A 72,089-nucleotide genomic window follows, 5' to 3' on the forward strand; every position below is an offset into this window, starting at 1 on the left:
CAAGGCAGCTTTCAACATAATGCCCGTAGTGTATCTATCGTCGTATGTGGATCTATGTGGGGTTTCTTGGAGCGTGCGTGTTAAGGCATCTGAAGCATGCCAGATTTTTATTTGCGTCGAATAATAATTTTCGCCATGATTGGTGCTCTGATAACACTGAGGAGGCGAAGAATTTCAGCAAACGCAACAAGTCAACATCTCAAGCAAGTGAACTGAACTGTTTTCCCTGTGTAACTTTGGCACAGCCGAATATAAAGGCTGCAAGAGCAGCTGGTCGATTGCGCCCGCCTCTACAGTACGTCACAGCAGACAGCAGCACAGCAATATAAATGCTCTGATACAAAGCACACAGAACAAAACAAGTCACTCAGCCCTACAGTCTTAGGTAGCAAACAAAAATACAGAAAAAGAAATGGGCACAGATGTGCGCAAAAACACAGGGAAGAAGGAAAAAAGCAAATTCAATACAGTTAGAGGAGCGCGATCGGTTTAAAAGTGAGTAGCGCGAAATTTCAGCAATATTCACATCAAGTGTTTATTAGCAACTGTATTCCTTGTTTTATATATATTTTCATTATCATATTATTCTGTATTTATTAACACTATTCCCGATTTCCATATTTACTGTTTGTACCTTTGTTCTTTTTTTTGTGAGGTTAGTTTTGTTTTCGAACTGGTTTTGCAGAGAATTATGTATATTTTTTACTAATAACATAGTTTTATGTATTGAGTGTATGCCTCTTAATCATGCACACTCCTCTGTAATGTACGTTTGAACCCTGAGGGTATCATAAGTAAACAAATAAGTACATAATCAGCGTTCAGCGTGATCAGAAATACGTGGCAATGTGTTTTTAATATCCGTTTTTAATAGAAAGTCTAGTGAGCGCCTCAGGTGGTTCGTATTAATCCGAAAGCATTTTTTGTGTTACGAGCGGTGCGTACAGCACCTCTCGGCAGGCCATGTCATCAGAGCGCGTCCGCGCGAACTGTCAGTAACCAATTATAGGGGTACTTAATAGTATGATTCAATTAAATAGTTTGTATTCATCAAGAATAACTAACTCACCAAAATGGTTCATCAAATGGGTAACCAACTCATTGACGTCATTCACTACTTCAATTAGTCAATCATTACAAACATTCTGCCGTAAAATATTTTAATTGACTTATTAATATTTCTAGAATTAATCATTGCTTGCTTCTGTCTATGGGCGTTTAACATCTTGGAGCGACTAAGGCTTTGAGAGGTTCTTTAACCATCTGATTCGTTTGGTTTGGTTTATTGCGGTTTAACGTCAAAAAGCGACTGAGGCTATGAGAGACGCCGTAGTGAAGGGCTCCGGAAATTTCGACCACCTGGGCTTCCTTAACGTGCACTGACATCGCACAGCACACGGGCCTCTAGAATTTCGCCTTCAAGAAATTCAGCCTCCGCCGCCGGGATCAAACCCGCGTCTTTCGGGTCAGCAGCCGGGCGCCCTAACCACTGAGCCACCGCGGTGGCTGTAAGCACGGAATTAAACAATGAGTTCAGTTGCATCCAATCAAATCGCCATTAACATAAGGGAACTCGATTATTAAATAATTGAACCAATTAATGATTTATATTTTTTAAACTATTGAATTACTTCACACATCCATCGGTAATGAATGAAACTGAACAATTGCTTAATCACTGAATAATGAGTACTTTGGCGTGCTTACTACACGCTCTGGCAACGAGTCCCACGCCTTCAGATGTGGTAGAGCCGATTGGCAGCAGTAAGCGAAATGCTTTCGCATTGCTGCACCTAAGAAGACTTAGAAGCACCTCTGGAATTGTTTTCAAGTAGGCCAGTTCTGTAAGCGTCAAGCAGTCGTAAGTGTTAAAGGCCAGATATTCTGGCTACGCATATTATTCTCAAAGAAATGCTTGGCTGTGTGGGCGAAAAAAGTGGTTTCATATTGCACGTAAAACTTCATACTGAAGCAGATATAGCTTTCCATTATAGTGGGCGAGGACAGGTGGTGCCTGCAAACGGGACTAAAGCTCCTTGAGCCCTACGATTTGCGGTGTTTGCCATTGAAACAGAACGTCTACTTTTCTCGCCTGCGTCAAAAAGCGACGGCAGTGCGACAATGGCCCTTTTACGAACCTTTGTGTATGGATAGGGTTGCAGCCTAAAAATACCTCCAAACACCTTCCTTGTCGGTTGGATTCGAGAAATATGAAATAGAGATTGTCGTTCCTTGGCAGGATCCCAAATTGTCCTTGCTGACAACGAGGACAAGTTTTGGTAGGCGAAGCGGAACCTTCCTGACTTCAGCCTAAGTTCGAAAAATATGTCTTGCCTCTATCAGTTGGTTCGCCTCCTCAGGTGTTCCTCGAAACTGCTCGCGGAGAGCATAGCGTCGTCGAAATAAACAACAGAGCTCGGCCACCACAGACCTAGACTCCTTGCCCGTGATCCGCAGAAAAAATTCACTTGCGATGCAAAGTCCAAATTACATTCTCTTGGAATCAAATACGCCGTATGGCGTGATTTTGAGAACCACCGACGATAAATACTTCGAGTTGCAGTAAGATCCGGGTGTCTTGGATACAGGGTAGTGGTGGTGCAAACCTTAGTTATGATGTTGAGCTACTGTCATTAACGCAGTACCAAAGATTGCCATCTCATCTTCACGAGAACAAAACACAACTCCGATGAGCCCTTAGACCGCTTGTTGACACCGTACCACATCATTTTTTCGACCTCATATCTGATAGCATCACGCTCTCGTGCTGTCACTTGATATGGCCACTGAGAGACAGGTCGCTCGCGTACTCGTGAGTTATGATGAGACGTTTCGTGACTCCGTGGTTTCTCCTCGGACTTTCATTCTGAATTTAGGGATCCTCTATGCGCCGTTAGGAGGTCTCTCAATTCATAAGAACGTTCTAGAGTGCTTGAGCTACTGCAGTCGTTGAATAAACATCTAGAAGAGTGAATCCCTTGCTTTCCTCAGCACTATCGTCTAACAGTGCAATCATCGTTCTCTATCACAGCTTTAGAGATTCAATGCAAAGTTAGGAGCCAAAACCTCAGCTTCGCAATTTCCGAGACATACGTCGCCTGTTGCAATGTCAATCCTCGGTCCAGGAGGAACAGTCTCTTTCACACTATGAAGATGCATTCTTTGCAATTCTCTGTAACCCCAGGAGCCACGGGGATTACGACGGTTGACCAGGGTGATAAGATATCTGCTTCGATGGAGGCAAAATTCTAAATGGCCGTGTACTGTGCGCTGCCAATGCACGTTTAGAACCACAGGTGGTCGAAATTTCCGGGGTCCTTCACTATGGTGTCCCTCATAGCCGGAGTCGCTTTGAGACGTTAAACCTCAATAAATCCTAAACCATCATCGAGTACACATGAGCAATGTTATTTTCAGTGTCGCCTGAGGGTTGCCTGGGTATCTACATCAATTTTACTAAGGTCTTCGACCTCATAAATCATGATATTCTTTTTAGGTTACAAAGGTATGGTGTGCGGGGCCTAGCGCTAACCCTATTACAATCTTACTTATCTTAACCCAATATGTAGATATAAACACACAATCTTCTCCTACCCTCCATATAACATGCGGAGTGCCCCAAGGAAGCATTCTTGGGCCTTTGTTATGTTTAGTTTATATAAATGACATCGTCTACAGCGCTAGTAATTTTCAGGCCGTGTCATTGGTGGATGACAACTTCTTTGTCACAGGTACTTCCGAGGCCGACGTTGAACGCAAAACAAGCGAAGCCCTTAATAAACTGCACTCATGGGCAGATGCTAACTCCTTGAGCTTAAATCGGTCAAAAACACGAGTTTTGTTATACCGCCCTAAGAGAAAGAAAATATCTAGGCCTCTCAAAATAGCCCTAAACAGCCATCAATAGAGCTTGGGACTTCTGTAAAAACAATGGGAGTTATCTTTTTTCACAACCTAACTTGGAATGGGCATGTAGAACACATTTGTTCGAAAATTTCCTCAGCTCTAGTTATATTTGATCGCTTTAGACATATTTTTCCAGTAAGGGTAAAGATGGTGCTCTTCAACGCGTTAGTACTAACTCATATCCAATACTGCAGCTTGGTTTGGGTTTAACATGGGTAACAAATATTCATTGATTGCATTTGCCGCAGAAAAAAGCCGTCCGGTCCATAGCAAATGTGCCATTCCTTTTACCCAGAAGAAGTATATTTATAAAGTATGATATCCTTCCAGTCTTCGCATTATACTTTTACAGGCTTTTGTTATGCTATAAATACTCTTCACAACAAAGTGATAATCCCTTCACTGTACTTGGACAACTCAGAGAAAATAACAGCTGCCGTAACACTAGACAAAAAACTTGGAATCACTCCAACAACAAGAACTTACTCTATGAACCAGTCCTTAAGTTACAACCTTCACGTCTTGCTAAACAAACGAATCCATGACAATCTTGATATTACCAGAAATTCAAAACACAATATCCGTGACTACTGCCGAGACAATTTCAGTCTGTGAAAGAAGCAGAAGTCCAAAGTTGTCCAAAGTTTGGGACATCTATTCTGTATATTCTAGTTATTTATAACGTTTGCTTTGGGTACATGCGTGTATTGCGATTTTTGCATGTGTGTTCGCGCTTAGCGTAAATGTGGATCTGCATCGCATACCCATGGCATTACGAATTGATGTAACTGATGTGACCCTCACCTTCCTTCTGTACTGCCACTGTCTAAAGGAGTCGCGACCTTCAATCAAGCTGTTATAACAGCTTTTAGTCCCGGCTCCTCCTTTGTGAGAAAGCAAAATAAACTTGAACTTGAACAGACATCTTAGTCCATCGAAAGGGAGATGTGCTTGGATCTTAGGTCATTGTATTTTTTTATGGTCTCTCTAGGAAGCCTGTGAACATGATAAGGTACTGAGAACACAGCCGCAGGACTAATACGCTCAAAGAGCAAGCAACTACGTCCGTTCAGCAACACTCGAATAAAATTTGGTAATTAACTGCATAAGTTTTAGAAATCGATGAACTTTAATTGTTGAATGCAGTGTGAAACTTGCAGGTAAAGAATTCGAAATCCTTAAGGGCTAGCATTTGAAATGGTGACGCAAACGCTGATTAAAATCTATCATTCCAGCTTCTCCGGTACACACAGTAACTAGTGTGAGGGCACAGGATGATGTCATCGGAGGTACCCATACATTTCAAACCATAATCGCTTGCGTTGAAAGAAAAACCACCGCCGCTGAAAGCAAAGCCCACCGAGAGTTGTTTGCCAGCATCAAACGAAGCATGGCAAGATTTGGTATACGCCAGCGGCAATCTGAAATCTTTTTTTCCGTAACGTGACACTGAACTTGGCCGCATTGCTGGAGCGCTTTGAGAAGAAGCCTAATATTATCTGTTGATCACGTCACTATTTTAAATACAAGCGCAAAAGCACTTGGCATACTTTACTTACACCCTATATAGATTTGAATCTCTGAATATCGGACAATTATAAAAATAGTCCAGTTGCTCTTCAAAGCGTATGTGGACCCTCCCTGCAGTGTGGATTCAGGACTTGTCGTGAACGAACATGACTTTCATCCAGATAGCTGCAGAGAGTCCGCTGATGCAATGTCGCCTCTTTTTACTACCAGGTCGGTAACCTTGCGGCCATGAAATTCCATTTCAGTGTCGATGGTGTCCTTCTAAATATACACTGACCTCTGATTTGGGCCAGTGCTGCGTCGCGCATCGAAATATGGCTCGGGCATGTCGTCGTAGTGTTTCTGGTTTGTGCCATTTCATACTTGCTTCACGTCACTTTCACGCTAAACTTTGTGTGCAGAGTCATCGCTGTGGAATGAGGCGTCGTCATGAGTTTTCCTCGGTGAAAAGTCATGAAAACTCAGCCCTCGGGAGCCGCAAATCACGCAAGCGAACTCAAACGCTGTGACTGCCGCAAGACGTCGCAGGCGCAGTTCAGAGCTATAGTGACTGTATTTGCAGAGCCCACAGATCCATCTAGACAAATGTGATCGCTACAGTACTTAACAGTCTACCGTAAACGATAGCTACTAACGCATTTTACGGTTGTTGAACACAACCAGCCGCTGCTCTCAGCCGCACTAAACAAAAATCTGGCAAATGAACTTTCGAGGCAAGGCCCAAATGCTAGAGTTACTACCTCGCACAACTGTGAAGCACTTGGTACGAAGACAGTGTAAAAACGACAACCACAGGGGAGTACAAGACACAAAAGAACGCTTACTACCAACTGATTTGTCATCAAGACGCATATATATAACCAGCCAGTCACATCGCACGTAACACTTTGCAGTGCGAGTTATCTTAGACTAACAGAAGAGAAAGGTTTAATCACCGCTTCAGCTGTTAACGCAGCTATTCACAGAGGCATTGCAAAAAGGAAAAAGAAGAATGAAAAAGAAAGAACAGCGCATGTCATACGACCAGGCAAGGAAGTAAAATCTGTTACAAAGATTTTTACAAAAACTGCCAAAAAACTGCCGAAAAAATCTATATGCCGCTGAGTATCGGCATATAGATGGATCGCTAATGCAGTGGTCCGCCTTCTTGTCGATATGCAAAGCTTCGAGCAAAAGTCTTGCTTTTATGGAAAAACTCCTGGCCAGAATCTTCGCTTCTTTGAAGTCGGATACGCAGTTGCATGCCGAAGCATGCTCCGCTAAGTCGGCGAGCTTATTTTTTTTTGTTGTATTTTGAGAATTCTCCCTTAAAATGTCATTATGGCAACGCCCTGTCTGCCCGACATAGCATCTTCCGCAGGACAAGGGGGTCAAGTAAACCTCGCCTATGGCACATCTAACAAATGCTTCTTCATGTTGCTTTTTTGCAACCGCGCTCGCCCTCAGCACATATGCGGGGGCACAGCTTGGCCAATTTGTTTGGCGCAGAGAAAACAAGCGGAACATTGTGAGTGCTGGCCACTTTTTTCAGGTTATGTGACATCTTATGAATATAAGGCATCACCTCGGGTTTGCCTTTCGCGCGTTCAGAAGCAGCCGAATTTTGATGGGGACCATGTTTCTTTATCAGTTTTTCAGCAACGCCCGTTAAGACCGAGCAAGGGAATCCAGCAGAAAAAAGCCTGCGTACCTGATAGTCAAAGCTAACGTCCATTTCATGCGGACAAGACTTCCGAAGCGCCGACTCCAAACAGAGTAACGCAACAGTTCTTTTTACGGTCTTAGAATGCGACGAGTCATATGGTAACAGTTCTTTTTTTTCACGTGGGAAATACGACCAGCAAGTGTGTCTCTTTGAGACCCTCAGGCTCAAGTCTAAAAAACGTATCGCTCCATTCAGCCGGAAGTTCGTAAGTGAAAGTGAGGCCTTTACCATGCTCAATAAACGCGTTCTTTTGTGTCTTGTCTTCCCATGTGATTGTCGTTTTTGCGCTGTCTTCCTACCAAGTATGAATAGCCGACTAGCCCAGCACCATGTTTCATTGAATTTTGAAAGAGTAGCATGTAACTACGATAATTCGAGATAAAAGCCGCAGCGGTGGCTCAGTGGTTATGCGCTCGGCTGCTGACCCGAAAGACGCAGGTTCCATACCGACCGCCGCGGTCGAATTTCGATGTGGATAAAATTCTTCAGGTCGGTGTATTGCGCAATATCGCCTTGTCCCAAGTTGCCTTAGGACATCAACCGCATAGAACAATTCGAGATAAATATGGTCGCGCTTAGCGTCACAGTCATAAAGCCCCGTAACAAGGTTATGACGACACAAACATTACAAAATTTCACGGTATTAAATCGATACACTAATAATGACGCAGCCTCTTCTATTCACTTCGTGCTCTAGAATTCGACCAGCCGCAGCTAAAAATATACGCCTAGTTTGCATCGCTCGAAATGGTTTGCTGAGTGACAGCTGATGCACCACTTCTTTAGTTGAAAGAATGCACATTTTCGGTGCTTTCCGCTTTTATTCCTGCAGCGGAATTTTCGAGAGTAGTGCGTGCAGAAAATGTGGTATTTGATGAAGACTGCCTGGATGTAGCCAGAACGGGGGCTGCTAGTATATTGCACATAGGAAAGCGTACGACTTTCCGCGAAACCCGCACAATAAACACCAACCGAGCGATGTGCAAGGGAACAGATGTACTCACGTAGGGTCTGTCCAGACTTGCGTCTCCGGCGTCCTAGTTCTGCTTGGTCGTTCAAGGTAAAGTGCACAGCGAGGTAGAATGGCTGCAGTTCGCTGCCTGTAAAGTGCGTAGCCAAGTTGTGAGAGCGAAACAGTTCACTTTTTGACTGCTGCGCCGTACCAAGGGCAAGAAACAAGAAGCAACACTGCAGTTCGCGTGTTAGGCCACACCTCGTTTTGCAAACGTAAAGTGGGTAGGAACAACTGGTACTCTTTCATAAAACGGAGCGAAAACGACAGGCATAGGAACAGATAGACGGAAGAAACACTGAGTCGACCAAACCATTTATTTCATATCACTTGGAATTGATATTGGCTCTAGAAACATAGCTATAACGCAACCCGGGCACAAAATAGAGGAGACGCACAATGCGTAAAAGACTCACACTGGGTCTCCCTGAAGCTGGGTTTTCGGCGTTCAGGTCCTCCTCAAGTCAAGTGTACAACTGCGTCACTAAGTAGCCAGTGCGGCTGCTACACACACCGTCGCCAATGTTAAATAGTTCTGTCATTCTCTGTTGCACCCCGCACTGTTTGTCTGAGCACCACGCCCCATGTCTCTCAAGTTTTTATTTTGGCGCCATCAAGTGGCAACCACGAGGAACAAGGCTGCAGAATGTGATGGCTTTTCTCTTTTTTTATCTATTACTGTCCGCCCCTTTTTGGTAGCAAAGGCACGAGCAGGTGTATGACGTGTACAAATACATGGTATATAACAGATAACAAACAACGAGAAAAGGAAGGAAATGGGCACACAGTCAAATTTCTGCGGAAGAAACCAGCCCACAAACAAAAATAAAAAAGCGCCGCAGTTACATGCAAGGCAGGAAGCATAAAAAAAATGCGCTTCAAGAACGACGCCAAGTACAGAAAACTTACTGGCGTCATCTTACTGCAGATAAAAATGCTTCCGGTAATGTATGATGGCGACATCGCAAGTAACCAATTCTAATAGGCTATCGTACTTGGAAAGAACATCTTGTACGCACTGGTTCTGCACTGATGGATGGCACTTGTTTTGTCATATTCGGTTATACTGAATATAAGCCTGAATTTTTTTGTATGATAATTGATGATGGTAAAAAACATTATCAAACGATGCATTTTTCCATGAGATTCAAAGGTAGGCAAAGCCGAGCGGCTGAGAAGGTGATACCTGTACCTGTATTCAAGGCAAATAAATCACAGTGCTTTTTTTTTATCCCCCTTTAACACTTCTAGAGTCCCCTTTTCCTATACGGATACCATTCCATGTCTACACGGCGTTGTGGACAAGTACCGTAGAGATAGCTAATACAATCTCATTAAACAGTGCGAAACGGAGCGTCAAGGTGATAAAAAAAGATTATGGGGCTGCTTAACGGAACTTAAATGGCCAATGCGGTAGAGGTGTTCTCTGGGTCCATCGCGCACGGATAGAAGTAGTATGAAGACGGCGACATCCAAAGCACAGAGGCACGTCAAGTGCAGATTGGCCCCTCAGATTGGCAGTTAAACACGCGGGATGTTCAGCTGCGACCAATTTTAATAGATTACTTTGGTTGCGGCGATGGTGTAGAGGTGTAATGCAGGGGCCACTGAAGCCGTTCTATAAGTGCCACCGCCAGTTCGAAACCCATTCCCAGCCATGAAGTGTTCATTTTATCTGTTTATCACGTCCACGCCCCATCTGACACGCCCTTGCTAAGCTTGCCCTCTCAGATGGTGATGTCGATACTGCCGCAGCGTCCCAGCTCGTTCGGAGGTGACGGGTTTTGAAGTTTGGCTCTATCCTGTGATCGGTTTTTTGATGCCACGGAACCCTAATGATGACACAACTCTCTCGACCAATTACTGAATTCTCTGACAATGAACGCCAGTATTTTGCATCCATGTCAGCTTAAATAGTACCGCATAATTCAGAGAAGAAGTACCAAGCTGAACCAAAGCGTTTAGTACATGCAATGTGGGGTATGTACTGCTTACAAAAACAGAAAGCCCACCTGAACCCTTGGCTTATATGTTCGGCTGTTGATCCCATGGTCAAGGGATAAAATTGCGGCTGCAGCGCCCGCATTTAGTTCAAGCCAAAGTGCAACGACGCCAATTTACTGTGTGGTGTTGCCGCACGGTAAACATCCGTATGCAGCCAGAGTTATTCTGATACCTATACTAAGCCGCCCCTGTGAACCATCTGTTAACTCTAAGCCCCCTGTTGCACACAATAAAAAAGCTCAACTATATCCAGAGTGCCCTGGCTAAGATGGACCAACATTTTTAAATTCAGACTGAAATGCAGCGAATCTTGTCAGTAATTATGTAGAGTACGCGCCATTCCATTTTTCATTTCGCCTACTTTAATAATTAGTCGAATAAAATTATTTAACTTCCCAAATATTACTTTAAACAACCAGTCGTTACTAGAAAATTTGCCCAGCACCATCAGAATGGCCCAGCAAGGTTCTTGCGACTAAGTGTCCTTACGTAACCTTTTTTTACCGGGCAACAAAGAAAGCCTGCGAAATGTAATAAATACTACGTAATAGCATGCTCCCTGAGCCCCATTTAGCCGCCATATCAGCGCTCTCATACGCGGCTTGGTGAAGCGTGCGTGCTTTGAGCTTTTTGAGCTGCCTACGAAGCAGTTTCGCGCTGCACCTGGTTCCGAGATAAGCGAAAGCGGATGCAAACAGTAGAGGAAAGGCTGCGCGAAGCCAGTAGCCTTGGTGATAAATGCTGACTGATGCTGGCAGAATTAATGCTGAGGGAAGGTGTATATATCATGTGTTTTCAGTAGAACGGCGTGACAGTAACGAGCAGTGATGCATAATAACGTGCAGGAACGTAATCGTAAGGCGTTTCTCACGAGGGAAAACCAAGACAAAATGAGGCATACCTATGACTTACCGTTTGCTGTACTTTCTCGACGGTAGGGTACATTTAATTTCATAGTACGTGGCTTCGCATGAAAGTCTGTAACAGGCAAGGGTTCCAAAGAGCCCTAAGCAGCGATATTCGCCTAAAGAGTGCGCACGAATCACCTGAATTTGTTAGCAATCAACACAGGTGCCTGAGCAAGGACCAAGATTAAGAAATGCAGACTGAAATGCAGTGAATGCTGTAAGGAATTGTGTAAAGTACACGCTAGTATATTTATACCATTACATCACAGGTAACTGAGCAACACCAGGTTGCTGATGAGACTACCAGGTGTCTCGTTGCAGTGTTTCGCAATTTCAGCCTCCAGGGCTTGTGGCGTAGTTTTCAGGATGCAGTAGACATTATCCTCCCCATAACCCTACAGAAGTCGAAAAGATTGATGTGCGGTAACATTGCTGGCCAGGCCACTGTTTCACTCGTCCCGATCGACTGGTTCTTGAAAGCTCCGTCAAGCCAAGCTCATGCAAGTCTGCTGCTTTCAGCCGGGCAGGCCCATAGTGCTTGAACTAAGGGGTGACTAGAACTGCAAGAGGGATGCCCAACGAAAATCTTTGGCTGAGGCTCGCTAGTGGATAAGTGCCGCTGAGCAATGAGCATGCCTTCATGAATTACGAGTCCAATTTTTCTTCTGTCAAAGATCCCATAACAAACTTTTAATGACCACTGGAACCGGATTTTTATTCTTCCAAACAGTGTGCGTTCATACCGCTCCTGTATTACAAGTTGTGAACTAACAGTTGACTGGCATTTCTGGAAAAGCTAGGGACATTATTCCAAACCACCTCGTCAATAAACTCTAGTATTTCGTCAGTCGTCATCAAGATCCCGTTCGCGAAGGCGTGCCAACTTGATAGGTCTCTGCGTTCTAAGTTTTGGAACTGGTGGAGATGATACGAGGGCGTTCCTGCCTGCAAAAAAATTTTCGACTCTTAAGACTGTCCAACTCAGCAGCCACATCTAGTAAGCTGACATGAAGGCCTGCTGTGACGAAAGCCAAAATTTCTGCTTGCATCTCTCCAATGATGGTCCCCTTTACGTTCCGCGTCTTACTAAAGCTGCCATTCTCTATCGGTGTCATGTTATTCCTTATTATAGTCCTTCCAGTTAATCCGGCATTCCGACTGGAATTATCCCGGCCTTCAATGCCGGGATTGAACCCACATCCTCGGATTATTTCTATCGTCTTTACCTATGTGAGGAGTGTAGCATGTTCATAGCCTTTCCTAATTAACGTTTCTTGATGACTACAGTTTATGTCTATTCGCATTCATTTTCGAAACTTGCTGTGTGTTGAGTGACTGCTCGAAGGTTGCTAATACTTGTGTGTTCCTTTATTAATTTTTTTCTTGACCTGTAAAACACTGGTGCCACAAATGTATCTGTGTGTCTGCAAATTTGTAAGGGGGCAGGACCTGCGTCAAGCCGTTGTCACGGCTTTTTGTTCTTTCTCCTCCTCTGAAAAAAAAGAAATGAAAGGAACTGAATTGAAAAGCGCCCTATTCACCGAACCATTTCTGAGGGCGGAAAGGATGCTAGTACTACTGCAGATGCGACGAGAAGGTATTTTGATGCTAAGAAAAATTGGGCATCGCAATGACAAAAGGCTGTCTCAAAACATTTTCCACCAAAATGGTGTGCAAATTAGGCCCATGGGCTGGCGGAATGATACACGGCTTCTTCTTAACGCTTTAAAAAACGTATTATTCAGTGCAATGTGAGGCTCGCTAAAAGAATTACGCTCAACTTGCTTTTTAAACCGCAGATCTTGGGCGGTCGTCTACTGAACCAGAGTGCCCGGGTTTGAACCCAACTATGGCGGCTGCATTTCAATAGAGGCGGCGCCCGCTTGCTGTGTGCTGTCAGTGCACTTCAAAGATCCCAAGTGGACAAAATTATTCCTGAGATCTCTACGGCAGCGCATCTTTCTCCGTTTATTCTTTCACTCCTTCCTTTATCCCTTCCCTTACGGCTCGGTTCCGATGTCCATCGAGATATGGAAGACAGTTGTTGCGCCGTTTCCTCGCCACAAAACGAAACATTTGGCTCCTGTTCCAGGGTTCCTCATCATAGTCGTCAGAGTCGGCGTTCGCTTAACACACCACCTGACAACCATGGCAGGTAGTAGCAGAGCGAAACGACAGCTGCCACGGCGAGAGAGGAGGAATGAACAACCGGAAGGTGGCTGCCGCGGGAAGATCCCGGAAGGTGGCTAGCAGCGTAACACGCCACCTTCCAGCTGTGGCAGGTTGCGTGTGAAGAAGTGCGCTGGAACTTCGCATTACCGACTATGATAGTCGTCTGTCAATTTTTGTGGTTTTATTCAGTTAGCTTCCTCGGGCAATCGCTTGTTTGCTTTCAGCTTTCTCCCCGCCGGGTATGCATAGTGTACTGAAGCAAGTTCGAGAACTGCGCTCCATATCCAACCAATCTCTAGTGGTCAGAAGATGTTCTTGCAACACATTCTTGAGACATGCACTGAAAAATCTTTTCTTTATTTGAGTGTCGAAGCGCAAAGAGCAGCTTAAATAGAAGAACAGACATGACATGATGAACACAATGCACAAGTCGCATGGAGAACTGCTGTGGCAATTTTATTCCAACGTACAGAATGTCAGCAGCCCGACTTTCTCATCCCCTCTGTAAGCAAGTATTTTGAAACAAGCTCTTCGTAGCGACACTGATTTCGGCCTGCGTTTCTAATGGATGTTTTAACCAAGTGACGCTCCATTAGAAAAGGGGCGCACACTAAGCGGCCACGCAGGCTTGATCTCCAGTTTATCAATGCGAGAGCATTATACGACTCATCACGAACGAAATGCGGCGTGGGCGCAGACCAGCTGCGCTGCTCCCAAAAATACCAGATGATGTCACCGTAACAACAATCAAAACCAAAATTTCTTCCCAATTTGCTGGAAATTGAACCCAGGTCTTTCAGATTGCGACGCGAGCATTAATCACAGGCCGTAAAATCACGTTGCTTCCTGGCGAACTAAGGTGAATGGAGAATGTGTGTTGGCTCACCACTGTACGCTAATGAGTAGGCGTGTCATTCCAAACGAAGAGAAAATAATAACAAGGTAGCTAAAATTAAAAAGGAATTAAGATACGAAATCGATGCTTCCGCATTAATAGCACATACGTAGACTTAACTGCCCTCCGCAGTTTTAGAGACATACCTCGTTTAGCATGCAAACTTTGACTTTCAGAAAAATATCGACGGAGTGATGCTGTGTCCAGTTCTAAAATGTCACTTTTTAGCAAGACAATGCAGTCGCGCGCAACGCTGAATAAAGAATAAAATTTACGAAGTATTGCGATTACCTCTCTGCATTAGTAACCAAGTCATTAAAAGTGGATGTCCGTCATATTTCAAGAAATATACGTCTTGCATGGCGGCTAATCGTGGACGCTTATGTTTTTTAGGCGCATGGGATTGTGCACCAGTGGCTGGAACATACTCCAGACATCGGCATGTCTATTTGAAGATTTCACTGCCAGTGACCGGACAGGTGCTCTCTGAGGCTCTTCTCATCTGAGCACATGAATGAGCACACGGTACAGTGATAGCCCTCTTCTCTAGCATGCGTCAAAGTATGGCGGTTTAAATTCCCTTTCTGAGACGCTGCATAAGGGCACATGTCACACTTGAAGGGTCTTTCCCTTGTGTGCGGGCGCTTGTGCCGAGCTAAGTCTGAAGAGTCTCTAGTTGAAAAGGGGTAGATATCGCACTTGAACCGTTTTTCGCCAGTGTGTATACGCTTGTGTCGAGCGAGGTTGCCAAAGCTAGCAGCTGCAAAAGGGCACAAGTCGCAAATGAAGGGTTTCTCGCCGGTATGCTTTCGCTTGTGCACAGCTAGACAACCAGAGCGAGCAGTTGTATAAGGGCACATGTCGCAAATGAAGGGTTTCCCGCCAGTATGTCGTCGCTTGTGCACAGCGAGACTGCTAGAGTGAGCAGTTGTAAAAGGGCACACGTCGCACGTGAGCAGTTTTTTCGTAATGTGCGTGCGCTTGTGCCGAGCTAAAATTCTAGAGTCTAAAGTTGTAAAAGTGCACACGTCGCACTTTAAGGGTTTCTCATCGCAGTGCATACTGTCGTTTGAACTGACTTTTTTTGATTCCGCACCTGTAGGACACGTGTCGCGATTGAAGTTGCTTTCGCCAGTGTGCACAGCATCATGTGGAGTGACACTTCTAGACTCTGCAGGTGTAAAAGTGCCCATATCGCGATTGAAGGGGCTTTCGCCAGTGTGCGTACTGTCATGTGGAGTGACACGTCTAGACTGCGGAGGTGTAAGTAGCAGTAGTAGAAGACGTTTATTCGGCCAAAATTTACAGGCCGAGCATGTCGACCGCCTGGGCGACCAGAAGTCGCGGTTCTTCCTCCCCTTCAGCGCCAAGCCAGTCGAGCCAGGTGGTGATGGATAAAGAAGGTGGGGGGTAGGAACCCGACTGCTGAGCAGCCGGGCAATAGAAGAGGCAATGGGCAAGGTCCGCATAGATACAGGGGCAGTTGGGACAGGAAGGGTCCGATCGATAGCGATAGAGAAAGAGGCGAGACGGGGTGATGATTGCATTCATTTGAACGTGCCGAAGAAGGCGAGCCTCCGGCACTGTGAGTGATGGATGAGGGGGAGGGTAAAGGCGTTTGTCGAGGCGGAGCTCGAGGTAGACCTCTTTTATGGTGCGGCGAAGGCTGAGTCTCCCACCGTCCTCCGAGGGCTTGGGCCAGGGGATCAACGGTGCCCGGGAAAGTGTGTCACGGGCGAGCTGATGAGCCAGCTCATTGCCGTCAATCCCTGAATGCCCAGGGACCCAGCGGAGGAAAACGATGGAAGGCTGCAATGCGGAGACCGCTCGTTCGACCTCCTGTTGAAGAGAAGGGGTTAGGGTGCGTTTCTGTATGTGGTGTATAGCGGCTTGTGAGTCTGAATAGACTGTGTACTCTTGAAGAGAGGGAAGGAGGGCAAATGACTGGAGTGCATGCGCAATGGCGAGGACCTCGAGGGACAATGCATCTGGAGGGCGTAGAAACGGCGGTGTAAAAAGATACGTGTCGCGGTCCCTGGGGCTTTCGCATGTGTGTGTACGCTCGTGCCGAGTTAACGTTGCAGTCTTCAGTTGTAAAACAGCACATGAGACACTCATACAGGCGTCCTCCTGTGTGGCACCGCATCTCTCGCTTACCATCGCACTTCGCGAACACCGCAGGGTCCTCGGAGCATTTAAATTGCTCTCCTCCTGTCTCAGTGTGCATGTGTCTAGTAACATCAGCAAAGTTCGCTGAAACGTAGCCGCAGGAGGGGCAGCTGAACACATCTCCTTTCAATGCTGGTGATTGTCGCCCGAACGAATTCTGTTCCATGAGTGAATACAGGTGCTAGGGTTCTTTGCTGCTTGTGTTCACAGCCCTTCCATGCTGGTCATTGTCCGCCAATTAGCCCAGAACACACTTCCGTCGTGGTAGTCAGGAAAGCACGCCGCTTCTGCAAATAAAATTGACAGAATTTGTGGCGTTAGGGACAACCAGTTTCTTTTTTTTTGTCGCGCTTACTCCGTCCGCATTATTTTCATGCGATGGTTTAAAAATGCCAGGTGTTTGGCTGCATGAAGAACAATTCTCGCTAAGATTCATGCTAAAATAACACACCGTTCGCGCACATTTTTAGGAAACGCACCACCTCAATGACATCTCCAGTATTAAGGAGAGAATTCATGGAGCCTTTCAAAATAGTACCTATAGTGTATCAACCGTCGTGTGCTGTTAAGGCAGCTCTGGTACCACACATAAAGTGGGCAACGCTGCCCATGACATTGTGCTGTATAAACCACTTTATGTGGTGGCGTTTTACTTTGACGTCTTTTGTAACGCTCTAGCCCTTAAAGCTTGAAGCGGTCAGCTGTCCAAGCTTTGTGCTGAACGTTGGGTTTGATACTGTATTTTATGTGCTTTGATGCGATGAACTTCAAGCTATTTTCCTCCTGCACGTCAGCCCTAACGCAAAAAAAAAATTGGCTGTGGCTTAGCTAAGATTAAGCCCGGATATCTCGAAGCGAAAAGCGAAAAGGGCACATCTTGCAGTTGAACGTTTCTTCCTCAGTGTGCGTACGTTTGCCTCGAGTTAAGGGTGAAGAGTGTGCAGCTGTAAGAATTTCTATATCGCACTCTGAAGGTTTCTCGTTGGGGAGCGTACTGTCATCTGGAGTCCCACTTCTAGACCCTGCAGGTTTAGGACACGTGTCGCGATTGATGGGGCTTTCGCCAGTGTGCGTATGCTTGTGCCGAGTTAATGTTATAGAGTCTTCAGTTGTGAAAGGGCACATCGGACACTCATACGGTCGTCCTCCTCTGTGGCACCGCACATTTCTACTACCATCACACTTCGCTAACTCCGCTAGGTCCTCGGAGCATCTAATTGGCTCTCGTGTCTCACGGTGCTTGTGTCTCGTAACCTCGGCAATGTTCGCTGAAGCGTTGGCGCAGGAAGGGCAGCTGAACAAATCTGCTTTCAATGCAGGTGACTGCCGCTGAACTGAATTCTGTTATATGAACGAAGACGACGCTAGGGGTCTCCCCTGATTGTGTTCTCCACTCTTTGACGATGGTCGTTGTGCGCCAATGAGCCCAGAACACACCTTCTCTCGTGGCAATCAGGAAAGCACACCGCTTCTGCAAATAAAGTTAACAGAATGCGTCGCGTTAGGGAAAATCAGTTTTTATATTTCGACTTACTCAGTCTACAGTGTTTTCTTGCAGTATTTTAAGCATGCCATATTGTTGGCTGAAACGAAGAATAATTCTCGCAAATATTGATGCGAAACTAGCACTCAGGACACAGACATTTTAAGGAAATGCAGCACGTTAATGACATCTCAAGCATTCGAGAGTTGTCTCAAGCAAGATTTCAAAATAGCGCGCGTAGTGTATCTACTGCCGTATGCTCATGTACAGCCTATGTTGAATCGCGTTAAGGCAGCTCTTATGTCACACTTTATCATAGACTTTATTTCGTGCGCTCGTTTTCTTTGTGGCAAGGGAAAAGGCGGTGGTGGTTCAGGGACAGCAATTTGGCGCAGAAGCTTAATCTTAAGATATTTCGGGTGTTGCATAGAAGCCGGAGTTATGAATAGGCTTCAAATACGCTTTTAACCTACGAAAAAATTACCGCCTCTCATTACCTGCACAATGTATTTAACATTCAGCATGTGAATTCCTGCCGTTCCGAGAAAAGTGCTCTGGCCACAGTTTGATTGAAAAACGTTGGCGAGCTCCAGTGGATCACCTCTCCGGCCCATCCTGGGGTTCGTTTCACTTCACGGAGAAATTCCACTGGGGCGCCGGAGGTTTCCCTTCCGACATGACCTCGCATAGGGCACGCCTGGTTTGAATGGAGCGGCTGTTTTGTAGGTTAGCTCTGCGTAGTGATGTGATAACAACGGGGACACAGCGCCAACAGCATTGGCGGAGGAGGTGTGAAAAGTTGTCTCCTTCTGTGCAGCTCGATCTAGCTTATTTCGTTTTTGTGACAACTACTCAAATGTCGATAGCTTATCAACCATGGCCATTTTGATACCTTGAGTCCATCAGAAAGAAATGTAGAGGCGGAAAAGCGACGGCCCAACACCGAGACGTAGTCATGTCTCTATATAATTTCACCATTACAAATACAAACGTCAGAATACTTTAGTAAGCCTGTTATCATCGCGCTTGCTGTTTTTCGCCTCTCCTTTCCTTCTTCGCATACAGAACCGGATGGTTATGCCTCGTGAAATTTAATATTTTTCTACGTCAGGAGAAAAATGGTTACAGCACAATCATTACAGCCCGACTAGAAAGCAAATAAATCTCATATTTATTTTGTATGCCCTCAGTGACCTTCTGTCACTGAGCCCTTCACTACGGCGTCCATCATAGCGTGAGTCGCATTGGGACGTTAAACCCCAATCAACGAACCAACCTCTCACCCTCCTTCCTTTCATCATTTTCGGTGCTTTGCTGGGCAGGAGTGCCGATGGAGAATTAAATGGAAAATTCATAGGGACACATAATTACATCATGGGTCGGGCACGAATGCGATCGCATTCGAATCTGTACGTACATTTGCTGTTCGGTTTGGTGAAATAAGTTGCCCCAAGCCAGCCAGGTAACTTGATAACCGAGGACACAATTTTTCCCCCTATGATGCAGCTAACAATCTCAGATTAGAGAGCGTTCGGATGTGCGGTCTCAGAACACGTAAAGAATTTCCGGTGATCTACATTGTTAATGCGGGAGCATTATATGGCTCTGTTGCGTAAGCAATAAGTGTCCGAAAATTAAGTCGCTCTCTGAAGATAAATGTGTGAAAGTTGAAAGTATGATCGTTACAGATAGTGCATGATAAAATGTTGCCGTGGGAAAAATTTGGTTGATCAGGTGTGATTAGGTGATCAATTAAACGCGAAAAAATACACTTAGACATCAAAAAAGCCATGGACGTCGATATGGTACATAGACGTCAGAATAGCCACGGACGTCGTATAGCCTGTGGACTTTTTGCTTTCGAATTGCTCCAGTGCGGGTCGCCGCAGTGATCCAGAACTTTTTCGTAGCCCTCCACTACTGCACCCTTTGCTGTCTTTTGTCTTTCGTTGTCTTCTCCATCCTTTCACGGCGCTGTTCGTGTGCCTGCCGAGAAGCGTCCGCCGCTACTTTCGCCACCAGTCTAGACTGGCAGCTAATGGGGTCCTTATACAGCTGTGGCTGCAAATTTACAAAGTCTACTCCAAACTTTTCCATGACAAACGTTTCCATGGCGCGAAATGTTCACCTGAGGGACCTGCTGGTTGTTCCTGAGCCCTAACGACTGCATCAGTCCTCCCACCCCTTATGAGCCAGCTGCTTTTCATAACGGCGGTCCTGTGACGTAACTCGGTCTACAAATACCAGGGGCGTTTTGTTTGGGCGCACGAGTGCCGCAACTACTTCCTGAACATTTGGTCATGTCAAACGGCGTTTGGTGAATGTTGGCCCTAATAGAGACTGCAGCCTTTCCTGGCGTTTCAGTCTCTGCTCTTGCTCATTTATCAGGGGCGGAAGGGCACTGGTACCCTTATATCCTGTGACTGGACACAACCGACTATGTTCCTGTGTCAAGAACGATATGCGTGAAAGCAATGTCCTGTTCTGTGTATCTTCTTCTCCAGTCGCATCATCAAACAGCTCTTGCGACAGTGAAGCAAATCTGTTCCTACAACCACTAACAGTGCACTTTGATTCCGTCGCCCTGCCCCTTCTAACTCAAGCTTTCACTTATCTGTCAGACACTTAAAATAAGTGATTTCATTGTGATCATATCTGCATAAGCCACATTCGAATTTCGCCTCGTCCGATTCTGCCACGTACTCTGGTTTAACTCCATATGGACAGAATTTTTGCTGATGCCCTTCTCTGTACCACCTGTAGCGGCGCACCGGTCTAGGTTTGTACGTTCTCTTGGCATTCTGTCTTTTTTTGTACTTTCGCGCGTGGTGAAAAGAATGCGTGCGCACGCGAAGCGTTCGCACGTGACAAAGAAGAAGCAGCCTTCCTGCAGCGTCGGTCATGGACCTCGACCCTCCGGCCAAGGATGGCACGAAGACGCCAAAGGCATCCAGAATCTCCAAGAAGGCGACAAAGAAAGCACCCCATCACCCGAATGATACAGAACAGGAAAAGGATTCGTCCAGAGCATCGCGTAAGAAGCGAAAAAGGGACGCCGAAAAATCACCCGATCATCGCAGAGACACAAGAACCCAAGAAGTCGCCGATGATGGTAAGCACGCTTCTGACCAGGCAGGCAAGCATGAAGCGCTTGCCGAGACATCGGCGATTAGAGCTGCAGGCATTTCTGGTACCACCAGAAACGATGAGCTGCCAACGTCGTCCCAGCTCCCGACTACTGAGCGCGGTGACGTCACCGCGAGCCGATTACAACCGCTCGGCCCCACGGAAACAGAGCGCACCATAGTGCCAGCTTCGAGCGAGGGACAAGCGATGCTCCCAACAGCAAGCGACGAGTCAGCTGCTGCTGCCACAGGCGGCGTTCCTGGTGACCTCGCCACCGTTCCAACTGAGCAAGTCCAGAGCGCTGACGCAGAACCCCCGCACACGACGCGCACCATACACAACGCGTCTGCAGACCAAGACGGCGTCGAGGCTGTGGAAGCGACCAAGCCGAGCTGCCCTGCAGACCAGCCGAACGCGAGGTCTCAGAGCGCGCGGCCGCAGCCCACCGTGGAGCGCCCTCAAGATGGGAAGAAGCCTTCGGGGTTTCGGATTACGGTAAGCAATCCACTGCGAAAAACGAAGGATAGGTTTTAACCAATTTCCATGAGTGATGACGTCTCTAGCGCTGTACTACTTTCATCACGGACCCCATTGGGCCCAACTAAAAGCACCGCAGGGAGCCTACTGCATTTCAAGTAGGAGATATTTTGCATTGTTGCAAGTTCGTGGGCAATTAAATATGTTCATGAGCTCATAGAATTTTTCAGTAAAAATTCCCATTTTAACCCTTCATCAAGGAGGCTCAAAGGAAACCATAATATTAAAATGAGTCAATTTAAACGTGCGCCAATAATATCCTTTTGAATCAGAGTGCTTATGTCCCACCATTGCTCCTGCTTTTCTAGTTCTGTTCTTTCCCACTCGCTGCTGCTTGCTGCCTGCTGATTGTGGCCTGAAGCTGCGTATTAAGCATGAAATGCTTTTAGCCCCCGTTGTCGGCAGTGTGGTGACGTCACGCCGAGACCGAGAGCTATCATCCGGGCACTGAAATCCACTCATCCGGGCACTGAAATCGAGTCATCCGGGCACTGAAATCGAGTCATCCGGGCACTGAAATCGAGTCATCCGGGCACTGAAATGGAGTCATCCGGGCACTGAAATCGAGTCATCCGGGCACTGAATTCCAGTCATCCGGGCTCTGAAACGAGAACATCCGGGCACCGTACGAGACTTAACGAGATTTGTTGTTGTTGTTGTTGTTGTGACTGAGAGAAGGATGAAGAGGAAATTGCACGGGCCTGCTACTGGCTCGAGCCAAGCCACCACCGCTGCCACGTGCAGATAGAGGAGAGTTAAAAGATCAGAGGAAAGAGAAAGAGGAAAGAAAAGACGCGCGTCGCAGCAACAACTGCGTCCGCCGGAGCGGACGCTGCTCAAAAAAAGCGGCCGAAGCCGCGCTCGCCGAAGCGAGAACAGATACTAACGAGACTCTCTAAGCCCTCCTACGCGACCGGCATGCAAGCAACGGTTGGTCTCCAAACGAGTCACAAAAAATAACTGCTGCCAGTGCCTTCTCAATGTTTATCAAGATATCAGTCGCGCTGTGCGTTTGATAATGCACGGAATTATAATTTCCGATTTCTAATAACGCCTGCAAAAAGCACATAAATGCCACGTACACTTCGTTGTCATACGTGATCTCTTAGGGGCTTCGCGCATCGAAGCAAAGCCGCGCAGGCGCACAGGGGCCCGGGGGAGAAGCGCTGCGTTCAAAGGGCAAGGCATCGCGCCGAACGGGTGGTGGCGTTCCTCCCTTGCTTTACGGTGCGGTTCGGGTGTCCACCGAGATGGCAGAGAATTACTGCGCCATTTCCTTTCCTCAAAAAACCAAATGGCAAGGCATCGCGCTGAACGGGTGGTGGCGTTCCTCCCTTCCTGTACGGTGCGGTTCGGGTGTCCACCGAGATGACATTAGGCCCGTAAACATTTCATGCTTACTCTACTCTCGGTTACGGGAGAGGCAGAGATTTTTATCAAAATTTGGCTGGTCTTGTCCTGCAGTGCTGCATTGCCGTTTTGTGGCACGTTTTAATATTTTTGTGGAGGATGTAACTGAGAGTTGTTGCTAAGGAAAGAATAGAAACTATGTGTACTTGAACGCACACTGCACACAGGAAAACAACAAACGCTGCTGAAAAGTTTCGTTCCCAGATGGGTAGTAACAGGCTGTAATGTCTACTGGTCATGGCAGCTACCGAGAATTTTGCACGTTTTTGACCACTACGGCTACATTCGACGAGCTTTATATTGACAATAACTGATGCAGGCAGATCAGTTAATAATGCAGTTCCACTTTGTCGAACAATGCGGACAAACAGTGCGTATATCGTAAGATTTAAACGCACACCATAGGCAAAAAAGCACAAGGGACGCGCGTTCTCTGGAAAAAATTTGCTCCAGGTTTTCGCCGCTGCCCAGTCGCCCGGTATTAAGGCGAAAGCCTTTAATGCCTCATACGGTAGTTAGCAGCCGTGTCGGCAGCCTTGTCGGCGGATGTGTCCGCGTTTTGAAGGGTGTTCACCGAAATATGCGAGACAGTTATTGAGAAATTTCCTTTCCGCAAATACAATTTTTAGTTTCTTCATTACCGCCCGTCTTTCTTCTTTCACTCCCACTTCCTCCCTTCCTGTACGGTGCGGTTCGGGTGACCACCGAAATGACAGAGAATTTCCTTTCCTCAAAAAGCGTTGCGTTCAAAGGGCAAGGCATCGCACCGAACGTGTGGTGGCGTTCCTCCCTTCCTTTACGATGCCGTTCGGGTGTCCACCGATATGACAGAGAATTACTGCTCCATTTCCTTTCCTCAAAAAGCATTGCGTTCAAATGGCAAGGCATCGAGCCGAACGGGTGGTGGCGTTCCTCCCTTCCTGTACGGTGCGGTTCGGGTGACCACCGAGATGACAGAGAATTTCCTTTCCTCAAAAAGCGTTGCGTTCAAAGGGCAAGGCATCGCACCGAACGTGTGGTGGCGTTCCTCCCTTCCTTTACGATGCCGTTCGGGTGTCCACCGATATGACAGAGAATTACTGCTCCATTTCCTTTCCTCAAAAAGCATTGCGTTCAAATGGTAAGGCATCGAGCCGAACGGGTGGTGGCGTTCCTCCCTTCCTGTACGGTGCGGTTAGGGTGTCCACCGTTATGACAGAGAATTACAGCGTAATTTCCTTTTCTCAAAAAGCGTCGCGTTAAAAGGGCAAGGCAACGCGCCGAACGGGTGGGGGCGTTCCGTGGACTGCCTGACAGCGCTACAACACGCTGTCGCGTTCCACTACTAAAGGCGAGCTTAAGCGTGATTAATTAGCAGTTAATTAGTATTAAGGCGAAAGCCTTTAATGCCTCATAATGTCGTTAGCAGACGCGTCGGCAGCCGTGTCGACAGACACGTCGGCAGAAGTGTCGACAGACGCGTCGGCAAATTCGTCCGCCTTTCGGCGTCACTGCTTAAAAGGCTCAAGGATCCAGCATGAATAAAGACGCATCTAGTGAATGCATGGGCTTCATAAATAAAGTTTGGTTTGGTTTATGGGGTTTAACGTCCCAAAGCGACTAAGGCTATGAGAGACGCCGTAGTGGAGGGCTCCGGAAATTTCGACCACCTGGGGTTCTTTAACGTGCACTGACATCGCACAGTACACGGGCCTCGAATTTCTCCTCCAAAGAAATTCAGCCGCCGCGGCCGGGATCGAACCCGTGTCTTTCGGGCCAGCAGCCGAGCACCATAGCCACTGAGCCACCGCGGCGGCTATAAATAAAGTAAAAGTAGTAGTCAAGAAAAAGAGAGAAAAGAAGAAAACAAAAAACAAAATAAAAATAAGATGTGGAATTAAAAATAAAAACAATTAAATTAAGAAAAGAGCAAGAAATTAAATAAAAATAAATATGAAAAATAAAAAGTTAATAAAAACAAACAGGGGCCAGGAAACGCTTTCGCCTTGCAGCACTTTAGAGAGCCAAAGTGCCCCCTGATTTTTTTTTAGTCATTAACCTGTAATTAGTCGCTAATTAGTAATTGGTCATTACTTCGTCATCAATTATGTGTGAAGTCATCCAGTGGTGACGTCACCAGTGTCATATAGGCAAAGTGGTGCGGAAAACGCTTTCGCCCCTACGCACTTCAGATAGACAAAGTGCCCCTGAATTTTTTGTTTCTGCAGGCTACAGTATGAACGTTCCATCATACCATGAGACATTTTAGGCGAGTCGATTACTAGATAGCTCCGAATAAACTATTTGCCTGATATTCACGTTCCATAAAAGTTTTTGTGGCCATAAAAGGGGATAGTGGGGCAGAACCTGGCACGGAGCAAAACGCAACAGCTTGTTACTTACCACCCCGTCGGATTTAAATGAGCTAACATGCTACCTTGGTATTTATGCGTTATGACCCGCCGCATGAGCATCACAGAAAGCTGCTGAAAAGGCGCAGCACTTTATCCTTTAGACTTGTCAGAACTGTGCAGCTAAATCAACCTGGTGTCCAAGGTTAGTGCAGGTTAGGAATTACCGTTGTTTATTGGTGTCATGTTATGCAAAGTTATAGAATTTTCGCGCCCCTGGTGACTGAGATAAAATCATTTTAGCAGCATGCTAGATGCTGAGCAAAACGCGATATTCTATCATGGTTCGGTTGGACTAAAGTAAATGTAATGGCTTTGTTGCTTTCTCTAAAAGCTGTGCGCGTGTTTTTCCGCTCTCTAGGAAAGTCTGAACGTAAAAAAGAAAAAAAATTAGGCAGTGGCTTAGCTCTGGTTAAGCCTGGATACGCAAGCGAAAAGCTGCAGTTATGCTTGGTTTGACGTCATGGCTGTCGCAGTTCGCGCACAATTCACTGGGAGCACCACGATAAGAGTGGGGGCGTTCGGCCGTTCACACACTGCCTGTGCGGAGGCGGAGGAGGAGACGGTAATCGGCGCGGTTAAAATTCAGGGGGCACTTTGGCTCTGTAAAGTGCTGCAAGGCGAAAGCGCTTCCTGGCGCAGTTTCGTATTTTTGTCACTTTTTGTTTTGTTTCTTTCTTATTTTTATGTTATTTTTCTTTTTTTTTATTTTATTTTCATTTTCATTTCTTTCCTTATTTTTTCTTTTGCATATTTTTTTTCAATTTATTTTGATATTTGTTTCATTTCTTATTGTTATTGTTTTTAATCTTCCTTTGCTCACTTTTTTTTCTTTTATTTCTATTTTATTTTTTATTCATTTTATTTTATTTATGAAACCCATGTATTCACTACATGCGCCTTTATTCATGCTCAAAACTTGAGCATTCGTTGCGGAGTGGTAGCGTGTCCGCTTCAAATGCCGAACGCCCTGGTTCGATTCCAATACACGACGCAGTTTCTTTCCAAGTGAAACCCATGCATTCACTGGATGCGGCTTTATTCACGCTCAAACATTGAACCTTAGTGACGGAGTGGTAGCGTCTCCGCTTCAAAGGCCGAAGGCCCTGGTTCGATTCCCAGCGTCTGCGCAGTTTCTTTTATTGCGAAAGCAATATTACTCGCACTTTCAAGCCTTCGCGTGAGCCGGCCGCAGTTACCTTTGACCTTTAGCGGAGTGAATATGGGCGACCAACTCGCTGCTTCAGATAGCCCGGCTGCAGTTACGCCGCGCCGCGCCGCGCACCTGTGGCGCTACTGCCGCTGTGACGTCATACCAGATGTAGATTTTCTTTCTCTCAGTCGCAACAACATCAAAAACAAAATATAAAAAAAAATTACCGTAGACTCTGAGTCGCCGCGCAGCGGCGGCCTGTAGCCACGCGTGACCTGTAGACGCGGCGCACGGCGTTCCTTCAGTTGGAGGCGCTGCGCTTTTGCTTTCGCAACCTATCAGGCTTAACCAAAGCTGAACCCCCGTCAATTTCCTTTTAAGTAGTGACGAGTAGGCGGCGACTGCTGCGGCCACCTGCGCCGGGTGTGACATCACTCCTTTCGCGCATGAGCAGAAGTGGCAAATCTGGGCTCCGGCTCACGCGAAGCGCGGTGTTGACTATCCTAGTACAGCTTTCCGCTTCAAAACAATGAATGCCGACCAGCGCACCGAAAACGTCAAGAAACCTGTGCGGAGAGGCAAGCTCGGAGATATCGGGGCTCTACCCTGCGCGGTAAATTTTGGGTGGGGATGTTCAACAAGTGCCAAGCAGGGGTGTGAATCTTGCCTCTGGCAATGCTGGACCGACTCGTTTAAGATGTATTTAGCATCCCAATGTGCGAGGGCTAAGGCGATGGCTGCCTCCTCTGTCACCTCAGGCGTAGAGCCCGATGGAAGACTGACTTAGGGAGGGGGTTAGGGTTGGACTGTAGCCACCTGTTACAGCGTCATGTGTTGTTGCGGCGTCTAGCCAATTGGTGTCCTGAGCTTGTCCGTAATACTTGTAAAGGTTATTAGGAAGGGGTTGAACACCGAGAAGTGTATGGATGTAGTAAATTCAAATAGGGTTCGTTGTGCTTTTCAGGGGGCCTCAGGCCTCTCCAAAAGTGGTGATTCGGCGGTGATGAAGAAGGAGACTGCTGATGATAAAGATCATGAAACAAAGAAATATATTTACAGAATTTACAAGGGTAAAGAAACTGAAAGTTAAAGAAACTAAGTCACGCAGACAAATCAACAACTGCAAGTTAAATAAAAAAACAACCTCCAACAAAGAAATAACTTACAGTAACTTACTTATCGACTAAATGCATTAGTTAAAACCTAGGTGCTGTGAAAGATGCGGCCAAGAACACAGGTTCCACCTAGACTGATGTCCAAAACTTTCGCGCCCCATTTTAAGGGTTCCAGGAATAAGGAAGCTAGGGCGACAGTCTATCTCTCGAGTAGGCTCTAAAAGATTGCCTATAGCAGTTAATGGAGCCAAATTCCTATGCTTTCGTTGGAGGGAAGAATAGTATGGTGATTTTACTCAGTCGGTCTTGTGCACTGTTATATTTTACCTCATAGAGTGGGGCAAAATGCGACATTTTAATGTTTTAAGTTTAATTACATTTGACTGTGTTCCTATTAAGCAGTAGTCTTCATCTTTGGTGAACGTGATGCCGGGATGCTAGGGAATGACTCGGAAATATGTTTTTTCACGTGTGAGAAAAAATACAGTGACAGTTTCCATATTTATGCCCCGTTTTGCCCCACTCCTCCCAAGTAGTCAGTCGCCTGAAGCATTATAACAAAAAAAATCCTTTGTTTGCTACACTCCTGAATCATTCGCAATGTCCATCTGACTAAGCAAAAGGCCCCGGCCAAAACAAGATGTGCCCTTGCTTTAAGCAGTGTGGTGAGCCGAGAATCTTAATAGAACACCAATGAAAAATGGTTGCAATGATGGGCAATAAAAATTCAAATCCAGGCGTATTTACTTTTACGAATCATGAATTGGTTACCGCATCCTCAATTAAATCTTTATGAAACCTCAGTCATATCGGGTTCGATCCTGGCAGCGTGTTCGCCAAATGCAGCCGGTACAGCCAGCGATGACAGCGCCGCCCACCGGCAGGTAGCAGCCACCATTAAGGCTGGTTATAAATATTCATTCAGAACGACGGCTTGACATCGCCGCTATGGCGCAGTGGATTAGAGGCACGTGTTGCGTATGGAAGGTTGGCCGTTCGACTCCGCTCTGTGTACTGTAATTTTATTGTTTTTTTTTATTTCTTTTCCCTTTTAGGTCGCAATAAATGATGCATAGTGGCATATAACGCCGTTTAAGTTTTTCAAAAAATTTACTGCATACTTTTACAGAGATTATTCACAGCGCTGGAATATCACTTTTCAATTTAAACTAAACATTACATGGTTAGTAACAATGGGTTGGTATAGACTTTTAAGCATTATTTAGGGAATAATTATCCCTTTTAAGTAAGCCGTTGTGACAATCTTCAGTCACCGTGATCAATTCACCGTGGTTTCAAGCCTTGTGGCTGTACAGGCTGCAGTTGGCGAATACGCATCCTGGCCGCGGCGGTCAAATTTGATTTGGGGCAAAATTCTAGTGCCCCGTGTACTATGCGATGCCAGTGCACGTTAAAGAATGCCAGGTGGTCGAAATTTCCGGAGCCCTTCACTACTGCGTCCATCATAGCCTTCGTCGCTTTAGGGTGTTAAACCCCCGTAAACCATAAAATGTATTCTATATGACTCAGGTTTAAGAAAGTCTTCATTGAGGATGCGGTAAAGGATTCATGATTGTTAGAAATGAGTAGGCCTGGTTTTAAGCTTTTATTGCTCATCATTGCAACCTTTTTCATTTGTGTTATATTAAAATTTTCGGCTCTGCAAACTGCTTAGGCAAGGGCACATTTCGTTTTGGCCGGGACCTTTTGCTTGGTCAGATGGACATTAAAAGCAGGAGTATAGCAGACAAAGGATTACTTTATACACATTCATGTGCTTTCTGATATATCGCACATACAAAACTCTTGAGCCCGAAGTAGCGGCGACCTAATTCATTTTTCTGTGGTGCACCCTTTCAGAGCCCTGAGGTCCCCAAGAGGCGCATCTGCATCAAATGTTGCGCCGGGACATCCTGCCTATTACTAGCCGTCTTCGCCACTGTGCTTCTGGCATTTCGAGCCCCCTCCCATGGACGTCAAGACCTGCGACACGCTGGGATGCGCCGCCTACTCGAAGCGGCTGCAAGAGTCCATCAACACCTCAGTGAACCCTTGCGACAGCTTCACCCATTACGTATGCGATGGCTGGAACAGTCGCTACGAAGCCAGCGTCAACGACATTGCGCTCCTGTCCGCTCTCACTCGAATGTACCACATTGTTCGAGATATGAATGTACCCAAGAGTGGTCAAAATATGATGCAACGCGCCGCAGCGTTCTACCTCAGTTGCGAATGCGTTGGAAGAGGCCGCTGCAACGAACTACTACACGTCGCGCTGGCGCTGGAAGGAGCGAACATCGTGTGGCCTCTCAAGGCGCACCGTCCAGATTTCCTACACTCCCTGCTGCATGTGTCCATGAAACTTCGTTGGGCAGGTATCCTTACTTTCGAGGTAATCAATACTAAGCGAAAAAAGTACCTGCTGCTGCGACCACCGCTAGCTTTCTTCATATTAGGCCGCAGGGCAAAAGAGCAACTTCGTTCCCCTGGCAGCAGGGAGCATTATTTCGAGGTATTGAAAACAAAATTCAAGGCCGCAAGTAGCACCGCCATTCAAGGTGACCTAGTGACATTTGAAGAAACACGAAATGTCGAAATAAAGATATGGGACGAGCTCTGGAAAAACGCTGCCGCACATCCCACGTTCAAGATGAAAAAGGAGTTATTCTACAATTCCGTCCCAAACCTCACGCTGGAGCGGTGGAAGCGAGCTTTGAACGACTACGGAGTGTGGTTGCGTGACGATGAAGATGTCGGGTTCCTGAGCGAGTCAGTGCCCTTTCTTCGTGCCTTCCTCAGTTTGTGGAAGAAGTACGGGGAGGAACAGATGCACCTTCTGATGTCCTGGTGTACGGTTCAGGTGGCGGCGTGGTTTGCTAACCAGGAGCTGCTAGTCAACTTCTACGGCACCGAGCAGAAGGTGCAGCTTATACACCGCGCGTTCTGCTTCAGCAAAACTTTCATCGTCACCGGCGACAGCCTGCTTCACAGGTGCGTTGTAGTGTACAATACTTTGATACTTCGGTTCCTGACTGCAGCGATAGTTCGCGGCTTTTCTCTATCAGCGACCATACCTCGGCAAAATCACGAGTGCTCACTCAGTCTCACTCACAAAACTTTGGTCAACCTACGCGCTCACTGAGCCTCAATGTCATAAAAGCCTCGGCACATTCCAACTCATGAACTCACTCATTTACGATTATAACTCACTTGGGATCACTCAAACTCACCTCCCTTCAGGTGTCAAGAACTCATAACGAGTCACGCCTCACGCAGACTCACGACTTATCAAGGCTCACTCAATCTTTTCAACTGACGACTCATTTGGTCTCACTGGCTCATTTCGACTCGCGACTCATCTGGGCTCACTCATTTCGACTCATGACTCATGTGGACTCACTCATTTCGACTCACGACTCATCTGGGCTCATTTAAGTGCAATAGGTATTACGAGTGAACACTAAACGCGACCGGACTGACCACTATTCATAAAATCTCAATGTCAGCATGCATCACCACGACTCGGATCATGATCTGAATGTGAGCTCAGACTTACCTCGACTCAGATCATGATCTGAACATGAGCCCGGACTCACCTCGACTCAGATCATGATGTGAATGTGAGTCCGAACCCACAGCTCAGATCATGATCTGAACGTGCGTCTCGACTCACTCACGGCTCAGGTCAAAATCTGAACGTGAGTCCGGAATCACTCATGACTCAGATCATGATCTGAACGTGAGTCTAGACTCGCTCACGAATCGGATCGTGGCTTTAAATAGCATGAGTGAGCCCGGGTGAGTCCACTCATTAGAGTTCACCCACCTACGTCGGCGACCCACAATCAATTTCTTGCATAAGCCGGTTCCAAGACGCGTGCAAGCATGATGATCGGTTTTTCGTCAGGATTCCAGAGCAAGCTTCATTTTTCTTTACAACCTAACTGAGACAGAGAGACAGACAGACAGACAGACAGACAGACGGACGGACGGACGGACGGACGGGCCGACGGACGGACGTGCCGACGGACGGACGGACGGGCTGACGGACGGACGGACGGGCTGACGGACGGACGGACGGGCTGACGGGCCGACGGACGGACGGACGGGTCGACGGACGGGCCGACGGACGGGCCGACGGACGGGCCGACGGACGGGCCGACGGGCCGACGGGCCGACGGGCCGACAGACGGACGGACGGACGGACGGACGGACGGACGGACAGGGCAGGGCAGGGCAGGGCAGGGCAGGGCAGGGCAGGGCAGGACTGACAGACTGACAGACTGACAGGGCAGGGCAGGGCAGGTTTGCTGCAAGTGAGTAATTCGTATGGAAGAAGCTAGTTCGCTTAGGTAAAAAAAGTAACAGTGTCTATATTAACAACTTTCTGCAGTCGTTTGGCGTACAAGCTGCCTCCAAAATAATTAGGAGGTTTTTCATCCCGCCTAGCCTTCCTGTATAGCTGTGCAATCGTTGGGTCCGAAGACGACGCAGTAAAGACACTAAAATTAAGTGTAGTTCACAGACTCATCTGTCAACAGAGAACCGTCAGGAAGAGTTTCAGAGAAGCACTGGGTGCTTTGCACTCTAGAGACGTTAAAAGCGCTGCCTGTGGAGACACTTATTTTCCGGTCTTAAAATGACTCAAGCAGCTTGAGATAAAAACACGAAAAAAAATAGAAATAGCACTGCTGGTCTTGTGTTCGTTTGTTTCTTCCAAATACGAGAAAAAAATAGGTCATGAAGCAGCTAGCAAATTAATTAACGGCAAGTTACTTTCATTATATCGCTTTTTTTGCATTGTAACTTAAGAGACTGAAATGAGCGCAACCCTGCCCATTCAAGATTTTAACGGCGCGTGATATATTCCTGTGTTATGCGCTGTGTGTCACGGTCAACGCTCAAGAATGTACTGCCGTACTGCCCTCACTCATGTGTATATGTCCGCTTTGCGCTGAGCGGGTTCTCATGACGATTTAAGAAATGAGAAAGAACTAAACAGCGGGCTGCTTCCTCAACCCCACGGTTCTTCAGCTTCATTTTAACATAACGCCACGAGAATAAAGTGACACATAGTGCACATTTACAGATTCAGCGACGCCACTCTCCCTGGGGATCTTCGGCCTCAAGCACGGGCGCTGATTTGGGACGTCCGTCAGTCTCTGCATGGGCAGCTTCTCCGCTGGAAGCATTATGATGAGAACGTGACTGTGGTCCACGACTGGAACTCCACCTCTCTTGCACTGCAGTACTTCGATAAACCAGCCGGAGAGGACTACGACGGCGAATCAAGTACGTATACGCGCGGATAGGCACCCTGATAAACACTTCTCCGAAAACAGTTCCCGTTAGTCCTAGAGTTTCCCTGCGGACACTCAAGTTGGAGTATATGTCACAGGAAGTGAATCAGTTCATTAAACCCCAAAGTTCTAACTTTCTCTGATAGCCCGGTGGCTGCAAGATTTGTTCCTGTTCCTAAATCCAGTGACACTTCAAATGGGTGCAAATACAGGGTCTGTTCTGAAAGTAGTAGGACTGGTTTTTTCCTGGGTGAACGGGCGGACGAGAGGTGTTTTGCGCGTGCAGGATCGTTGAAGGGGGATATTGGGAATGCTGGGTAAAATGGGCAGTCGGCTCTTGGCCGTTGAAGAGAGGAGGTCGCTTGTACTGTGAACCTCTGTCAAAACGTCTCGTCACGCAGAATCGTCGAGCGTTTACTGGATCAGCGATACGCGAACAAATTTTGAGTAAATCTTGGTAAAACGGGCAAAGAGACTCACAAAATGGTTAAGGAGGCCTACAGTGACGCTTCCATGGGTAGATCAGGTGTTTTCTGAGTGGCACAAGCTGTTCCGAGAAGGGAAAGAGTGGAGGAAGGCGACCACTCCAGACGCCCTTGGACCAGTAAGACCAACGAAAATGTGTAGCGAGTGAAACATTTACTTAACAAACAGTGATCATAGAATGAGTATCAGAATGATTGCTGATGACTTGAGCATTCCTCAAACCCAAGTTTTTGAGATCGTGACAGAAAACTTATCCATGAGGATAGCGTGCGCGAAGTTGGTGCCGGGAGTGTTGTCAGAGGAGGAAAAGGTGAACCGGTAGGATCTTCTTCATCATGTGAATGAGGACCCCGATTTTTTGCCCAGCACAAGGCGGCAATGATGCCTCAGCCCCCTACAGCCTCGACTTGGCCCCGCCAGACTTTTTTCTATTCCCGAGAATAAAATCGACGCTTAAGGGGGAACATCACGGATCGGTAGAGGAGGTTCAGCAGGCCGTGACAAGGGAGCTAAATAGCATTCCGGTCCAGGCGTTCCTGGATTCGTACGAAAACTGTAAAACTCATTGGCAGCAGCGTGTAGATTCGGAAGGGTGCTACCTTGAAAAATTGTAATTGTTTGTACTATTCCCTTGAATAAATTTTGTTTAAAAAAATGAGTCCTACTACTTTCAGAACAGACCATGTATGTCGCCCCATTTCACCTACCTGGGCTCAATAGAATATCAATGAAAATATCCTGAAGCTCCTCGTAACAATCATTGGCAAAAACAATCTAATTGTTTCTAAAATGCGGCTTTAGGAAAAGGCTACGAACTACATCCCAATGATAGACGAAACTGTCTTGGACGTCCAAGACGTCCATAGGACATACAGGGGAGTTTTAGTGCCCACTGGGAACGTACTTGATGAAAACCATTCATGGCCTCACATTCGCTCTTGACAAACACAGCCACGGTGACGTCTTATTCCTTCTTTATTCAAACTCATTTGGTGCCAAAGCACTGATGCGCACACCAAAGCCCACCATGAATTTTTCAACCGACCTTACGGTCTTCAGCCGTTGCCTGGGAACAGCGACGCCAAGTTAAGTTTCTTGCGCGTGAAATAAAAAAAAAGATTTAATGAATTTAGCCCTGACGGGGGTTTGAACCTGTGCTGGCGCGAAGAGTTAACTTCGCTGGTCAGTGCAACAAAGCACAATGATACCGCCTCAATTGATCACACCTCGTGCTACTCTGCAACACACCCGCGCTATGCATTGCACATCGTGGTCGTCATCAGCTTCGATTTGCGGCGCGAACCGATCAGATAAGCTGAACCTCGACCAGAGCTTAACCAGAGTCGAATACCGTCGACAGAGGTGCCGACGACCCAGCAAAGTAAAACCATCAGCCAATCAGGCTAAACACATGCTTCGCACGTCCGCTCGGTTTAACTACGTTAAAAACGTACCATTTTTTTTTATCACGTGCAATTCCAAGGCCACGCATCAGGCCTTTTTATATAAAAGAAACGTCTGGTGTGCAGTATGGAGTGAAGAAATGCGTGTGGAGCCATCGTAGTTCTGGTTACATCAACGACCTGACGTCAAACCTCAACGAAACAGTGCGAATGATCGCAGGGGCTGCATTATTTAGGAAAATTAGGCCGCTTGAAGATCATGTAATTCTCAACCATAGAACAGCAAAATGGGGTCTGGAATGAAAGATGACGTCTAGTTTCGATAAATAAATTTTTACGACCACATCGAGAAAAATTGGCAGTTGGCTTCCGTGATGTGTATGTACCGTCAGGGACAAAAGTGCTATGCTCCACGCGGCGGGAGACTGAGCAGCGGAAAATGGAGGCATTTTGACGAGCTAAAGCAAGAAACACTGAAACGAGCCAAGCGATATGCCTGCTGATTAAAGGTCACATGTGGACGTAGTACGATTGTACACCGTTTCCGTTGCCGGATTACAGAGCCCAAGGATGTCGACCAGGAAGGCTTAGTGGACATGGGCGGCTCGCTGGTGGCCAACTGGCAACTCGCCGCTCGAGCTTCGTTCCGGAACCGTTCTTCCCGGCGTCTGTCCAAGGTCATCCAGGAGCTGGGACTGTATGTACTCCGCGCTGATGGGAGGGAACGCGACGTGTCCCTGCTGCCGCACGCCTTCAGCTTTCCGTACTTCGATCATGGTGCCACTCACGCGCTCAACTACGCCGGGATCGGCAGTCGCTTGGCGGAAGCGCTCAGTGAGCTCTTCCTCTGGGCCTACTTAACGTCTCGTCAGGCATTAGGTGCCTTCAAGGACCACTTTCGTTGTATGGAGAACGCCACATCAAATAAGGTGAGAGTACAACCAAGCCATTCAGAGTTGTTAGCATACTACGCGAGTATTATGTGTACAGTCTTGGACGCCTCACTACCGCCTCCTTGGCGACAGAGGGGCATAATGCTGTTGCACCGAAACAATCTACAACTACAACGACATGCTGTTGCTGAATCGGCGGTTTTCGCACTGACCGCAAGGTGGTGCTCGGGCAATGCTCTGGAGTGGTGAATACTGCGTTCTTCACACTGCCCTTGCTTTATTAATCTTCTCTTAACGGACCAGTTTTTTTGCTGTTAAGCGTCAAAGCCTTGTTATAATAAAACGAACTGATCAACAGTATTGAACACGAAGTGTTGCCTTCTGCGTGTCTCTATGGTTTTTGAGCGAAAAATAACTTATGATGTCAGATAAAGACAGACGTCTGGCATCGAGCACGTAGCTACAGACGCGTCATTACGCACTTATATTTTGCGATACAAACTTAAAACGCTCGCATCTGAAGCTCGAAGCTTCGCTTTTCTAGCTAACGTGTGCATATTCGGTAGCACTATAGAAAAAGCACGATGATAGCCAGACAAATAGAAAAAGCACGATAGCAGAGCAGATCAACTTCAGCATTGGTACATCTTGCTATTAAAATCAATCTAAATTATTTCCCGCAAATAGTCTCTATACAGGGTGTCAGTCCTGTCGAGAGGAACTTTCTAGCAATCGTTTCTGGCAAATCAACAATGACAGAATATCTCTCGCGACATTCGCCTCAGGGACAGCAGGGACGTACGCAGCCAGTTTCGAAAGTTTGTTACGCACTCTACGCCTGCAAGAAAGCGTGCGAGTCAGCACACCGACGTCCAGCTCTGCGGCTGCAGTGTCTTCCTCTAAATAGCACATCACTGCGCACTTCTCATGTCGGCCCAGACCCAATGGACACTGAAACCCCCTTGGACATCCACAGGACGTCTAAGGGAGTTTGGGTGTTCATCGCGGAGTTTAATTCTCAAAAAATTAACGGGTCAGTATTCGCAAGCCAGGAAAGATATATGCAGTCGGAATCAACGAAGGTGATCAGTTCAGCATATGCACTGCGATAGAGTGCTCTGACGCAGTTTATATTTGCAAAAGACTGTCTATACCGTAATGTCAAAAGCACAGACTGGTGGTCGCGTTGGCGTTGCATTGCACACCACGTGTCTATCTTCGTCCGTGTGCGCATGCACATTGGCTGCACCGCAACATCGGCGGCCGTATCATTCCGAGCCTCATCAAAGTTTCCGGTTTCTATATTCACTCTCGCAGATCGACCGGAATTCTTTCGCGCCTTACCTGGAGCCCCTCTCCTTGAAGACTGCTCTGCACGCGTACCGAGCGCGCAACGCCGCGACAGACGTTCGTGTCCGCGGCCTCGAGTTCCTGAGCCCAGAGCAGCTCTTCTTCGTCGCCGCGTGTTACGTGCGCTGCGCGAGGACCAGCGGGCCTCCGGGCGTTGCCGACGGGCAGTGCGACAAGGGGTTTCGGCACGTCGCCGAGTTTGCTGATGCGTTCGGATGCGCGCCAGGCACGCGCATGAACCCCTCGCACCGGTGCGACATTTTGTGACCCCTTCGTGCGGACTTTTGACACTCGTGTTGTTGTGGTTTGAGTGAATAATGGGGAAAACGTTACTGAATGTTCGTCAAGACAACCGAGTCTGCTACTCCTAGTAAAAAAATTGAGGGACGAATTGTAAATGGTGCCACTGTTAACGCTAAAGACAGTTTTTACGTAGATATATAGGATAGCAATCGCCACCGTAGCGTTATATGCAAGCAGTCAAACGCCACAAAATTTCGGAAATCTTTCGGAAGGGAATTGGACTTCGTGAGGGCATTATACCAACGTCAGGAAGGCTAAGGTCTCATTTTTTTTCCTTGGTAAATTCTGGACAAAGCATGACACTGAAGCAATTGGATTCATCAATTGCTAATTGCTAATCAATGCTAATCAATTGCGAGTTGGTACATCATCATGCACCAACTCGCCGCTCAGGCCATTCTTCTCAATTGGATTTCATTTGAATGGCATCCAGTCTTTCCATTACTCCGCGTAACAAAGAAGAAATGCAGCGGATTGAAAGTTTTTCGATTAATAATTATTAATACATCATCCTTCACTCAAATCATTATTTTTGTCTTAAGCCTCCGTTTTCCTATCTATGGGGATATTTAAAAAGGGTGTTACAAGAAAGGCAACGCCTGGTGACACGTGCGTCTGACCAGCGAGGGGGGGGGGGGAGTAGATTGCTGCTGCCACGCACGGAAGTACGTCATAACCAAGTGACAACATATTTTATCTTAGGGAAGCAGCGCAACGGCACAAGGCCAAGGGAAGAAGAGGACAAACACAGCGCTGAACTGACAACAAATGTTTACTCCGGATGCTAACAGCATATATATACTCTTTTGCACCTTAGAAAAAAACAAAGAAACAGAGAGCAGCAGAAAGTATCAATCCCAGTCATTATGCGCATGCAGCTATATCGCGTGTACATCAATCATTTGAAATCAGGAAGTTGTGCTCTTTCACCGAGATGGCAACGGAAGGAGTGCTGATACAATTCGCACCCAGCTTGATGATCTCAGATGCCTCAATAATCTCTCGTGTAAGCTTATCCTTTGTTTGGTAACAAATTGGCTGTTTTTGAATTCTGGGTAACATGAACAGTCACGACAGTGAATACCTATGTGGCGGGCCGCGTACTTGACATTGTTTGCGTGCTCTTTAAGTCTTTCGTTTAGACACCGGCCAGTTTGGCCGATGTATGACCCACCACACTTCAACGGGACTGAGTACACCACGTTGTCTTGGCATGGCACGTACTTCATCTTGTGGTTTTTCTTGCAATTATGACCAGATTCCGATCTTTTATCCGGGCGATTAACTCTCGCACACAAGCCACTCAGTCTGACAGGAGCCGAAAAAACAACATCTACTCCAGCCTTTTTGCCTATTCTCTTCAAATTGTGGGACACAACATGAACATAAGGTATTACTGCCAGAATTTTTTGTTTGGAATGGGGGACAGCTTTGCCCTCCTTCAGCTTTTTCAATATCCCTTCTGCTACTGATGCCAGAATATCTGGCAGTAATACCTTATGTTCATGTTGTGTCCCACAATTTGAAGAGAATAGGCAAAAAGGCTGGAGTAGATGTTTTTTCGGCTCCTGTCAGACTGAGTGGCTTGTGTGCGAGAGTTAATCGCCCGGATAAAAGATCGGAATCTGGTCATAATTGCAAGAAAAACCACAAGATGAAGTACGTGCCATGCCAAGACAACGTGGTGTACTCAGTCCCGTTGAAGTGTGGTGGGTCATACATCGGCCAAACTGGCCGGTGTCTAAATGAAAGACTTAAAGAGCACGCAAACAATGTCAAGAACGCGGCCCGCCACATAGGTATTCACTGTCGTGACTGTTCATGTTACCCAGAATTCAAAAACAGCCAAGTTGTTACCAAACACAAGGATAAGCTTACACGAGAGATTATTGAGGCATCTGAGATCATGAAGCTGGGTGCGAATTGTATCAGCACTCCTTCCGTTGCCATCTCGGTGAAAGAGCACAACTTCCCGATTTCAAATGATCGATGTACACGCGATACAGCTGCATGCGCATAATGACTGGGATTGATACTTTCTGCTGCTCTCTGTTTCTTTGTTTTTTCTAAGGTGCAAAAGAGTATATATATGCTGTTAGCATCCGGAATAAACACTTGTTGTCAGTTCAGCGCTGTGTTTGTCCTCTTCTTCCCTTGGCCTTGTGCCGTTGCGCTGCTTCCCTAAGATATGTCAGACCAACTCGCCCACCAGTTCATGTTGTACAACATATTTTAACAAAAGGGCGCATAAAATCGACATACACTTTTAGAATATTCAGTTTCAGCTTAAATACTCACCTGTAATACAACTGTTAAATTTCGTTCTTATATTTAGTTGAAATGTTTTTAAAGCGCATGAGTTGAGGCATAGTTGAGGCGAGGCGGCGGCCATGGCTTGAGGAGGAGTTCCCGCACATGAACAGTAGAAAACGAATTTCGTCCAGACCGTTGGCTCGAAGGCATTTAGTTCGCCCATATGGAGATACTCGATGCCGAGCAAGCGTACGACCGCGTACCCCATGCCGTGCTTTTACCCACGTTTTTACCTCCCTGTCGGATGTGGGGCCTCCGGAGCTTCTGCTGGACAACATTCTACGTCTATCTGAGGAAAACACGGTCTTCGCGCACTTCGGGTCCTCGATCGGCCCCATCGCAGTGAATAAAGGTCGGCGCCAAGGTTGTCTGTCGTCCCCACTCGTATATTCTCTACGGCGAGCATCGAGCGAGAGCTGCTTAGGTAGCAGATTGGTTTCCGCCTCAGCTGGCATGGATGACGACCGCCGCGGACGATCTAGTGCTGCCTGTGGAATACTCCCGAAGGGTTTGAAACTTCTGCTAAACAACTGCCAGAATGTGGTTACTCGTCCGAACCCGCGGCTCAGTTCCAAGATGACTGTGATTTTCTGTTTGGGTGGAACCAACACGGCGTATTCAAAATTAACATTGGGAAATAAGACCTTCGCCCCGAGTTTATAGTTCCGATGTCTGGGAGTGGAGATATTCGCTGAAAATCCGTTACGACCTTCACAAGGCTACCGATAGGCTGCCTTTACCTTCCGTGGCGCCGATTTGATTAGCCAGTGGAGAGTATGCTATGCTGAATGTGTGGGCAAGCAGACAAAACTGCGGAACACTTGGCTCTCTGCTGCCAAGGCCTTTCTAGTCCACCACGGATGACAAATTCTACAAGCATATGGGTCTCCATTTCCCACCCATATAGAGGAACTGAATCGCGATCACAGCAGCAAGCGTAATATCCGAGCCCCAGTGGAAATCATCGAGAAGCACCTTGCTGGGTGGTGGGTACTGTGTTCCGACATTACTAAGAGCACCTCTAAAAACACTGGTTGGGGGTGGCAGCAGTCATTGAAATGGCCACCAACATTACGTGTGATGCTGTCGTTTCTTTTCTAATGCGTGTGCGTGTGTGCGTGCGTGTGTGCGTGCGTGTGTGCGTGCGTGTGTGCGTGCGTGCGCGTGCGTGCGTGCGTGTGTGCGTGCGTGCGTGTGTTGTGCGCGCGCGCGCGCGCGTTCGCACTATGCATGGGTTTGTGTACTCTGGCTGTGCACTATACCAGCTGTGCTCGTCTGATTCAAAGTGCAAGGCCACAGTCATCAGCCTTTCTCGGCCAGCTGGGCTCTCCACTGTACCACAAGGTTCAAAGAATTTTCATGCAGGATCTCAGAATTTTCATGGAGTGCAATTTCTAAGTACGTACAGGGCTTCGATGGCGCACTGCGCTCGATGCCACTGTGATGCTTCAAGCTTTTTGAAAGCAAAGCATTCTTGGCCTTCCCTTATATATAACCACCGAGAGCGACGCACTATCTGGCCCGGTGAGGCGCTTTTTGCGCAAAGACTGTGGGCCCCCAGATTGTCGCAGAGGTGCCCCACTGGTCGCATTTAAATCTCGGGGCGATCTGGAACCGAATTTCTAGTTCAAACTTGCGTCAGGCACAGGTCAGGAGTCGAACTGTCAACCAACAGATACGCGTGTGTCTAAGGGAGCGTGCCGACCTTGCCAGTCAGGGTCCTTTTCGCTGGTATATTCGGGCCCGGAAGTACCCAAGGCGCCTTGCCGGTATAATGCTATCACGTTCTCCGCACGTAGTGTAATATAAATGGTGATTAGCTTCCTGCTAGAAGTTACCATAACCGAAAGGGCGACAGGAAAGAGAGAGTTCTCACTGTTCCCTGAAATGTCATTTGTAGCCCTAGATTGTTCCACGGTAGCCTGAAGTTTAAAGCAAATATGTTTACGCGGACTGCCCATGGGTTAGAATTTTAGTATACTTAGGACGGATTAATTGCGTCTTCACGAAAGTACACTTTAAATACATTGCCAACACGAAAATGCGTATTCCCGTAACTCGATTTCGATCATTAGATTGCAGCAAAACCATGATCTGGGCTAATTGTTACATCTTCACAACTTCACCAGCGCTGCGACGAGGAACAAAAACAGAGATGGAAGGACAGGGACAAGCTCTACTAACAACTGAAAGTTTATTTGAAAAAACACAGGTTATATTCGCTCAAATTACAAACCGAAGCGCCTGCACTTCCCGGGAAAAAAGCACACAAAATAAAGTTAAGAATCCAGATACAAAACTTCGCACTCGTGGTTGGTTACAGGTGTGCTAACGCACGTGTCGCTGGTCTTGTCAATGTGATAGGCTTCACACAACTGCCTAGTCAACTGATATTGATGTCTAAACATAATCTTAGCCTTGTTAAGAAGAGGAAAGCATGCTTTTTATTACACCTTGAACATACCGGGTTTGTTCAGATGACAATCTCTGTAATGAAGGGACCGATTTGATTAAGGAGCACCATTCGAAGACGATTTATGCTGGCGTAAGCGCGGGTTTATGCATTTCCCGGTTTGCCCAATATAATGCGTGCCGCATTTAAAAGATATGTCATAGAGCACTCTTTCTGCTCATGGCACAAAAGGAGATTCATGTTGCACTTGGCATGCATTTTTTCTTTTCCCTCTTTTTTGCTGCTGTTGCCGGGCTCTTTTGTCAACAATAGCAAAAACCTTGTCTAGGTAATTAGGGACCGAAAGGAGCACTTTAACCCCATATCTAGTACCAACCTCCTTAAGCCAGTGGGATAACTGATTATGTAGGGTATTACCGCTTACTTCATTCTGTCATTACCGGAATCACCATGTGGTTCATCTCAACCAAGTGACTTCATCTTCTTCACGATTCTGTTGCTAGCAAGCGCTATCACATCATTCGGGAAGCCCGCTAACCTTAGGCTATGAGCCTGCTGTTCGAAACTGCTGCCTAAAGTATGAACACATGATTTCGTAAGTGCAGATCCTAAACAAGACACTGCTATGCCGCATTTTACTACATTCGAATGTCCAGACTAATAATTTAGCATAGGTTTTCCGACCATTGTAGGAAGGACCAACAAACATGATTCACCTTTTTATTCAATCTAATATCCAAGAATTGCAGCTTGAAGAATTTCAGAGTAAACCCGCTTTTTTTCAAAAGTCATTAAAATGGCATCCACATGCGCCTTGAAGTCATGGGTTTCAACAAAAACGAGATAATCGTCTACATATCTGAAGATTTGTTTTACATGTTTGTCTAGGTTCTCTTAATGCACCTATCCCCATAAAGAAAGATTTTACTAAGAACTGGTACCACTTTTGAGCCAATGCACACCCCTGCTTTTTGAACAAATAGCCTGCCTTCCCATTCAACAAATGTGGATTTGAGATAGAATGACACTAGCTCCTAAAACGAGCCCACAGATACACCGCACTTTGAAATGAATGCTTCTTCATCATCAGCCTCTGCTCTACATTTCATATCACACTGAAGGAGCCTATCATGTGGAGCCTATCTTGTCCCTGTCCTTCCTTCACTGTCTTTGTTCCTCGTCACAGCGCTGGTGAAGTTGTAAGCATTAGATTGTTCAACGGCAACTTGAAGTTTGCTGCGAATATGGTAACGCGGACTGCCAATTTGCAAGAATTTAAGTATTCTTTGAACGAATTATTTACGTATTTACGGAAGTGCACTTCAAGTACATTGACATCATGCAAATACCATTTCCTGAAACGCGATTTCGACAAGCGATATGGAGCTGAGAATAAAACATCTATTCCTACTTTTTTCCTATCCTTCTTAAGTAGTGTGAAATCTTGTGTGCGTAGGGAACGACTGCGAGTTTATCCTTATATATTCTTTTTCTTCTTTGTCTCTCAAAAAGGCCTCAGCAACTGAGGACAAGAGGGCCAACGGGTAACCAGCCTGCAGTAATCGGCGCTTCCGGGCTAAGAAGCTATCTTCCAGTTTGGGGTTGCAGGATTTTGTTGAATGCATTGTTAACGCATGAAGTGATGATGCTGCGCTTAACTAGCTTCAAGTGCACTCAATCAAAAGAGGTAAGAGGTTTGTTGGCCCGAGGCACAAAGGCCCAGCAGACGTGATTGGGGTTAAAATATATTCCTAAATCTAAAAACCGTGTGAAGCCTTTTCTTGGTAGTTCTTGAGCGAAAACCAATAGGTCAGAATGCTTGAAAAATTACCAAAAACTTTGGAAACTTCGGAAGGGAGGACGTCCTGCTAGCATTGCAATATCACAAAGTAATCATCCACGAATCTAAAGATTTCTTTCGCATTATTGCACTGAAGGGACCTGTGTAGCGCTCTGTCTTGCATGGCTAAGTAAAGAACATTGAGGATAAGTGCAACTTGTGACTGATACAAATGCCATAGTTTTGAACGAAAAGCTAACCGTTCCATTCTGCGGATGTCGATCTTAAGAACCGATATAGTCATTAAGCCTGCAGACAAAGGATTTAGCATAGTTATCCTGCCGGCCGAAAAATACAAAAAAGCTTTTAGGCAACTCAACAACCCTTGTCATTATAGTAAATTAGATTCACATCCCACTTCAGAGTTCTGCAAATTGATTCTGAACAAACTGGCAAACTTATTATCAAGGGAACTAATCACGCAGTCCGACGACCACTTCTTAAATCCGCTAAACAAACAGGCAGGACGCTTTTACCTACTTCCCAAAATCCATAAGGTTTCCGCAGAAGACTTGTTTACCGCAGATATCCCCGGCAGACCTATCGTTTCAAACAATAACACGCCCACAGAGAACTTATCAATTTTCCTGAACAACTATCTTGCAGATATTACCACCCACCTCCCTTCCTTTGTCGAGGATACACCGCACTTTCTGCGCATAATAGAGTCTCTGAATGACGCTTCCATTATCCCAGCAGATAGCATACTTGTCACACTTGACGTCGCCGCTTTGTACACAAATATTCCCATAAATGAAGGTATCGACGCACTCTCCAAAATTATAACTCAAAGTCCTCACCCGCACGAAACTGAAGTGTACCTCAAGCTGCTTGAATTGGTACTAACACTCAACTACTTTGAATTCGATTCTTCTTACTACCTTCAAGTATTTGGAACAAGCATGGGCACTCCCTTCGCACCCACCTACGCGAACATTTTTATGGGGCTACTAGAATCTAAACTTAAAATTCATTTCTAAAAAAACCACTTATATACCTGCGTTACATAGACGACATTTTCATGATATGGGAGCATGGGGCTGAGACCCTGAAGGCATTCGTCCCACATTTCAATTCATGCCACTCCAGCATTAAATTCACCTTAACCTCCTCGAAAACGCAAGTCAATTTCCTTGACACCACTGTCCATTTAGAAAATAGCAAGCTCAAAACCACACTTTACAGGAAGCCTACTGACCGACAACAATACTTAGATTTCACTAGCCATCATCCAAGACACTGCAAACAAGGTATATTCGTAGGACAGGCAACGAGACTAAGAAGAATATGTAGCGACGAGGACGACTACCTGAAACACCTCCACTCGCTAAAAAACACTAATCACCAGAAACCATCCACAGACAACCCTTAATAATGCGTTCCAACCAGCAACCACTTTGAAACGAGATGTAGTTCTTAAAAAACGAACAAAAGCAAACAGTCAACGACCTCCTGCACTTATAACGAAATACTCAAACGCGCTTCCAAACATAAACAATATCCTGCGGAAATACCACCCCATTTTAACTGGTAACGACCGTCTCAAGAAAATATTTCCCGGCGCACCAAGGGTAACATACACACGCAACACAAACCTGAAGGACATCCTGGTGCATGCTAGGCTCGGTAAAAAACCACCACCGACAGTAACTTCATGCTCTCGACCTAGATGCAAGACATGCAAACAAAGGGCCACTACGGTTAAAAGTACGGCAAGCGATTTCAGTTTCGATATAAAGACCAGTTTTGACTGCACATCGTCCAATATTATCTACATGCTCCAGTGCTCCTTCTGCCAGAAACAATATATCGGAGAAACCGGGCAAACAATGAGTGCCAGATTCACGGTGTAAGAAATAGTTCAGGTGATAGAGCTCACCGCGCCGTCAACACGGCGGCCGGAGAGGAAATTCAGTACCCATTTCCCTCCCACGCCACCAGATGGCGCTAGGGCCGAGGGGGCGTGGCGCCTTACGCTGTGTTCGTAGCGTGCTGCTTTTGCGCTTGCTTTTCACGTTTGTGTCTCGCTTTGGTCGTGATGATTTCACTTGTGTGGTGGCGTTTTGGTTGCCAAGGATTATCTTCTTCATGCGTGTAGTCAAGTCGTCTCTTTGAAGGCAAGAGAAATGGGGAAAAAATGCTTTGTGCCCCGGTGCAACTCCGGGTACCAGAGCTGTGCTGACAAAGTATCGCTCTTTGCGGCTCCAAAAGAAGAGGAACGCTTGAAGGTATGGCGCCACGCTATTCCGCGTAAAGACCGTATGTTGCAGGCAACGGACTACGTCTGCGAAAAACATTTTGACGCAAAATATATTACAAGGACTTGGGATGCTGTTTACAAAGGGCATGTGCTGGTTAGTGCGCCGCGAAGAGCTTGCCTGGCGAAGGACGCAGTCTCTACGATATTCCCCGGCTGTCCTAGCTACATGTCGAAGGAGGAGAGAAAAAGGAAAGAACCCGCGAACCGCCAACCGCCTGTAGCTAGGAAAAAACTCCGTGTAACATCTGACTGCCCTGTATCTGCAACTGCTACTGACGCTGCCGGTGACATGCCGTCGGAACCGCCAGATGCATTAAGTGTGGCTGTTGTTCCTGTAGCACTTCCAACGATGCTTTCTTCAAATGCATTCCCTGCGATTTTCGAAGCGGCAGATAGCCTAGCACTCCCGAACACTGCGTGGGCCTGTCATAAAATTGACCTGGACGGCGTGCGAACAGTAGTGTATGCAGAATTGCATTTACTTAAGTCAGCAACTCTGCTTTCAAACACTGCGTCAGGTAACGATGACAGCGAGTACTTCACTGCTCCTCCAAGCCGTGTTGTTACAAGAAAAGCAGTTTCTATTGACAGCGAGCTGAAAGTTACTGTTGCGCTGCTGGGAAAAGAAGCCCCTTGCTCCTGTGGGTTTCCTTCCGAGGTGAGCTGTGTTCAAGATATTGAGTCCTTGATCGCCCGCGTCAACGAAACACGTTTGTGTTCTGGTGGACCGAACGTTAGAGCCTATCCTAAAGTCCAGCCTGAAAGTGCGTTTGTTGACGTCACAGGCCAGTGGCGGCACAAAAAATGTGCGTTGATTCTCAAACACAGTGGAAGCGTGTGCTTATACTGTGAGCGTGTTCCAACGACACTTCGAATTCACGAGAAACGAATGGTCGAGAAAAACAAAGAGAAAAAACGTCCTCGCTATTTCCGCATGACTGTCCCCGGAGCCAGTAACATAGCTGCTTTCAGGAGAGCCCGATATGCTCTGAAAAGGTCAGTTGACTCTCTACGAAAAAGGCTCCGAACAATCACGATGCAGCTAAAGCAGGCGAAGAATAAACTCTCCTCAATTTCTGATGAAACCCTGAGTGAGAAGCTAAGTGGCTTACATATTCCTGAAGGACAAGCAACTGCCATAAAAGAGTGCATTGCAGCTGCAAAATGCAAGAACAAAAGTGGCCGACGTTACACAGAACATTGGCTACTACTCTGCCTGCTTCTTCACATTCGCAGTCCATCAGCGTACTCATTCTTGAGGGACAACGACATATTGCCGCTGCCGTGTGTTTCAACTATAAAGAAGTACTTGTCAATGGTACGTGTGAACTGCGGTTTTGATCCACGCTTTTTTGCTGCTTTTAAGAAGAAGCTCGCAAAAAAAGACACTTTCCAGCGGCATGGTATTCTTATTTTCGATGAGATTCACGTCCGGAAAGAGATGCGAGTAAACGCAAGAACGATGACCTACACTGGATTTGCAGACTTCGGGGATGGTGTGGCAGCCCCAGAGAAGCTAGCGGACCACGGACTGGTGTTTTTATTTCGTTCCTTCGGGGAAAACTACTCCCAACCCGTTGCAGTTTTCGCCAGCTCTGGACCAACAAAAGGAACTGTGTTGGCAGAGCTCGTCATAAAGGCTATTCTCCTCCTCGAGGACGCAGGCGGGTTTGTTGATGGAATTGTTTGCGATGGTGCCGCAACAAACCGCTCCATGTGGAAACAGTTTGGTGTTAGCGGAGAACTAGAGGCAACAAAGAACTTCTTCCCCAATCCAGCTTGTGAGACGCGGAATGTTTATGTTTTTTCAGATGTACCACATCTTGTCAAGTGCGTGCGAAATCGACTTTTGCAGCAAAAAGTGCTTTGTGTTAACAGTACCCGTGTTTTCTGGTCACACTATGACAAGCTATACGTTGCAGACACTAAGCATGAAGGCAAATTGAGGGTTTGTCCTAAACTCTCATACTCACATCTAAACCCAACAAACACTGAAAGGATGCGGGTGAAACTAGCAACACAGCTGTTCAGCCTCAGCGTTGCCAATGGGCTAGAGTTCTATTCCAAAAGAGGTACGCCAGGTCTAGAGAATGTCAAGGGCACTGTTGATTTTACTGTGAAAATGAACAATTTGTTCGATGCATTGAATCGGAAACATCCAAAGGAAGGGTTAAAACTGCACAGTCAAGATTTTGTTGTTCTGGAATCTTTTCTGAATTGGCTCAATGAATGGGAAAAAAACGTGAAGGCAGGACGTATTGACCACAAAAATTTCCTGTCAAATTCAACTGCCGAGGGCTTAAGAGTGACTATTCTCTCAAGCATGCAACTTTCCAAGTACCTGTTGGAGAAATGTAATTTTAAGTATGTTTTAACTGCGAAGTTTAACCAAGATGTGCTCGAAACATTCTTCGGTATTATCCGCCAAGCAGGTGGGCAAAATGAGCACCCGTGTCTACCAACTTTCTTGCAGCTGTACAGCATGCTTTCTGTGTACAGCATGTTGAAACCTCCAAGATATGGTAACTGCCAGGTACATGACAATGAAGACTCGCGTCTGATAAACCTGTCCGACATGATTCTAGCCTTCAAAGAACCTTACGAGCCACGAATCAACGAGCTGAAGGCTAAACTTGATGGTCTTGTAGAGAGTGAGAGTGAATGTGAGGACTTGATTCACAACGAACCCGACTCAGCTAGTGTAACCGATTGTATAATCTATTATGTTACCGGATTTCTATGCAGGAAACTGCTGAAATGCACTGATTGCTCAGCTTGCAAAACTGGGCTAACGGCTTCTGCAAACGTGACCAGGCCCGAAGCAGCCTTAGTTTTACAGAAAACGCGAGGCGGGCTGCTACATGCAAATGTGGCCATATTTTCTCTCTTAAGCGAAATAGAAGAACAGTTTCAGAAGCATGCTTCTGATAAGAATGTCTACGACATAACTGTCGACTACATTCTAGACAACCATAAGATGTCATTTCCATGCAGTGAGCATAAAGTCGACATAATGGCACAAGTCGTGCATTATTACGTAGCACTACGCATGCGTCAGTATTGCAAGCAGCTTAAAAAGAATGCTGAAAACAAAACACAAAAGCTGCGCAAGCTATCGAAGCTAGTTTAAAACTGTTTCATCCTCGTTGAAATTTTGAAGTAATCTCTTCTCGTTGCATTGTCACAGAGTGAAGTATCGCCCGGGGGGCCTGTTTGTTGTCATAACTACGTAATGAATTGGTGCATTTCATTGCTTGTGTTTTCAGAGAATAAATTGAAGTGCGTTCTATATGCCTTTGAAATTCTTGCAGCTGCTTCCCTCTTTTTAACCCGAGCTCAACAAACACCTACCTGTACTAGAAAGCCGTTTGTGTGCTACGAGAAAAAAATATGCACACATACTCCTTGTCAGTAATTTTGTGGGTGTCAGTATTACATCCAATACCTCTGGTTCTAAATTCCGTAAGAATGCTGACCTGTTACCGAGCTATTTGCATCAGTGTCTAGCTGTTCTACACACACATGGAAAGCAAAAGTGGCGATGCGATATAGCGGACGTTGGTAGACATGGCTTGTCGTGGTATAATTGTTGCATTCGATCCCGGCCGTGGCGGTTGAATTTCTTTGGAGGAGAAATTCGAGGCCCGTGTACTGTGCGATGTCAGTGCACGTTAAAGAACCCCAGGTGGTCGAAATTTCCGGAGCCCTCCACTACGGCGTCTCTCATAGCCTTAGTCTCTTTGGGACGTTAAACCCCATAAACTAAACTAACTAAACTGTTGCAGCTCGATTGTGCTTTTTTATCTACGCACTAACAGGCCATGTTAGGCGTTCGTTGCCTGAGGAAAAGCGGACGACACGCCAAAAATTATCGCGGTGTCAGACGCCATCGCATCTTTAAAGTAACATCAGGTCATAACCTGGAAATCTAGCTGACCAATGTCGTGAAAAATACCATTAAAATTAAGTTCATTTCGCACAGGTGACGCATTACCGACAACGCTTGAGTTGTTCATAGCACGCGTCACGGCGCACATTGGAAAGCCTCCTGTACAGTAGCGCCATCTCACGGTGAAGCGTCGAAGTTGGTACGAGATTTCCGCGGCCGCGGAGGCGCTGTTACTACACCTGAAATATTTCTTGCACCGTGGCCAGATTAAACGGGCACCGGGCTGACACAACACGGAATGAACAGAAGGCAGTGTCGACCCAGTTTAACCAACGCCATCACAAATTCGACGAACTCAAATTGCTCATTCTTCAGTCCGGCTTCAAATCGACTAGGGACAGAAAATACAGAGAAGCATTCCTAATCCACAAATTTAAAACACTGCAACCAACAGGGATTAACATGTCCAGAGGAAACCTAAAATCTCTCAGGTACATTCCAGGCTTACCATAATTTTAAATTAACAAATGTCTTGCACGTGGTCTGACCATTTCCTAGAACCTCGCATAAGTATATTATCGCTCTTTACACCCTTCCCACGTCATATCTTCCACCCCTTTTCCGGCCTTCTCGCCCTCTCCCATTGTTCACCTTTTTTTTTCTCCTAATCCCCTACTATCAGTTCTCGGAAACCATGACATTCCTGTTACCCCCTCTTCCCCACCTTTTGGCTTTCTCTGAACTCAAGCCATCCCCCCCCCCCCCCCTGCGTTGTCCTTCCTTGGAAATGCCCCCCTCCCCCCTTTCTTTCTCCTTCCAGTGCCAGCCTATTTTGTTTGCCTTGTTCTCATTTCCCTGTACCACCCTGACTAATCCTCTTATCTGAGTTTTCCAGGTCCACCCAGCGCCTCCCCCCCCCCCCCCCCCCCCCCACCCCCCCCCCCCCCCCCGTCGCAGCCCCTTCAAAGCCTTTGTTCATTACACACCCCCCGAATATAAGTTTTTTCCACTATTGCAGCTTAGCGAATCAAGATTCACCTCCCTCCCCTTCCTGACACGCATCCCCTCTCACACCACTTACCTTCCCCACCCCCGGGGCCTTCCTTCTCGGAGCGAAGGCCCTATTTAATCCCTGCCAATGATGAACGCTTTGCCCAGACGAAGACAAGTCCCCTTGTCCAAACGTTGGCTCAAGCAACCTGAGGTTTTCCCCTCCCTTGTTCATTTTGTGATCGCCAAGGACCATCTACCACACCCTCTCTCTACCAAGTACTACACAGTAGCTCAAGGAAGCCGGCAGTTGTGATGCAACTCGAATTCTGGAATTTTACAGCTCCATGCTGGTCTATACAGTTCTTGATGCAATTGACCAAGTCGTCATGAGGGATGGCATAATATAAGTCCTTTACGGTGATAGAAGATCCTGTAAATGTCATTTCACAGTCATCTTATAGGAAATCAACCGCAGGTCCTACATTTTTTACCAAAAATGGGTTGTCAACTGCTAGTAGTTTAAGTTGTTTTTGTAAAAATGAAGCAACAGACTTCTGCAACAGAAATCCTGAAACCAAAAACTGTAAGATAGCTTTTTAGCCTATACACGCCAATTACTGCAGGCTGCTTACCCGCTGACCCTCTTGCCCTCAGTGGCTGAGGCCTTGTTGCGAGCCAAAGAAGAAAAAAGAATAAGACATAAGGATAAGGTCGCAGTCATTCCCTACACACACGGGATTTCACACAACTTAAGAAAGATAGGAAAAAAAATCGGAATAAATCTTTCCTTTTCAACTCCGCATCGCTTGCCAAGCCTCTGCAAGCGCGTTAAACAAGTGGGTCGTTAGCACTCAGGATGCATCATAAATCATCGCGACCGGTTCGTTTCCTGTGCTCAGGGCGTCGTGTGTTCAATGCCCTTGTCACGAGGCCATGCATACGTAGGCCTAACCGGCAGATGCCTTAATAAGGGATGGTCCGAGCACAAATACAGTGTAACACAACAAATCTCAGGTGATCTCGGCATTCACTTCCAAGATTGTAAATGCGCTCCTGAGCTGGGCACCACACCTGCGCTGCGCAGGTGCGATGAAAAAACCACGCGAGAAATCACTGAAGTCGTAAAAATCGCGCATCGTAAAGAGACTTGTGTCAGCACCCCCTCCATAGCCCTTAAAGATAAAGAACTGCGATTCTTATCGGTAGCTGGATGATCTGAGTTCTTTGTTATTTCTGGTGGCGATGACTTTTTCAGACTCTGTTGTTCTTATTTTCTTGATGCTGCTGTACATTTTTACCGAAGTGTGTGAAAAAATAAACCTTTTTGTAGGTCAGCGCTGTGTGTGTCTCGACACCTTTCTTGTCCCTTAGTAGCTCGCTGTTCAGCCTTGTTATGAACCAACTAGCCCGCAATGTGTCATTCAAGCTTATAAGGTATCGTAACGTGCGCAATAAAAAATGAACTAAAAACTATTTTTCTGTATTTCACTCTAACAAGCAATGCAGTCGGTGGGAAAAGCAGGGAGATAAACCACTGCCATAGTGGAGGGCTTCCGATTATTTTCGATCACGTAGATATCTTTAACGTACACTGACATCGCACAGCGCACGGATTCTTTTCAGCTTCGACCCCAAGTAAACATTGCCTCCAAAGCCGGGATTAGACCAGCATCCTCGGGCCCACCACCTGAGCACACTATTCACTGAGCCATTTTGGATGGCGGATGAGATCCTGGCTATATCAGGAACGCATAACGAATAAGGTTCGACTTTCTTTTTTAAACCACAGACATCCCCCCTCCCTGCCCACTCACACTGAACGCGCTCGTCTACTCAGCCGCAGTACGCGGGTTGCAACCGCACCGCGCGGGCCAATTTCGATGCAGCGAGGCCTGTGCGCTGTGCGATGACAGTGCACGTTAAGGATCCCCATGTGGTTGAAATTAATCTGGTGCCCTCCACTTCGGCACTTTTTTCTTCCTTTCTTCTTTAACTCCCTCTAACTTTCCCCTCACGGCGCGGTTCAGGTGTGCACCGGTATATGCGAGACAGTTCCTGCGTCATTTCCTTTCCTCGAAACCAACTAATTATCCCCTGTTCAAAAATTCGTCATCATAGTCGTCCGTGTCGGCGTTGCCATACAACACCACATGACAACCATGGCAGGTAGTAAAAGAGCGAAACACCACCTGCCACGACGAGAGTGGAGGAACGGACAAGCGGAAGGTGGCTGTCACGGGAAGATCCCGGAGGGTGGCTAGCAGCGCAAGACGCCACCCTCCAGCGGTGGCAGGTGGCGTGTGGAGAGCTGCGTTGAAATTTCGCATTACCGACTATCGTAGTCGCCCGTCAATTTTTGTAGTTTTATTCAATTAGCTTCAACGGGGAATCACTTGTAGGCTTTCTACTGGCCCCTCGCATCAGCTGGTGTAGTGGAGCGCATGCATGGTGTAATGAAGCGAGTCTGAGAAGTCTGCATCATATGGAACCAAGTTCGAGTATTCTGACGATTTTCTTGTAACACAATCTTGAGACATTTAGTAAATTTTCATTTTTCAATGTCGAAGTGCAAATGAGCAGCTTAGATTAAACGGCAGACACCACAGGGCGCAGTCAACACGAGAGCCCCTGGCGAAGTGCTGTGGTAATTTTATTGCAACATGCAGAATGTCTGCCGCCCGACTTTCTCTTTGTCACTCTAAGCAAGAATTTGGAAACGAGCTCTGCGTACCGAAATTGATTTCGATTAAAGTTGTCATGAATGTTTTACGCCAAGTGACGCTCTATTACAGAAAGGAGCATACCCTCAGCGGCCAAGCCGGCTCTAGTCTGCAGTTTATCATTGCGAAACCAATATGTGGCTCATCGGGAACGAAACGCCGGGTCAGCGCCCGCCAGCTGCAGTAGTCGCAAGACTGTCAGATGACGTCACCGTGGTATACACAGAAAAACAACATTTCTTCCGGAAATGCAAGGGATTTAATCAAGGACTTTCAGATTGCGAGGCGAGCATACAACCACAAGCCATTAAACCACGTTGCTGCTTGGCGAACAAAGGTGAACGTAAGATATGCGTTGTCTTATGAGTTTATGCTAATGAGTGGGCGTGTCATTACAATGGAAGAAAAAATCATCACAACATAAATGAAATTAAAGAGATCAAAATACAAAACCGATGCTTTCGCATCCCTAGCACAAAAGTAGGCTCAATTACGCACGCAATTTTTGCGACATAAATCCGTCAGTATACAATCTTTGATTTTCAGACAAATATCGAAGCAGTGATGCTGTGTCCAGTTCTAAAATGTGACTTATCAGCAAGACTATAGAGCAGCGCGCAAAGGTGAACAAAGATTAAAACCTGCGAAATCGTGTGTTTATCTCCCTGCATAAGTAACGAAGTGATTAATACTGGATGTCCGTCAGATTTTAAGAAAAAATGACATCTCGCGTGACGGCTAATCGTGGGCGCTTAATTATCTGGTAAGGCGCATGAGATTGTACACCAGTTGCAGGAGCATCATCATGATATCAGCACGTCTATCTGAAGATTTCATTGCCTGTCTCCGGACAGGTGCTCTCTTAGGCTCTCCTCATCTATAGACGCGAATGAGCACCGGGTACAGCGATAGCCCTCTGCGATAGTGTGCGTTAGCATATGACGATTTAAAACCCCTCGCACTGACGCTGCATAATCGCATATATCACACTTGAAGGGCCTTTCCCTAGTGTTAATTTGCTTGTAGCGATTTAATTTTGAAAACACTGCACAGGTGAAAGGGCATAAATCGCACTTCTACGTTTTTTCGCCGGAGTGTGTACGCTTATGTATAGTGAGGTTGCTGGAGCTTGCAGCTGGAAAAGTGCTCAGGTCGCGGTTGAAGGGTTTCTAGCCAGTATGCTTTCGCTTGTGCACAGTTAGATTGGAAGAATGCGCAGTTGAAAAAGCGCACAGGTCGCACTTGTACGGTTTTTCGCCGGTGTGCGTACGCTTATGTCTAGTGACGGTGCTGGAGCTTGTAGCTGCAAAAGAGCACATGTCGCATTTGAAGGGTTTCTCGCCAGTATGCTTCCGCTTGTGTACAGTTAGAGTGGAAGAATGCGCAGTTGAAAAAGCGCACAGGTCGCACTTGTACGGTTTGTCGCCGGTGTGCGTACGCTTATGTATAGTGACGGTGCTGGAGCTTGCAGCTGCAAAAGAGCACATGTCGCATTTGAAGCGTTTGTCGCCAGTATGCTTCCGCTTGTGCTTGGCGACAATGTCAGAGCGCGCAGCTGTAAAAGTGCACGAGTCACACTTCAACAGTTTTTCGCCAGTGTGCGTACGCTTGTGACGAGTTAAGATCGAAGAGTCTGCAGTTCTAAAAAGGCACATGTCGCACTTTAACGGTTTCTCACCAGTGTGCATAGTATCGTGTGGAGTGACACAACCAGGCTCTGCAGGTGTAAATGTACACGTGTCACGATTTAACGCGCTTTCGCCAGTTTGCGTACTAAAATGTGGAGTGACATTCCTCCAGTCTGCAGCTGTAGAAGGACACATGTCGCGACTGAAGCTGCTCTCACCACTGTGCGTACTATATTGTTGAGTAAAATTTCTCGGGTCTTCAGCTGTAGCAGGACAGGTTTCGTGACTGAAGCTGCTCTCGACACTGTGCGTACTATATTGTGGAGTGAAATTTCTCGGGTCTGCAGCTGTAGCAGGACACGTGTCGCGACTGAAGCTGCTCTCGACACTTTGCGTATCATATTGAGGAGTGAAATTTCTCGGGTCAGCAGCTGTAGATGGACAGATGTCGCGATTGAACCTGCTCTCGACACTGTGCGTACTATATTGTGTAGTGAAATGTCTCGGGTCTGCAGCTGTAGCAGGACTCGTGTCGTGACTGAAGCTGCTCTCGACACTTTGCGTGCTATATTGTGGAGTGAAATTTCTCGGGTCTGCAGCTGTAGATGGACACATGTCGCGATTGAACCTGCTCTCGACACTGTGCGTACTATATTGTGTACTGAAATGTCTCGGGTCTGCAGCTGTAGCAGGACACGTGTCGTGACTGAGGCTGCTCTCGACACTTTGCGTACTATATTGTGGAGTGAAATTTCTCGGGTCTACAGCTGTAGATGTACACATGTCGGGATTGAACCTGCTCTCGACACTGTGCGTACTATATTGTGTAGTGAAATTTCTCGGGTCTACAGCTGTAGATGGACACTTGTCGTGACTGAAGCTGCTCTCGACCCTTTGCGTGCTATATTGTGGAGTGAAATTTCTCGGGTCTACAGCTGTAGAAGGAAACATGTCGTGACTGAAGCTGCTCTCGACACTTTGCGTACTATATTGTGGAGTGAAATTTCTCGGGTCTACAGCTGTAGCAGGACACTTGTCGTGACTGAAGGTGCTCTCGACACTTTGCGTGCTATATTGTGGAGTGAAATTTCTCGGGTCTACAGCTGTAGAAGGAAACATGTCGTGACTGAAGCTGCTCTCGACACTTTGCGTACTATATTGTGGAGTGAAATTTCTCGGGTCTACAGCTGTAGAAGGAAACATGTCGCGACTGAAGCTGCTCTCGACACTGTGCGTACTATATTGTGGAGAGAAATTTCTCGCGTCTACAGCTGTAGAAAGAAACATGTCGTGACTGAAACTGCCCTCGCCACTGTGCGTACTATTATGTGGTGTGACATTTCCCGTGTCTACAGCTGTAGAAGGACACGTGTCGCTATTGAAGTTGCTGTCGCCGCTGTGCGTTGGCTTGTGCCGAGTTAGTGTTGTAGAGTCTTCAGTTGCTAAGGGGCACATCGGAATCTGATGCGGTCGTCCTCCTGTGTGACACCGCATCTCTCCCTTGCCATCGCACTTCGCTATCTCCGCTGGGTCCTCGTAGCATTTTAATCGCTCTCCTCCTGTCTCATCGGCAACAACATCGGCAACATCGGCAAGGTTCGCTGAACCGTAGGTGAAGGAGGGGCAGCTGAACACATCTCCTTTCAATCCAGGTGTCTGCTGCCCGAACGAATTCTCTTCCATCAGCGAATACGGCGCTTTGGGTCTGTTCTGGTAGTGTTCACCGCCTTCTCACGGTGGTCCTTGTCTTGCAATGAGCCCCGAACACAACATCCGTCGTGGTAGTCAGGAGAGCACACCGCTTCTGCGAAAAAAGTTATTAGAATGTGTTCCGTTAGGGAAATCTAGTCTTTTTTTTTCGACTTACTCATTCCGCAATATTTTATTTCATTTGTTCAAGCATACCAGTTGCTTTTTGGAAAAAAGAGTAATGCTCGATAATATTGATGTTAAAATAACACATAGGACACGCACATTTTAAGGAATCACGCTACATCAACGACATCTCAAGCAATAATTAGTGAATTCAAGGCAGCTTTCAACATAGTGCCCGTAGTGTATCTATCGTCGTATGTGGATCTATGTGGGGTTTGTTGGAGCGTGCGTGTTAAGACAGCTCAAGTATGCCAGATTTTTGTTTGCGTCGAAGAATAATTTTCGCCATGATTGGTGCTCTGATAAGACTGAGGAGGCGAAGAATTTCAGCCAACGCAACAAGTCAACATCTGAAGCAAGTGAATTGAACTGTTTTCCCTGTGTTGCTTTGGCAGTGCCGAATATAAAGGCTGCAAGAGCAGCTGGTCGAGTGGGCCCGCCTCTACAGTTACGTGGCAGCAGACGGCAGCGCAGAAATATAAATGCTCTGATGCAAAGCACACAGAACAAAACAAGTCAGTCAGCCCTACAGTCTTAGGTAGCAAACAAAATAAAGAAAAAGAAATAGGCACAGATGTGTGCAAAAACACAGGGAAGAAGAAAAAAAGCAGATTCAACACAGTTAGAGGAGTGCGATCGGTTTAAAAGTGAGTAGCGCGAAATTTCAGCAATATTCACATCAATTGTTTATTAGCAACTGTATTCCTTGTTTTCTATATATATTTTCGTTCTCATATTCTTCTGTATTTATTAACACTATTCCCGATTTCGATATTTACTGTTTGTACCTTTGTTCTTTTTTTTTGTGACGTTAGTTTTGTTTTCGAACTGGTTTTGCAGAGAATTATGTATATTTTTTTACTAATAACATAGTTTTATGTATAGAGTGTATGCCTCTTAATCATGCACACTCCTCTGTAATGTACGTTTGAACCCTGAGGGTATCATAAATAAACAAATAAATACATAATCAGCGTTCAGCGTGATCAGAAATACGTGGCAATGTGTTTTTAATATCCGTTTTAATAGAAAGTCTAGTGAGCGCCGCAGGTGGTTGGTATTAATGCGAAAGCATTTTTTGTGTTACGAGCGGTGCGTACAGCACCTCTCGGCAGGGCATGTCATCAGAGCGCGTCCGCGCGAACTGTCAGTAATCAAGTGTAGGGGTACTTAATAGTATGATTCAATTAAATAGTTTTGTATATATCAAGAATAACTAATTCACCAAAATGGTTTGTCAAATGGGTAACTAACTCATTGACGTCATTTACTACTTCAATTAGGCAATCACTACAAACATTCTTCGGTAAAATATTTTAACTGACGTATTAAGATTTCTAGAATTAATTATTGCTTTCTTTGGTCTATGGGCGTTTAACGTCTTGGAGCGACTAAGGTTTTGAGAGGTTCTTTAACCACCTGATTGGTTTGGTTTGGTTTATTGGGGTTTAACGTCAAAAAGCGACTGAGGCTATGAGAGACGCCGTAGTGAAGGGCTCCGGAAATTTCGACCACCTGGGGTTCTTTAACGTGCACTGACATCGCACAGCACATGGGCCTCTAGAATTTCGCCTTCAAGAAATTCAGCCTCCGCCGCCGGGATCGAACCCGCGTCTTTCGGGTCAGCAGCCCGGCGCCCTAACCACGGAGACACCGCGGTGGCTGTAAGCACGAAATTAATTAAACAATGAATTTAGTTGCATCCAATCAAATCGCCATTAACATTAGTGAACTGGATTATTAAATAATTGAACTAATTAATGATTTAATTTTTTAAACTATTGAATTTCTTCACACATCCATCGGTAATGAATGAAACTGAACAATTGCTTAATCACTGAATAATGAGTACTTTGGCGTGCTTACTACACGCTCTGCCAACGAGTCCCACGCCTTCAGATGTGGTAGAGCCGATTGGCAGCAGTAAGAGAAATGCTTTCGCATTACTGCACCTAAGAAGACTTAGAAGGGCCTCTGGAACTTTTTCCAAGTAGGCCAGTTCTGTAACCGTAAAGCATTCGTAAGGGTTAAAGGCCTGACATTCTGGCTACGCATATTATTCTCATAGAAAAGCTTGGCTGTGTGGGCGAAAAATGCGGTTTCATGTTGCAGATAAAACCTCATACTGGAGCAGATATATCTCTCCATTAATATGGGCGAGGACTGGTGGTGCCTGCAAACGGGAATAAAGCTCCTTGAGCCCTACGATTTGCGGTGTTTGCCATTGAAACAGAACGTCTACTTTTCTCGCCTGCGTCAAGAAGCGACGGCAGTGCGACAATGGCCCTTTACGAACCGTTGTGTATGGTTAGAGTTGCAGCCTAAAGATACCTCCAAACGGCTTCCTTGTCGGTTGGATTCGAGAAATATGAAATAGGGATTGTCGTTCCTTGGCCGGATCCAAACTTTGCCCTTGCTGACAACGAGGAACAAGTTGAGGTAGGCGGAGCGGAGCCTTCCCTTCCTGACTTTAGCCTAAGTCCGAAAAATATGTCTGCGTCTATCACTTGCTTCAGCCTCTTTAGGTGTTCCTCGAAACTCCTCGCGAAGAGCATAGCGTCGTTTAAATAAACAACAGAGCTCAGCCACCACATACCTGTAGACCCCTTGCCCGCGATCCGTAGAAAAAAATGCACTTGCGGTCGAAAGTCCAAATTACATTTTGTTGGACTCAAATACGCCGTATGCCGTCATCTTGAGAACCACCGACGAGTAGTACTTCGAGTTGCAGTAAGTTCTGGGCGTCGTGGATAGAGGGTAGTGGTGCAATCCTTAGTTATGATGTTGAGGCTACTGTCATTAACGCAGTCCCAAAGAGTGCCATCTCTTCTTCACGAGAACAAAGGATGACCCCAATGGGCACTTAGAGCGCTTGATGACGCCGTGCCACATCATTTTTTCTACCACATCTGATAGTGCTATGAGCACTGAGAGACAGGTCGCTCGCGTACTCGTCAGTTATGATGAGACGTTTCGTGACTCCGTGGTTTCTCCTCGGGCTTTCCTCGTGAATTAAGGGATTCTCTATGCGCCGTTAGGAGGTCTCTCAATTCATAAGAACGTTCTAGAGTGCTTGAGCTACTGCAGTCGCCGAATAAACCTCTAGAAGAGTAAATCCCTTGCTTTCCGCGGCACTATCGTCTAACAGCGCAATTATCGTGCTCTATCACAGCTTTGGAGATTCAATGCAGAGTTATGAGCCAAAACCTCAGCTCAGCAATTTCCGAGACATACGTCGCCTGTTACAATGCCAATCCTCTGTCCAGGAGGAACTGTCTGTTTCACTCTACGATGCATTCTTTTCAATTCTCTGTAACCCCAGGAGCCACGGGGATTACGACGGTTGGTCAGGATGAGAGGATACCTGCTTCGATGGAGGCAAAATTCTAGATGGCCGTGTGCTGTGCGCTGCCAATGCACGTTTAAGAACCACAGGTGGTCGAAGTTTCCGGGGTCCTTCTCTATGGTGTCCCTCATAGCCGGAGTCGCTTTGAGACTTTAATCCTCAATAAACCCTAAACCATCATCGAGCACATATGAACAATGTTATTTGCAGTGTCGCCTGGGTATCTACATCGATTTTACTAAGGCCTTCGACCTCATAAATCATGATATTCTTCTTTTTAGGTTACAAAGATATGGTGTGCGGGGTCTAGCGCTAACCCTATTACAATCTTACTTAACTCACAGAACCCAATATGTAGATATTGATACGTGGCGGCTAGAAGCAGCAATAGAAACAGCAGAGGTAATCTGCTACGCAAGGGACCGACGGCTTGGAGTAGTCTCACAGCACACAAGCTCGCACCTCAGCATCGTCTTCGTAACAAAACCACTTCGTCGTCCTCCCAGCGTCCGTAGCATGACCCCCCCCTCGCGGCAAAAGCACCGTCCCGGTGCGCACTACACAGGCCAGCTAGACGGCGAGTTGTAAGGTTTGAGGCGGGATACATGGACGATGTCGGTGCGGGGTGCAGCGGCCGGGGATGGCGGATGTAGCGGGGTGATCTCGTAAGTCACCGCGGTCACCGGACGTACGACCCGATAAGGGCCTGTATATCGGGGAAGCAGTTTTTCACAAAGGCCCACACGGCGGGAAGGGACCCAGAGTAAAAAAAGAGAGCCAGGAGAGTAGGTGACTTCACGACGGCGACAGTCATGACGTCGTTTCTGATTGACTTGGGAGGCTGACAGCCGCTGGCGGGCGACAAGACGGGCAGCGTCGGCGCGAGCGATGGCGTCCCGAGCGTAAGGACTCGTGGAGGCGGTGGCGGGCAGCACACTGTCGAAGGGCAGCAAGGGATCGCGGCCAAAGAGAAGATAAAAAGGGGAGAAACCGGCTGTATCGTGACGCGTAGAATTGTAGGCGAATGTAACAAATGGGAGGCTAATATCCCAGTCGCGGTGATGGTCGGAGACGTACATGGAAATCATGTTGGTGAGGGTACGGTTCAGACGTTCAGTGAGCCCGTTCGTCTGCGGATGGTAGGCCGTGGCGAATTGGTGACGGACGGAGCAGAAGCGGAGCAGTTCGGCGACCACTTTGGAAAGAAAGCAGCGGCCGCGATCGGTGAGCAGGTGACGGGGAGCACCGTGGTGGAGTATGACGTCGTGCAGGAGAAAGTCAGCGACATCAGTTGCGCAGCTGGTTGGGATCGCTCGCGTAATAGCGTAGCGCGTGGAGTAGTCCGTTGCGACCGCGATCCATTTGTTTCCCATAGCAGACACCGGAAAAGGGCCGAGCAGGTCGAGGCCGACACGGGAAAACGGGTCTTCGGGGATGGGAATCGGCTGAAGGTGTCCGGGAGGGAGAACCGAGGGCGTCTTCCGTCGTTGGCACAGCTCGCAAGCGGCCACATAACGGCGGACAGAACGGTATAGACCGGGCCAAAAGAAGCGGCGGCGCACGCTGTCGTAGGTGCGGGAGACTCCAAGATGACCGGCCGTGGGAACGTCATGAAGCTGCTCAAGGACGCTGCGGCGCAGGTGTTGCGGGACCACGAGCAAGAGGTCAGCGCCGTCAGGCCGCATATTGCGCCGGTAGAGGACGTTCTCATGGAGCACAAACGGGGCGAGGGACGCATCACAGCGGTTGGCAGTGAGGCGGTCGATGAGGGAACGTAGCGAAGAATCTAAGCGCTGTTCTTGCGCAATGTTGCGGAAGGCCGAGATGGATAAGACGCAGGCGTCAGCCTCGCATTCGTTGGAGGAAGGCGCATCGACAGGGTAACGGGACAAGCAATCCGCGTCCTGGTGCAAGCGGCCGGACTTGTGGACGACACAAAAAGTGTACTCTTGAAGGCGAAGAGCCCAGCGCCCCAGCCGGCCTGTAGGGTCTTTGAGCGAAGAAAGCCAGCATAAGGCGTGGTGATCCGTGATAACAGAGAAAGGGTGCCCAAACAAGTAAGGGCGGAATTTTGCAATAGCCCAAACCAGGGCGAGGCATTCCCGCTCGGTGATAGAATAGTTGCGCTCTGACACAGAAAGGAGACAGCTGGCGTACGCAATAACGCGAAGCTTGTTGCGTTGCCGCTGAGCAAGTAGGGCACCAATGCCATGGCCGCTCGCATCGGTCCGAAGTTCCGTAGGGGCTGAAGGATCAAAGTGAGCCAACACAGGTGGAGCAGTGAGGGCATTGATAAGGGCTCTGAAGGCGTCAGCTTGGGGGGGGTCCCCAAGAGAACGGGATGTCTTTCTTGAGGAGCGTGGTAAGAGGTCGGGCTATTTCCGCAAGGTTCTGGATGAACCGGCGGAAATAGGAACATAGGCCGAGAAAGCTGCGCACATCACCGGAGGAGCGCGGAGTAGGAAATGAACGCACGGCGCGGACCTTGTCGGGGTCGGGTTGGATCCCAGCAGAATCGACCAAGTGGCCAAGGACCTTGAGCTGTCGGCGGCCGAAGGTACATTTCTTCGAGTTCAGCTGAAGACCAGCGCGGCGGAAGACGGCAAGGATGGCTGAAAGGCGATGAAGATGGCTTTGGAATGTGGACGAAAAAACAATCACGTCATCTAAGTAGCAGAGGCATGTCGTCCACTTAAAACCGCGCAGGAGGGAATCCATCATGCGCTCGAAGGTGGCAGGGGCATTGCACAGGCCAAAAGGCATGACTTTAAACTGGTACAGGCCGTCCGGGGTGACAAAGGCGGTTTTCTCCCGATCCCGTTCATCGACAGCGATCTGCCAGTACCCTGAGCGAAGATCGATGGAGGAAAAGTAACTGGCGCCGTGCAAGCAGTCGAGAGCGTCGTCAATTCGGGGCAAAGGGTAGACGTCTTTCTTTGTGACGGTATTCAGATGGCGGTAATCGACGCAGAATCGCCAAGTTTGATCTTTCTTTTTAACAAGCACGACAGGGGACGCCCAAGGACTACTCGAAGGCTCGATGATGTTGCGGGCCAGCATCTTGTCCACTTCTGCCTGAATAACACGGCGCTCTGCGAGGGAGACCCTATAGGGCCGTCTGTAAATAGGGCGGGCCTCGCCGGTGTCAATGTGGTGGGCGACAACAGAGGTTTGACCCAAGTGACGGTCCCCAAATTCAAAAATATCACTGTAGGAGGACAAGAGACTGTGAAGAGCTGTAGAATCAGCAGAGGGTAGATCGGCCGCTATCATCCAGGAAATAGAATCCTCACTGGAGGGCTGCGATGTAGGGACATTGGATACGGCAGTCGTTGGCTCAAGAGCCAGGACAGAGACTGTTCAATCGGTCAATGGGGACAGATCAGCAAGTGAAATGCCGGTCGGAAGTACCTGAGGGGACAGGCTGAAGTTGAGGACAGGGAGGCAGGTGCAGTTGTTGATGATGTGGACAATGGTGTGGGGAAAGAGGACGTTACGGTTCAGAATCACAGCGGTGATAGGGCAGGCGACGTAGTCTCCATCAGGGACGGGAGGAGAAGGCGACATAGGGATGTAGACAGCAGCTTGTGGCGGGAGACGAGCAAACTCGGTGGATTGAAGGCGAGGTGAGCTGGTGGAGTCGTCATTGCACAGGGCAGATCCAATCGGAGAAGTCCTGAGGAACAGTCAATAAGAGCTGAATGGGCGGTTAAAAAGTCAAGGCCAAGGATTATGTCCTGAGGGCACCTGGTCAGGACGGTGACCAGAACGGGTATATGACGTCCGGCAATGCTGACTCTCGCAGTGCACATTCCAATCACGGCAGCGGGGCTGCCATCGGCGACGCGAACCGTGGACATGGCGGCAGGCGTTAAAACTTTCTTCAGACGGCGGCGCAAAGAAGAGCTCAGGACAGACACTTGGGCGCCAGTATCAATGAGGGCAGGGACCGGGATACCATCCACGAGAACATTTAAGAGATTACGTTGGGCAGCGGTGGTCAAGAGAGGATTTTCAGGCCCGGTCAATGATGCAGCGTCACCTCCGGGAGCTGCATCGGCTAGTTTTCCGAGAAGTGGCGGGAGGTCGAAGGAGAAGGGCTGCGGCGTGTGGTAGGAGAACGGGAGCGGCGGCCGAATGGGGAAGGTGAGCGGCTGGACCCACGAGCGTGCGGAGCGGGCTCGTCACGGAGCGGATCGGGACGTGGGGTGAAGCGGCGCGGGCCGTAGTCGTTGCGGCTGTCGACGAAGGAGTAGGGGCGAGGTGGCGGGGACCAACGGCTGCGGCAGTGACGGGAGATGTGTCCGACGCGAGAGCAGGTAAAACAGATCGGCCTGTCATCAGAGGTACGCCATTCGGCAGGATTGCGATATCGGTACCGAGGCGAGAAGCTGCGACTGTAAGTGGCAGCTGCGATCACTGGAGGGTCAGGGCTGGCATGAGCGTTGTCCGCGACGCGAGAAGGGACGGCCATGTTCGCAACCTCCTGTCGAACGACGGCTTGGATGAGGGCCAAGGTGTTGTCCGGCAGTGGCAAGGAAGAAACAGCGGGCGTCATCGCCTCCAGTTCGCGGAGCACGATACGGGTTAAGTTAGCCGGGTCGGAAGGCTGCCGCAATGTTGGCAGATCTTCACAGGAGGAGCTAGCAGCAGTGTTCGGCAGCCGGTCAAAACGGTGAGATATGCGCCGGTGTTTGGCTTGCTCGAAACGCCGGCACACCTCAAGAACAGAGGCGACCGTGGAACAGTCTTTGCATAGAAGCAGATTAAAGGCATCGTCGGCAATGCCTTTCAGTATGTGGCCAACTCGATCTGCCTCGGACATGTCTTTATCCACTTTACGGCACAAGGCGAGGACGTCTTGTATGTACGCTATGTATGGCTCGGAGGAAGTTTGGGCGCGTGACGCGAGGGCCTTCTTGGCGGCGAGTTGGCGGCCGATGGGTTTTCCGAAGAGGTCGCGGAGCTTTTGTTTACAGATGTCCCATGAGGTCAAGTCCTCTTCGTGGGTTTCGAACCACACTCTCGCGGTGCCGGTCAGATAAAATATGACATTAGCGAGCATCAGCGTTGGATCCCACCTGTTGTGCGTGCTGACGCGTTCGTAAAGGGCCAGCCAGTCGTCCACATCAACGTCGTCGGTACCGCAGAACGTGCCCGGTTCGCGGTGGTGGGCGACGACGACCGCTGGCGGTGTAGACGGAGAGGGAGATGGCTCGGACTCGTTAGACATGGTGGCGAGACGGCGGCCACGGCGGAGAGCCAGCTTGAGGTCGGGGATCGAATTTAGCAACCTCCACCAAATGATACGTGGCGGCTAGAAGCAGCAATAGAAACAGCAGAGGTAATCTGCTACGCAAGGGACCGACGGCTTGGAGTAGTCTCACAGCACACAAGCTCGCACCTCACCGTCGTCTTCGTAACAAACCCACTTCGTCGTCCTCCCAGCGTCCGTAGCAATATAAACACAGCATCCTCTCCTACCCTCCATATAACATGCGGAGTGCCCTAATGAAGCATTCTTGGGCCTTTGCTATTTTTAGTTTATATAAATGACATTGTCTGCAGCGCTAGTAATGTTCAGGTTGTGTCATTTGCGGATGAGAACTTTTTTGTCACAGGTACTTCCGAGGCCGACGTTGAACGAAAAACAAGCGAAGCCCTTAATAAACTGCACTCATGGGCATATGCAAACTCCTTGCGCATAAATCGGTCAAAAACACAAATTCTGTTATACCTCCCTAAGGGAAATAAAATATCTAGGCCTCTCAAAATTGCACTAAACAGCCAACCAATAGAGCTTGTGACTTCTGTAAAAACAATGGGAGTTATCTTTTTTCACAACCTAACTTGGAATGGGCACATAGAACACATTTGTTCGAAAATTTCCTCAGCTCTAGTTATACTTGGTCGCTTTAGACATATTTTTCCAGTAAGGGTAAAGATGTTGCTCTTCAACGCGTTACCACTAACTGATATCCAATATTGCAGCTTGGTTTGGGGAACAACAGGGGTAACAAATCTTCATAGATTGCATTTGCTGCAGAAAACAGCCGTCCGGTCCATAGCAAATGTGCCATTCCTTTTCCCCACAAGAAGTGTCTTTATAAAGTATGATATCCTTCCAGTCTTCGCATTATACTTTTACAGGCTTCTATTATGCTATAAATACTCTTCACAACAAGGTGATAATCCCTTCACTGTACTTGGACAACTGAGAGAAAATAACAGCTGCCGTAACACTAGACACAAAGAAACTTGGATCACTCCAACACCAAGAACTTACTCTATGAACCAGTCCTTAAGTTACAACCTTTCCGTCTTGCTAAACAAACTAATCCATGACAATTTTGATATTACCAGAAATTGCAAACAATATCTGTGACTACTGCCAAGACAATTTCAGTCTGTGAAAGAAGCAGACATGAATTTCCTTGTCCAAAGTTTGGGACATCTATCCTGTATATTCAAGTTATTTATAACATTTGCTTTGGGTACATTTGTGTATTGCGATTTTTTTGGCATGTGTGTGTTCGCGCTGAGCGTAAATGTGGATCTGAATCGCATACCCATGGCATTACGAATTGATGTAAATGATGTGACCCTCGCCTTCCTTCTGTACTGCCGCTGTCTCAAGGAGTCAGGACCTTCAATCAAGCTGTTACAACAGCTTTTAGTCCCGGCTCCTCCTCTGTAAGAAAGGAAAATAAACTTGAACTTTAACTTCAACACACCTTTTAGTCCGTCGAATGGGAGGTGTGCTTGGATCTGAGGTGACTTTTTTTTATGGTCTCTCTAGGAAGCCTGTGAACATAAGGTACTGAGAACAGAGCCGCAGGACTAATACGCTCACAGAGCAAGCAACTACGTCCGTTCAGCAACACTCGAGTAAAATATGGTCATTAACTGCATAAGTTTTTGAAATCAACGAACTTTAAATGTCGAATGCAGTCTGAAACTTGCAGGTAAAGAATTCGAAATCCTTTAGGGCTAGCAATTGAAATGGTGACACAAACGCTGATTAAAATCTATCATTCAAGCTTCTCCGGTGCACACAGTGCCTAGTGTGAGGGCTCAGGATGATGTCATCGGAGGTACCCGTACATTTCAAACCATAATCGCTTGAGCTGAAAGAAAAACCACCGCCGCTGAAGGCAGAACCCACCGAGAGTTGTTTGCCAGCATCAAAGGAAGCACGGCAAGATTTGGTTGACGCCAGCGGCAATCTGAAATCTTTTTTTCCGTAACGTGACACTGAACTTGTCCGCACTGCTGAAGCGCTTTGAGAAGAAGCCTAATATTATCTGTTGATCACGTCACCATTTTAAATACAAGCGCAAAAGCACTTGGCATACTTTACCTACACCCTATATAGATTTGAATCTTTGAATATCGGACAATTCTAAAAATAGTGCACTTGTTCTTTAAAGCGTATGTGGACCCTTCCTGCAGTGTGGATTCAGGACTTGTCGTGAACGAACATGACTTTCATCGGGATAGCTGCAGAGAGTCCACTTACGGCAGTGTCGCCTCTTTTTACTACCAGGTCGGTAACCTTGCGGCCATGAAATTCCATTTCAGTGTCGATGGTGTCCTAATGCACGCAGGCCTCTGATTTGGGCCAGTGCTGCGTCGCGCATCGAAATATGGATCGGGCATGTCGTCGTAGTGTTTCTGGTTTGTGTCATTTCATACTTGCTTCACGTCACTTTCACGCTAAACTTTGTGTGCAGAGTCGTCGCAGTGGAATGAGGCGTCGTCATGCGTTTTCCTCGGTGAAAAATCTTGAAAACTCAGCCCTCGGGAGCTGCAAGCGAACTCGAACCCGGTGACTGCCGCGAGACGTCGCAGGCGCAGTTCAGAGCTAGAGTGAGTGTATTTGCAGAGCCCGCAGATCCACTCTAGACAAATGTGGTCGCTACAGTACTTAACAGTCCACCGTAAACGATAGCTACTAACGCATTTTACGGTTCTTGAAGAACACAACCGGCCGCTGCTCTCAGCCGCGCGAAATAAAAATTTGGCAAATGAACTTTCGAGACAAGGCCCAAATGGTAGGGCTACTACCTCGCACAACTTTGAAACACGTGGTAGGAAGACAGTGGAAAAACGATAACCACAGGGGAGTACAAGATACAAAAGAACGCTTAATATCAACTGATTTGTCACCAAGACACATATATATATAACCAGCCAGTCACATCACACGTCACACTTTGCAGCGCCAGCTATCTTGGACTAACAGAAGAGACAGGTTTAATCCTCCCTTCAGCTGTAAACGCAGCTATTCTCAGAGACATTGCAAAAGTGAAAAAGAAAAATGAAAAAGAATGAACCGCGCATGTCATACGAGCAGGCAAGGAAGTAAAATCTGTTACAAAGATTTTTATGAAAACTGCCAAAAAACCGCGCTCCCCTGAGTACCGGCATATAGATGGATCGCTAATCCAGTGGTCCGCCTTCTTGTCGATATGGAAAGCTTCAAGCAAAAGTCTTGCTTTTATGGAAAAACTCCTGGCCAGAATCTTCGCTTCTTTGAAGTCGGATTCGCACTTGCATACAAAAACATGCTCCGTTAAAGGGAAGCTGAAGAGATTTTCGAATTCATTAAGATGCTCACGTATGGATGTGGGAACCTTAAAAATCATGCGGGTGAAATTTTTTTGCAGATTAATCACTTAGGAGCGACGTAATCGCCGTTTAAAATTGCGCGGTAGCTCCGCCCCCCGCTGTCCGCCGAGCGCTGCTGATGACACTGACGATGCGAGCCGAAACCGGAAACCGTGGGGTGGTGACGTAAACGTTGGTGTTCCGTCGCCTCGCAGCCTCCGCGAACGTGCTTGTTTCTGCGTGCGTGCCATCGTAAGCTGCTTCGAGCTGCCGTGTGTTTCTTTATTTGTGCGTTTTTATGTTTGTGGTGACGTACAGAAACGTGTGCAGCATCGAGTGAAGCGGTCAACCATCATGCCGGCGTTCTGCGCAGCCTTCGGCTGCACTAACACCAGCGGCCGCGACGATGTGGTCTTTCATTATTTCCCGCAAAATAAGAAGCTTTCCGCGAGGTGGGTCGCTGCTGTGAAGCGAAGGGATTTCAAGCCCTCAAAGACTACAGTGCTATGCTCTGACCCCTTTCGTGATGAAGACTATAACCAGAGCCTGTCGATAATGCGTTCATTGGGCCTCTCAACAAAGTCAGCTCGACTGAAACCCGGCGCAATACAGTCTGTCTTCGCGCACAGGAGCTCGTCACCGCCATCGAGGCCAGCTTTCGCGAAAAGGAGGAAGCTCGAGGTAAGAATTTGTGTATTAACTCCATGAGAATTTGACTGCGCGAACCGATGTTCTGTGTAGTGTTTGGCGCGTTATTTCGTGGATGCAAGTCTTTCGGTAGTAGTGAGATGAACGACGCTGGAATGAGATCGTCAGGACGGCAGCAAACTGCAGCTTATAAAATAAGTGCTTAGCTTTTATGCTTGCAGGCATGCATCATGCATCTCGTACAGCATTACTCATATCAGAGGCGACCCTGCTCGGCTGCTCTGACCTGCAGGCCCAACGGGCCCTGGTCGCGCGAGCCCGGGCAGCGGCCGACGCCACTGGGGTCCCGAACTAGGGACCTCCACCTAGTACTTCTGAGGGCTGGCCCCCTTTGGGTCCGCTCATACCTCACCTCCCGAAGTTGATCTGTAAATAAATGTTTTCCACCACCACCACCTAAATCTTTTGGCTGAATAAAAATCTTAAACTGCTACTAATACTGCAAGAGCTGGAGCGACGCGAAGTGCGCCTCACAACCCGGAGACTGCGCACCGCGCGTGAGCAGAGAACTTCGTTCGGTATGCGAGCATGTGAAAAGACGTTATATGCAGCCTCTTTACTCAATTATGTTGGAGCTCACATATTCTAGGATTCATGCGTAGCCCTCAGTGGCGAGAACATAGGGAGCAATACGCGGCACATTTTTCTTCGTGCTTGGAGCGCCGAGAAAACTCTTTGCAGATGTTTCTGGCATACAGGCGCGCGGCGGTTCGTTTTCAATTTGGTTTCGCCTGGGGCCTGGCTGATAGCCGCCTCGTCAGCGCCCAATGTGCGCAGTCATGGCGCTTGCAGTCCGGCCCCAAAGCGTACACTTTTTTTTTTAGCGATCTACGTCGGACGCGCCCGCTGGCGCTGTGTTAGCGCGTGAAGTTGCCTGCCAGGGTGGAAGTTTTTAGAGAGATATTTTTTGCTTGGCTATAGTATTTGCAGGAGGTGCTCCAAATCTGCAAATACAACATAATATCAAAATAAAAATTTAATTAAGATATGCAGTTTAGTGAACTAATGGAAGCCTTCTGCCTATTACTAGTGTCTTCCATATCCCCCAATTGAGCCCCAGGGATAAAATTAATACAAGGTTAGTTACCCATTTTTAAAAATAAATTTTGGACCTTCTAAAGAAACACCTGGTATATAATAAATGACCTCACTTTGCACGGAGCTCGCCAATCAACAAAATGGTTTATGAAATAAACCAGAAGATTTTACTCATACTGAAGCGCACTTTTGTTCTCTTTGCAACAATAACATCATATGGCTTATGCCTTTCAGGTTCTTGCCGAACTGCTGCAAGATCAAGACTGCACACCAGACGATAGTGCAAATCAAGAGTGCACGGAAAATGACATCACAGCTGGAGGCTGCACACCAGACCGTCAAGAACGCACACCAAACAGCAATACAAATCAGGACTGTGCAACAAGTCGAATGCCACTGGCAGATGCTGCTGAGGACCCTGCACTGAACTTTTGTAAAAGTGCTGACAAGTCTGTTCAAGTTCTAATGCAGCCAATACCAGTAAAGTGTTCTGCCAGGAATACATTTATAATAACACATGTAGTCGTAAAAAATTGCCGAGTGCAGCATAGCTTCATACATTAATAATAATATATAATTGTGCGCCACGTGTGCTACAGCCAGCCTTGCGATTCGGCCGGCTCGGTTGCAGCCCGAGGCCATCGAGTTAGTGAAAAAAATCACTTGTCGCTTGATCTGAGAACAGCACGATAAAGGCGGCCGCAAACGGATGGAGATATTCCTACAAGGGCTTGCAGTATGAAGCAACTCGCCTAAACAAGGATTTTAATTTACTGCCAGATACCATCTTGGCACGCAGAACGAAAGGCGCACGTTTGTCACCTCGACGAGTTCTGCCGCAAAACGCTGCGAACTTCAGTTTTACGCGTGTGTTATGAACCGAGCCGGCACGCAGCGACCGTGAAGCGATGCCAGCATAAAATTTCCGTGCAAAAAGAGCCTGATAACTTCTTGCGCATGTCAGTGGTCTGTGTGGATTACAAGCAGATTTGCGGCAGCACCGACAAGCGGCAAGACAACAGTGCCGCCGATCGCATCCCGCTTACATTGCATTAGGAAAACTTCGTGGAGCAGTGCTATACAACATTTGCTCGCTTCAAAATTAAGTTATTGTATCTCTGAATGAAGTTTGGCTAGAAAAGTATGCTTACGAAAGGACATTTCCAGCACGTGGAGATGCTGACACTTCGCTTTCGTTCAAGCCAA

The 72,089-nt window shown here is 47.2% G+C and overlaps 1 protein-coding gene across 1 annotated transcript; it reads left to right on the forward strand.

Annotated features, from left to right (window-relative positions):
- The first annotated feature begins 20,669 nt into the window (after nt 1-20,669).
- Nucleotides 20,670-37,229, forward strand: LOC149336562 (endothelin-converting enzyme 1-like). Its single transcript, XM_089552999.1, has 5 exons — nt 20,670-21,405; nt 29,376-30,506; nt 32,605-32,807; nt 35,266-35,633; nt 36,915-37,229. The coding sequence occupies exons 2-5, from the start codon at nt 29,485-29,487 to the stop codon at nt 37,212-37,214; spliced, it is 1,893 nt and encodes a 630-aa protein (XP_089409125.1). The 5' UTR covers nt 20,670-21,405; nt 29,376-29,484; the 3' UTR covers nt 37,215-37,229.
- The last annotated feature ends 34,860 nt before the right edge of the window (nt 37,230-72,089 follow it).

This window comes from Amblyomma mixtum, chromosome 7 (assembly GCF_055824585.1).
Source record: "Amblyomma mixtum isolate Tamu chromosome 7, ASM5582458v1, whole genome shotgun sequence".
NCBI lineage: Eukaryota > Metazoa > Arthropoda > Arachnida > Ixodida > Ixodidae > Amblyomma > Amblyomma mixtum.

What these genes read in the sequence shown, in the direction of transcription:
- LOC149336562 (XM_089552999.1), top strand. Translation starts at nt 29,485, where the DNA reads ATGGACGTCAAGACCTGCGACACGCTGGGATGCGCCGCCTACTCGAAG. An exon ending in GGCGACAGCCTGCTTCACAG is followed by an intron (nt 30,507 to 32,604) that starts GTGCGTTGTAGT and finishes GCACATTTACAG; the next exon opens with ATTCAGCGACGCCACTCTCC. An exon ending in GGACTACGACGGCGAATCAA is followed by an intron (nt 32,808 to 35,265) that starts GTACGTATACGC and finishes GCCGGATTACAG; the next exon opens with AGCCCAAGGATGTCGACCAG.